The sequence below is a fragment of the Adiantum capillus-veneris genome, chromosome 28 (genome assembly GCF_014529385.1).
Source record: "Adiantum capillus-veneris isolate H3 chromosome 28, ASM1452938v2, whole genome shotgun sequence".
Classification (NCBI taxonomy): Eukaryota; Viridiplantae; Streptophyta; class Polypodiopsida; order Polypodiales; family Pteridaceae; genus Adiantum; species Adiantum capillus-veneris.
In genome coordinates this window covers 97,586,692-97,658,780 of record NC_140958.1, presented here as the reverse complement: position 1 = coordinate 97,658,780, position 72,089 = coordinate 97,586,692, and the positions used below count along the sequence as shown (strand labels likewise).

General features: G+C 42.6%; 1 protein-coding gene across 2 annotated transcripts; it reads left to right on the top strand.

The window, feature by feature from the left end:
• Positions 1-37,919: 37,919 nt before the first annotated feature.
• LOC147420945 (paramyosin) lies at positions 37,920-68,877 on the top strand. 2 transcript variants are annotated; one of them, XM_086503908.1, is made up of 5 exons: positions 37,920-39,472; positions 39,560-39,636; positions 39,736-39,847; positions 39,931-40,056; positions 68,217-68,432. In XM_086503908.1, the coding sequence occupies exons 1-5, from the start codon at positions 38,201-38,203 to the stop codon at positions 68,298-68,300; spliced, it is 1,671 nt and encodes a 556-aa protein (XP_086360034.1). In that variant the 5' UTR covers positions 37,920-38,200; the 3' UTR covers positions 68,301-68,432. The 2 variants fall into 2 exon arrangements, with proteins under 2 accessions (XP_086360034.1, XP_086360033.1); XM_086503907.1 differs by having other exon boundaries at positions 37,922-39,472; positions 68,287-68,877.
• The last annotated feature ends 3,212 nt before the right edge of the window (positions 68,878-72,089 follow it).

Here is a 72,089-nt window from a genome sequence, read left to right as displayed (position 1 = left end):
ATCAATGCTAAGACAAAGGTTTCAAATCAACTTGATCAAATTCTAAAGTAGGTGGACCTTCTTTTGCTGTTGTCTGGAATTATTGTATTCACTTCTAACCCCCATTTGTCTATCACATCAAGGTTTTTAGCCTTTATATACCGAGTCTTGTTTTTATCCATATACATTTTTCCTTGTTTGTTTGCTCTGATTTCCTCTTCAAACTCTATGTCATGGTCATCAATGCGAATGGCATACTCCTCATTAGGATCCAGATCAACCTGAGCTCCATGGCCATTAGTCATATAAAAGGTGAGTATGTGCTTATATTGCACTGTTGTTCCGGTTCTTGATTGAGTCGAATAGGAAGAAATTTCAGATATTGAGTCTCAATAAGTGTCTGAGACTTCTTCAAAGATAGTGCCCAAGTGATCACCTTGATTTACACTCTTTTTGGTGAATACCCTACTAGAGTTCTCTCCAAATATGCCTTGATTTGCTAGCATACAACTAGATCTAAGGTTCATATAGACTTGTTAAGCCCCGGATAGAGTACTTATTGTCGGATTGAATTGTTATCCATTTTCCCACTTGACTTGAATTCATTCTTTGCCTGCAGCCTGGTTCCTGTGTCAGTTTCAACCAAGTTAGCAATTTTCTCTTAAAGGCTGTATAATTTTTGCTAGCTATTGTGATTGGTCCATTGTATATCACTTCAATCTGAGCTAAGTGATTCAGCAATTGAGACTTTCATATTCTACCTTCGCAAAGAGCTAAAGGAATAATATGCAACCTAAACTGAGCTAGCATGTACTAATTTGGATCCAATGGAACCCAAACTTGACCAATGACCTTGTATTATGTTGAACTCGGTACAAGCTCAAAAGTCCAAGATCTTGTCTCTTGGGCTCAAAAGTAAATAATTTGATTATTTATTTTTCTTAGTTTTTCTCACTTTTTAGGCTTGTTCTTCCATATAAACACCTTGTTGTAGTCTCTACACAAGTTTCACTGAGTTTGAACAAGATTTGCCCAAGTTATCAATTGTTTAGTGTGCACAGACTCAATTTTTGAGAATCTGGCTTAAGTCTCACTTTTGTAATCCAAATTTCACCAAACTTAATATGAGTAGTCTACTTGATGTGCTTAACCCTGTGGTATACTCAATTGTGCAAAAATTCTCAAACCTGGGACAAATGTAAATAATCTGATTTACTTTTCTCAGTTTTTCTCTTTTTAGAATTGTTTTGCCATATAAACACCTTGTTGTAGTCTTCAGACAAGTTTCACTGAGTTTGAACAAGATTTGCTCAAGTTATCAACTGTTTAGTGTCCGCCGCAGACTCAGTTTTTGAGAATCTGGCTTAAGTCTCACTTTTGTGATCCAAATTTCACCAAAATTGATATGTGGAGTCTCCTTGATATACTTGATCTTGTGGCATACTTCGTTGTGCAAAAAATCTCAATTCTCGAGCAAATATAAATAATTTGATTATTTACTTTTCTCAAATTTTCTCACTTGTTAGAATTTTTTTGCCATATAAACACCTTGTTGTAGTCTTTGGACAAGTTTCACTGAGTTTGATTAAGATTTTGTCCAAGTTATCAACAATCGTTTAATGTCCGGAGACTCAGTTTTTGAGAATCTAGCTTAAGTCTCACTTTTGTGATCCAAATTTCACCAAACTTGATATGTGTGCTCAGTACAACATGATAGAACTTGTGGTATACTTGGTTGGCCAAAAAAGTTTGAAAATTGGACAAATATAAATAATCTCGATTATTTACTTCTAGCAAATTTTAGCGTATTTTTTATCATGTGGACATACAAACATATTAAACACTTTAAACCAAGCCTCTAAGTCAAGTCTCACCAAATTTGAACAAGATTTATCAAGTCAAACTCAATTTCTCGACAAACAATACAGACTTCAGTTTTTTCCAAGTTTTTGCTCTTTTTTGTGATCCAAACTCTATGAGCCTTCACAAAAGATGTTTGTAATCATACATAGAGTCTCTGGTATCAACCTTGGTCAATTTTGAGTTGAAAATAAATAATCGTGATAATTTACTTTTGGCCTAAAATGAACACTTTTTGCAATTTTTTCAATGGTTAGTCTTTTTATGACATGTTTTAAACATCTGAGTCAAGTCAAAACTTAATTTGGCCTAAATTCTCAAGAAAATATAAATAATTTGAGTTTTTTCCATTAGGAAAAGTTTGGACTCAAAAAAGGACTTTTTGGTAGTAGAGAGAGAATGTTGTTCGACCAATAGAGTTTGAGTCACCACAACGGTAGCTCCAATTTATTTGATTTTTATCTCAATTTTTTGCGTTTTCAAAAAAGAGTTTTTTCTGTTAGAAAGATCCAAATAAGAAGATACGACGCGATTTGTGCAAATTATTCCCCTGCCATGGCCGACGAACGTCGAATGTGCCATAACTCACGTTCAATGAGGCACACCTTTTGATGAACACTTTTCAAGCTACTACTTCTTGTGTAAACTAGTGAGCCTCTTTTCTTCTATCATTTTTGTGTAGTGTCACTTCGCAGCTAATAGAAGCAGAGATGGAAGGAAGACGACCACGACGACCATCCGCCTCTGTTAAATCTGTGGAACTATTCAACAGCTTTGACTTAGACCATGGTCGCTAGATGTCTACCACAATCACCATTGGTAGTTGGGTTCTGCTTCAAACAAGAAGAAGAAAACGGATGTCAAATGAATTCATCAACAGCTACAAAGGACGTGTGAAAGATTTTCGCTTGTCTCAAACGGGAAAGACAGTGAAAGAGGTGCTCATTGAGCATGCATATATGCACTCCAAACTACGACTACAACAGTCACCTTTGGGGTTTCCTGCTCATAGACCAAACTGTGTGACTACTATATTGCTAAAAAGTCTTTAAAGATCCTTCAAGTTATTTTGTTGACTATTTCTTGTGACCATTCTCTTATCTTTTGTTTTTGCAGATATTTATCCTTCTAACAAAGAAGACTGGCAACCAGTGGAGTGCATAATTGGTATTTTTGATGCTTTTCATTCTTCGGTGGGAGAACTTGTGTACAGAACTAGTGCGAGAAGAGCTCTCGCAGAGAGGGGAGTTTTCTTTTACGACTACTTTTACAACGCCCCTTGCTCTGTCCATGGATTTGGCACTTTGAAACCTTTCCCTCTTCCCCAACAAGATTCCCCAAAGTGGCCAGTTCCAACTTCAGAAACCTCTGAGTGTTTTAAACTCAAGCTTCATCAGGAAATTTTGCGACCAAAAATTACAAGCAGGCAAGTACGAGTCAGTCTATTTCTACCATTACATGTCTTTATAGATTTCTTCCACGATGAGGAGGTTAGAAAAACAGAAACCGTGTTCATCTGCAAATCCCAAACTTGCCTTGATTTTTTGGATGATACTTGGGATGTCAGTGATTCTGAAGGCATTTTGTGCAAAGTTGACAAGCACTCGGTTGTGTGCAAGTGTATGATTTTATAGTTTCTTTCTACTACATGAGGTGGCATCGAGTGAATGGTCAGTTGGTAGCTATGGATCAAGATTTAAGTGACAATGCTTTTAATCCCTTGATGTCCATCGAGATATGGTTTTCGAATTATTTGCTTACAGTTGTTGTGGTCAGATCAAATGTCACTTTAAGACATGTTCGAGAGGATCTGTTAAATGAGTCCGATCTCAATTTGCCTTCAAAATTTGTTTTCAAGTGTAACATGCGAAAGGTACTAAGCTACATGTATTACTTTTATACGTTGATGTTTTTATCGTGCTCATGTATCCCAATGTCTTATCGCGTACGTTGCATTGCAGGTACCTCACAGACAAGAAAGTACGACTCTTTGTACACAGATTACCAACGACGACAGACTTGAAATAGTGAACTAATTGTACACAATGATTCAAATACTATTCTCAAAGATTACTCGGCAAAGGCAGCTCTCTACATTACCAAACACCATTGGATCCTCACTCTCCCTTTTTTTTTGGAAAGCTGTACACAACATTTTGTAAACTTTGAACCATAATCAAAACAAAAGTCAAATTTCGATCCACTGCTTGTAATCAATTTGTCAAAAGTACATTTCATAATCTCTTTCTAATCTTGTGTGTGCGGTGATGTGGGGGCTATTGGTTAAGGTTGAGGAGAGGTGGTGGCTTGGGGGTTTGGAGGCTCTGGAGCTAATGCATGAGTAGGAGAGGTGCTGGGTGGGGAGTTTGGGGGCTCTGGAGCTGCTTCATGAGCAGGAGAGGTGTTGGGTGGGGGGTTTGAGGGTTCTGGAGCTGTTTCTTGAGGATGAGAGTTGGTGGGAACTTGGGTTGGGGAGGCATCTCGGGAGATATTGATATGTGCTTGTGTTGGTATGGCAGACAAGGGGTATCTTGTCGGCGGAGGCCTAGGCGTGGGCCTTGGTGCTGGCGGGATAAAAGCATCATGTGCTCCGTTTGGACACATGGTCGTGCAATTGATCAAGTTTTCAATCATTCTGTTTCTAAATGAAGAAACATTAGCCTTTGAATAATCTGCCAAATTTCTTACCTGCGTTAAGAACATCATGTTTATTAACATAGCTACTAACTTATTAAGATACAAATCTGTAAACGAGTGTCAAATGCTTACACTTCTACGACTTCCATCAAGCATGACCCCTAACAAAATTTCTGCATTGATTAAGACCCTCATCCACAAGAGTAGGCATCGTCCTGCTTAGGGACTTTGCAACTAATAATCGTAAGATTCTCATATATCTGCTCTTGCGTTAAAGCTTCAAGAGCAGACACAAGCTTTCGAACAGATCTACGCAAAATACAATTAAATTTCATAAGCGACTTTTAACAAAATTCTATGCGATGTCGAACAAAATACAAAACCTCTTACCTACGTACTTCACCATGAAATCCATGGGATGAATTAGCAAGGTAGCACCGGTTTCGTTCAAGGTATAAGAGAACAAGACTCCAATGAGCACTGTTACAAATAAACATAAGCAAAACATATGTCAGCACAACAAATTAGAGTTCAAGATAAAATAATTTTACTATTGAAAACATTGCGTACCCTTCATGATAAGCCAGAACAACAAAATTTGTCGTCTCCATGTTCACTGACTGGAACCAGTCAACTACTTCCACTAAAGATGTATCCTCGGTCGTCAAAATGACCAAGAGGTTCGAGTCAAGGACCGCGACATCATCTTGCATATTCCAAGGCAAATTTGAAACTACAAAATTGTAAAGAAATTCGTGTCATACAAAATTGAATATATTAAAAGAATTTATTGTGAAAAAAAGAATAGCACGCACCAAAGCAAGCAATTGATGATTGAGTCTGTGAGTTCCCTCGTCCGGTTCTGTAAAATTGCAATCTCGTGGAGGTGATAGGGAAAATACAGAATGCGTCCCCACAGAGGAAGGCCAACATGGAAATAGGGAAACAACAATGACAAATCATTAGCGTCGGCATCACTGATGGCATTTGCCATTTGTTCCTCCATCATCTCAAGGCGTAACTGCTCCAATCTTTCACTATCGTCTTCTATTGTGTCCCGCTCGGTGTTGAGACGGGTGCTGTATCGATGCATTTGTGTAGACACTTCATGAACTTTGACCTTGTCAATAGGTGGTATTCATAAGAATATTGTCCATCTTTCGGTCTGAAATACCGACAGGCAATATTGTTTTGTCGTACCTGAACCTGAGAAGGCGAAGTGTGTTGATGTCTCACGGCATGAATGTTTCCCTATGGGCGTGGGCCAAGAGAATGTACATGTCCTGGAAAAGCTCTACAAAAAAATTCTCAGTGGCCTCGTGCAAGCACCCCATTGCACTTCGAGACCACCGAAAATTCAAGTTGTGTTGCTCGCAAATCTCGCGAACAACTCTCTGGAATGGCAGTTTAGGTATTGCCAATGAAATGTGCTTTTGGAGCTTACGAACTTCGAGTAGAATGCTCCTATTCTGCTCGTATCTTCTTCTTCGCATTGTTGCCCGTATAACTGTGGAATGGTCTTGCCCGGAATCACCTGCGATGTTGACGGTTGCACTACAGACGAGCTAGCCTGGCCCTACGGACCAGACTGGCTAGGATAAACCTTCCTTGCTGTTTGCTTTGTGCGGCGGGCCATGACCTGAACGAGGAGAATGCGAGGAAATATGGAAATCTGGATGTGGGTAAAAACGCAGAGTGACTAGAGACACTTCGGAAAAAAGGATGAGAAAAAAAGGGGGGGGGGTGTTTATATTAGCGGAATAAGTATAATCACATCTTAATCATGAGAAGAGGCGGCTGCATTAATCATGACATTGCGAGGTTTTTGGTTGCAAAGTAATGTCATTATGTATGTTGTGTTTTGCAAACTGCGTTGTAATGAAACAAGTGGATAAAGTGATATGTGAATGTTTTGATAGTCCTACTTGGTGTATATCCAACATGGTGATTCTAATATATGTGTCCTAAATGTACTTAACTCTAGTGGTTGTGCATATGAAAGCAACATTTGACAGTGTTGATAGGCAAGGGTGGTAAAAATAACATGTCACTTAACTTTATAAATGCAAAGTGTATAAAGGCGCCCGTTGATTAAAGTCGTAAATGACAATACTTAGACTCTTGTATTGAAAGACAATAAAATAGTAGTTGGGATATTTTTCTTGGCCCACGGGCCACAATTCACAGAAAAGAGATTACATGGCTTGCCAATCATTCTGCACCCCACCAAATTGTTAACCTAAAATGTTATCTATGTTTACATCACTGCTCCGCAATACCCTTCTTTGTCGAGTAGGAGGACAATCATCCACCTCAAGGTTCGCATTCAATTCAAACAAAGTACATCCACCAAGCTCACAAAATTCTAGTTCTTTGACCGTCACCTCTTCCCCTTGCTCTTGGTCATCTTCATTGATATCCAGAGTCCACCATGGTCTATCTTCTTCATACCTTTCTGATTGAATATCGGTGGGGAGCATATGATTGCAATATAGGTATATCAATTTCTCGGCACGATCACTTAGAAGCCGATTATGAATAGTCGAGTGTACATAGTTGTAGGTACTCCAATTTTGCTCGGAACTTGAGTTAGCAGCACATTGTGCAAGGGCCCTAACAATGGATGTAGGCACCGAATCATTGTTCATGAGCCATCATCTCCATGCTGGCTGTTCCAATGCAAAGTTCTCCACAAACTCTAAACTAAAAAGGCAATCCTTTAACCTGTACTTTGTCAAGTTGGTGACTGCCTAGGCTTGACAATCTGGATTGTTATAGAAATTACTGACCACGTCATAGAAGTCTTCAATGACCTCTTCATCTAATTCATCACAGTCCATGTTCTAGTACTCTAGGTCAAGCAAAAAAAAAAAAGCAACACTATGCAATGGACTATGTACACTGACCCCTCGAGCATGCACATATTTAATTAAGATATCCCTTTTAGATTTATTAAAGGGTGCTCTCCGAGGGCTTAATCCAAAAATTTGTAGGCTCTGAAGGAGAGTTCAAACTCTCCTGAACATTATAACAACCCACGTACACCTTCCCTATGTTGGGTAACTTAAGATGCTTAAGATCAAACTGTCTCAACGATAGCATCATAGGCCTCATCACCAAGTATGTCACCAACGTCAGACCAAAAGTGTCTATCATCAATAAGCACTTTCAAGGACCGCACCTTTGTTTTTACTCTTTCTGGTTGCTCAGCTTTCCACTCATAGAAATGCGCAAAAAAAAAGTCTCCAAGGCAACATTTTTATTTTGCAATAGACTTTCCACAGTGTAGGAGTTCATGCAAAATCTTATTTCACACGGAAACTTCATTATTGTGGACATTCGTTGCTGATACAGATCCAACACATGTTGCCTCTTCATATGAACTTCACCACCTTCCTTGCTTTACCTATAATGATTTTGAACCAATTAGTGTCATCTTTTTTATACCAATCTTGCAACACTAGATTCAAGCTATGCACATTGCAACCAAACATGTGCAGGCTAGGAATGCGCTTCTCCAAGAGACGACCAACTGCTCTGCAATTTTTTGCACTGTCCATGTGTTGAGCCAGCGGAGGATCACACCCACATTTTTGCTCACACTCATCATTTTTGTAACCATTGATTGTAATAAATGTCTTTCCGACATTGATTTTGAATTGAGCCATTCATTAAGTAACGGGACTCCATTGAGTTTCCAGCTTGTAATCCCGAAGTAATTTCACTTGCTGATGTAATTAGTTAGAGATGTTCTCACCTCCAAGGCTGAGGTATATAAGCCAAAGTTTTTTAACCTAAGGGATGGAGATTATTAATCAAAGTGAGTTTTTTGGAGCGCCGTGACTGTGTCTGAGAGAGAGAGAGAGAGAGAGAGAGAGAGAGAGAGAGAGAGAGAGAGAGAGAGTCTTATCTACTTGCTACGCGAGCTACGGAGCCGCCATTGGAGAAGCGACACCGCCATTGTGTTAGCAACGGCGAGAGCTACGCACTGATACCAAGAGTGCGCGCTATCGGCTTCTATGTGTGGTAAGTTCCTACGAGCTTCGGTGTGAGTTTTCTTCCAACTCGTGTGTCGGAATAGAGCGTGCAACATATCTATAGAACCACAACGAGTAGAGCTACACATTAGTACCATCGGGGTCAAGTTTCGATCACGTGTATTTTTCGGCCTGTCTTCATACGCGTTTACCGCACGGAGTGGTTATAGGTTGATTTTGCAGTTCAAGTCTTTAGGGTGTTGTTCTTACCTAGTGTATAGACTTCCCCTTGAGTTTGAGATCGATTCAATGATTCTAGATTCTGTTTCGTATAGCATTCGTTCGTAGTACGGATTTCAGTCACTTGCGTATTTTAGAACTTAGATTTGATTTCCTTAGTAGTGATTGTCATTAGAAGGTCGAGTAGGTGATTTGACACCCACCTAGTTGTTTCCATGCGCCTGCGGGTCAAGCTTCGTCCTCGTCTGACAAATTCTGTTGTTGGTTGAGTTCTCGCAATTATCTTCCGCTAGCGGCGTAACCGCCTTAACATTTGGCGCCGCTGCCGGGGACGAGAGCCCTAAGTAGGTGACCTTAGACTAATCTTACGAGGTGAGTCGTATAAACTACTTTGTATACTTTAGTTAGAAAAGATCTAGGAGTGGTGGACTCCGAAGATCTCGAGAGATACTAGGAAGTGGGGTATTCTTGGGTCTTCCGTGTTGACAGTATTTTTAGTTTAGCTTAGATTTGTTTGTTGTTTTGTTGGTGTTGAGTAGTTGTTGATAGAAGAAGAATTTGCTAGTCCGTGAGTGGCAGTGGATCTCTTTAAAATCACAATTACCAAACCCATTTTATGATTAGGAATAGCTTAGGTAGGAGTTCATTTGATCCTGATCTGGAGCTAGTAATCATTGGAGTATTTGCTTGATATGGTTGATTGCATGTTAGATCACTAAACCGTCGAGTTAGTAGTGAAACTTGCAATAAACAAAAGTCAGAGGATTCTGTGCCAAAAAACTGGAAATCTGCAACTTTAGACATCATACGCGTATGATGTCTAAATGACCAAACAGAGACCAAAACAGAAATTTTGACTTTACCAGAGTGTTCAAAAAGGAGGTTATACCCTAATTTCAACTTAAAACAAGAGCATTAACACTCAAAGAAACCCAAAAAGACAAGTCGGAGTCCAAGAAACGCAAAGAATAGAAAATTTTGGATTCAGATCTTGTTTTTACATTCAAACCTGACAAAAACACTTGAAACTCAATTATAAACATTGGAGAAGGCTTAAAACCAAGAATAGTCCAAATCTGTGAAAAAAGACATCATACGCGTATAATGTCTTTTAGCACATCCACTGCTTATTTTTGATATCTGACCTGACAAGATTGTTACAAACACTGTAGAAAGCAAAAATATCAAGTCTTGACCCAAATTGATGAAAAAGACATCATACGCGTATGATGTCTTTGACCTAATTTTGGACATATTTTGATACTTTGCCAACACAGATCCATTGTAATAGCTGTCTAGAGGTTATATTTCAAGTTTCATCCCATTTGGATCACAATTGACCCAAAAACAAGTCAAAAGCGAAAAATTGCCAAGAAAAGCCTAAATTAGCCATAACTTGCTCAAACAGAGTTCAAACTGAATTTTGTGAGTGGAAAGAGCATAAGGGGGCTACTGAGAGTGAGCATAACCAAAATAGTCCAAATCTGTGAAAAAAGACATCATACGCGTATAATGTCTTTTTCAGCATAACTGCAACAAAATTCTCACTTGATGAAACAGAAGTTGTCCAACTGACAAGATTAAACAATTGACCAAGTATCAATCAGTTTGGATCAATTCTGACCACAAAAACTTGAGGAAAACAAATTGCCGAGACGGAAAAGTTAAAGTCCTTTAGGGGAATTGATGAATTTGAGATCGGGCAGGAATCTCCAGAATAACCAACCAAAACAAGGGGAACAAGCAAGTGTCTTATCAACCGAGGGAAGTGTAAACCAAAGTTGGGTGCAACCATTAGAGCCGATCTTTGAAGGAAGTGTTTCTGATACTTCTTCGGAGAGATCTTACGAGATTTTCACCGAACACTTGGAACACTTGAACCTGAACAACTGAGAAAATATGGCAGCAGGATCATCAAACCCTTCCGCAACAATGAAGCTATTGTTCATAAAATACCAGTACGACAATGAGCAAGGTGCCAAGATCTACAAAGATGGAATGGAACGCTATTGTGTAAAGATAGAAGAGACACCTCGTGAGTTCAAGGACTTAGTGCCTGTGAGCTATAGCGGAGATAGATATCTAGATGACGAGGGTACCATGTACTTGGTAGTACTAAACCCTAACATTGTGGACAAGTGGGGATTGATGGGCACCAAAGCCAAAGTAGATGAAGAACTCGAGGAGAAAGCACCAATAATGAACTTCCCTGATGCGAGGTTAAGAAGAGAGAATGAAACTACAAGGATCAACACTGATAACATCTATGTGGGGCTATACAAATATAATAATGGGGAGCAAGATCTCTATTATAGATGTGAAGAACCCTACACCGGAGAGTTGACAGACCAAAAAAGACTTTATGTCTTTACCTACACAGAGGGATCGGAAGTGAAAATTGCCGCTTATGACAAGTATGGGAGGCAATACTCAACAATGGGCAAGAAAGAATTAGAAGGATATACATACTTTGGGGGACCACTACATCAGTATTATGTTACTTCTAGCTCACAAAGACCAGCACCAACAAATGGAGGGCAAAACCCAATGACGACAGGAGGACAAAGAACTCAGGCTGCTGACTCTTTCAGTCAACCTCAGTACTCGAAGCCCGGACCAATGGGATCATTACATTCCAGAGAGTCAATGGATACGAATCGAGGTAGTGTAGTTCCAATCCCCACATATACCACTCCAGGTCCAAGGTTCGAAGCGGAACCATCACAATTACCTCCTAGTAGTAGATTCAGGGCAGGAGAACCGACAAGGGTAACCCATGAAGTCCATGATGCTAGAGAAAGCTTTAGCCGGGACACAGGAGCAATGAGATTGGTAGCAGACCATAGACGTATGAGACCATCTCAAGTAGCCAAGTGTATGCCAAAGAAGTATGGTGGTTCAGGAGATCCGTATGCACATGTGTCACTCTTTAAGCAAGTCTTAAGAGCTGAACAGATAACAGATTTCCATACACAATACGAGGGATTTGGTCTTACTCTAGAAGGTACGGCATTGACATGGTTTCAACCACTAAACATAGGGGGATTCCATGACATTGACCATTTGCTAAGAGAGTTTGCTAAGGAATTCTCAAAACGAGGGATTAAGCACAATACGGTCTCACAAATATATGCTTTTAAACAGAGAGAACACGAAAAAGTGAAGGAAGCTTCACTTCGCTTCAAACAATACATTGAGAGATGTCCAGTACGTGAACGACCACAAGATGACAGACTATCTGTTCTCTTTATTGAGGGACTGAGAAACGACACTCTCAAGAAGGACTTGCACTTGAAAGCTTGTACAAGTTTCGAGCAAGTAACGAGAGAGACATTGTACTTAGTGGATAACTGTACGGTTTATGGAGAGGTGTCAGCGGATACAGATTTTGCATCCAGTAGCTCCTCCTCCGTAGCGAGCGAGACTACCACTAAAAAGAATGTTCAAACAACAACCATGCCAAATGTAGAGCAAATGATAGAAGATGCTCTAAAAAGGATGGCACCATACCAAAAACCATTGCCAAAACCACTGAAATGGTGTGCTATTGAACAAAAATGGACAAACCATCCAACAGAGGAGTGCTATTACAATAAAGGGTATGTAAGGGAGCGTCAGTATGCACCTCCTGCTCAATTAGCACCACCTCAAGTACATCCAGTACCTCGATACCCAACGGGAAATGTACCAGGACCTATGGGGATAGAAAGACCGCAACCGGTATTGGGACAACAACCACCTTTACCAGGAGCAAGACCAGTGGGCATTAGATATGCACCAACCTTAGAGAATCGGGAAGAACAAGCCTTAGTGCCTGTTCAAGCCTATTATGAAGAATCTGGTGCACACATGTCTCCAACTGTGTATTACCCACCAGAAGAACCCAAACAACCAGAACCATGGGGCATGATTGGGAATGTTGGAATACCAACAATTACAAGTGCTTCTGATGAAGAGAGATACAATTTGGACGCAAGAACATTGATGTTCATAGCTCATGGAGGGTTAACAGGACAAAGACCATCCTATCCACAAAGGACGAATCAAATGGGACCAAGACCAGCACTAGGACCCTGTTACAAGTGTGGAGGTGACCATCTGATGAATGTTTGTCCACATACGGAAATCATTAGAATTAACGCTTATTGCACTGAGTGTGGGGTTACTCACTTCATTGAGGATTGTTCAAAGAATCCAAACAAAGTGCAAAAGACGACATTGAATATGCTAGAAACTATTCCTACCAGCAGTGGGTCTGAAAATGAAACTCTGATACCAACGCAAGTTGTTACTAGAGCTCAAGCTAAGAAAACCACTAGAGAACCTGAGAATGGAAAGTTAGCGACTGAAATGGTTAGTCAAGGACCGCGGAGTCAGAAAAACACATGGAAAGCTAGAAAAGCACGCATGAAGTTGAGAAAAGAACGTGAAGACGCTATTCTAGCTGAGGAACTAAAGCGAACTAAAGATAGATTAGAAAAACTTGAGAGTCAAAACGGGAAATGAGAGATGAGCCCGGAAAGAACGAAACAAAAGAGTATCAAAGAAACAACGAGCTTAAGCTCAGGGGGATCAGTGCTAGTCGACAAAGTACACGAACCATTGGACGCACTGATGAGAGCTTACGAAGCTAGGTTAAAGAACAACCAAACACAAGAACAGAGGTGGATGACATACCCAAACGCGGAATTGGAAAAGCAGAGACTTGAAATGTGCCAGAGAATGATCGAGACTGCACAAGCCTTATTAGAACCACCAAAAGAAACAATGAATTGTGGAACGGAAAACCCAATTCAGCAAGAGACTATCGTTTCACGGGTAGCTGAAAAGACTCCCAGTGCACAAAAGCCTGAAAATACACACAAGGATGACCGCATAGTGTTGAACACAACCGATCAGGAGATAGAGAGTTTTCATCCAGTCATACAGAGGTCTTACGGAAGAGATGAGGATTACAATGAATTTTGGAAACAAGTGAGAGAGGCAAACTTTGCAAACGAGCTAAGTTGCCAAGCTAATCAGACAAATTGGGAAAAGGACATCAGGAACCCTCCCATAGTGGAATTTGAGGCAGGGTCTCAAGTGGACTTGGATCTGCAATCTTACTGGGGAGATGGGGGCTCTGTTAGAACAATGGAGAGCAAACCTCATTCACTGAATACCTTACCTTCATACTTAGGAGAGTATGAAGCAAAATCCGAGACTAGAGCACTTCCCTCACGAAGAATCTCATCAGAAAAAGTCATGGACTCGCAAGGATTGGTAGAGATCTTGTCAACACCAGTGACATGCACTATCACTCTAGCTGAGCTTTTGAGGCTAAGACCACATATGTGGACCACTGTAGGAAAGTGCTTGGAGAAATTTGGGATAAAAGACCCAACATCGAGACTGCAAGAGGGTATACAAGAGCTGAGCAAACCACAAAAGAATGCTAAGCATGTACCCTTAAACAAGGTCGGAGAGTATTGCGAAGGTGAAGAGGGGAATACAACCTTACCAGTTGAATTCCAAGGAGTAAACACGATGGCAATACTAAATAGCGGAGCTGGGGTAGCCATTGCTACAAAAGAAATCTGGAAAAAATGGGGGAAACCAGAAATAAGGAAGACTAGGTTGAAACTCCAATTAGCAGATGGACACATGGAGAAACCTATGGGGTTATTAGAGAAAGTTGTAGTGACTTCTTACGGCATTGAATACGAACATACTTTTGCTATTGTCGATTTTGGCAAGGAGAATAACTATGATATCATACTGGGACGACCATTCATGAGACAGTTGAAAATGGTCCAGGATTGGGGCTACGATCACATATACCTGAGAAATATGGAAACCACTACACGTGTGAACCTGAAAGACCATAGCTACAAAGATGTGAACCGAACACCGGTGGAGGAGTTTGATTCAGCTACTTTGGCGGGATCCGAATTTCCAACTTGGTTAGGTAAACCCAAGGAGTTATGGATGTGTGGAGCCTCGAAATGTGGAAGTCTGAGGCGAGAAGAATATGTTTTAGAAAGGGCCATCGAAGACGAAACTTATATAGGAGAACCCTTTCCAGAGGACACACTTGAACCATTAGAATGGACACACATTCTAGCAACCCTAGATGTTTGTGCAATTCCGGATGGTCCCACAACGAACTTTTGCGACAAGGACGGGTACGACGTGGTTCCGTACTTCATGTTGAGAACTGTACTCGAAAAAGAAACTGAAAAGAACGATACACTGGAAAAGGAAGATGAAGAGGAGGTGTTTCATGACATTCTTGATCATCCTGAGTGGGGAAATAAAGCAGACAACGAGTCAACGGACAATTCAAGCGGAAACGAAGAAACTATAACGGATGTCCGATTTTATGATTTTTCGAACCAAACTAAACAACGCCAGAAACGCTATAGAGCAAAGAGAAAAACAAAGGGGGTTAGAACCAATCCGATGCCTAGAATAAGGGGAAAAAATCAATTCCTAATGCTAGTAAAGGCAGAAGATTGTGTTAAGGACAAGATTTCTGGAAGAATGAGAGGCAATGATCAAAAGAGCTTACGAAAAGACAAAAAAGGCTCAAGAAATCAAGTTCAAAGGAATGGAACGAAAACAGAAACAGAAAAATCAGAAAAGAACAAGCGCAACAGAGAACACACGGAGTCCAAGTTAGAACGTAGAAACAAGTACAGAGAGCTCAAGAAAACTCTGAAAGAAGTTTGGACGACAGAAATTGAGAGTGGAGAGGACGAAAACGCCAAAATCAAGGAAAACATGGATGTTCCCTCTCACTATAGGAAATTCACAATAGAGGATAGGAAGGTGGTATTAACCCAACCTATTCGAGAGAGAAAGGAGAACGAATCTTATGACGGACCGGAGGATGCAAAAAAAGTTGATTTAGCAGCTCCAGGTGAGCCACCTAGACCGGTGTACATAGCCACAGATTTGTCTCCAGGCGAGGAAGAGAGACTTTTGAGTCTTCTCAGAGAGTATAGGGATGTGTTTGCATGGTCTTATAAGGACTTAAAGGGAGTTGACCCATCGATATGCCAACACACAATCCCACTGAAACAAGACGCAAAGCCTAGCAGACAGAGACCATACACATATAATGATACGTTTGCTAAGCGAATCAAAGAAGAGATAGATAAGCTAATGGAAGCTGAATTCATATACGAGATTGAACACACCGATTGGGTATCTCCAATTGTGGTGGTACCCAAGAAGAACGGAAAACTCCGAGTGTGTGTCAACTTAAAGAAAGTGAATGCTGCAACAATCAGGGACAATTATCCCTTGCCGATAACTGATCATGTTCTAGAGCGTGTATCAGGGAAAACAACATACTCTTTTCTTGATGGTTTTTCAGGATATAACCAGCTAGCCATAGCACTGGAAGATCAACATAAAACAGCTTTTGCAACGGAGTGGGGAATTTATGCTTATCGGGTTATGCCTTTTGGTCTAACCAATGCTCCCGCAACCTTCCAGAGGCTGATGACGCATGCTTTCAAAGAATACTTAAGGTTGTTTCTAGAAATATACATGGATGACTTATGTGTACATTCTCTTCTGAGAGATGAGCATCTAGAACACCTAAGAAAAGTATTTGAGAAATGTAGGACATATCGCATTTGTCTCAATCCTGAGAAATGTGTGTTTATGGTCCGACAGGGCAGAATTCTGGGACATATTGTCTCACAAAACGGAATATCCACGGATTTAGAGAAGATAAAAGTTATAGTGGATATGCCTAGACCAACCAATGCGAAACAAGTACAGAGCTTTATGGGACATTGCGGATATTATAGACGATTCATTTACATGTACGCTATAATAGGCCAACCACTTTACAGGCTAATAGTGAACTTTGAATGGACAGAGGAGTGTGAGGAATCGTTCAAGAAATTGAAAGAGGCACTCATTACTGCTCCAGTCTTGAAATCACCAGATTGGGAGAAGATATTCCATGTGCATATAGATGCTTCGGCATATGCAATAGGATGCATTCTGGCTCAGCCAGAAGAAGGAAACATGGATTTTCCTATCTGTTACGCCAGTCGACAGCTCAACAATGCAGAGAAGAATTACACCACAACAGAGCGAGAAGGATTAGGAATGATATATGCTGTGAAGAAATTTCGGCATTATCTTCTAGCCAACAAGTTTGTGTTTTTTACGGATCACCAAGCCTTGCTCTACCTAGTGAATAAACCATGCAATACCGGGAGAATAGTGAGATGGTTCATTATCTTACTGGAATTCGACTTCACGGTAGTAGTAAAGAAAGGAAAAACACATCTTAGAGCTGATCATCTTTCGCGATTGACGAATGGAGAAGACCCTATAGGAGTAGATGACGACATGCCAGACGCGTACTTGTTCAACATAGAAATGATACCGAAGTGGTCTCAAAATGTCGTTAACCTATTAACCTATGGAGGAGAGTTCGATAGAAGAGAATACAACCAGAAACATATTGCTATTCAGCAATCCAAGAATCTTCAATTGGTTGCAGGAAGGTTGTATCAATTGGGAAATGATCATGTTTTACGACTATGCATCAATCCTGAGGAATATAATATATATCTGCGCGAAGCACATGTTCAGGAATGTGCATTTCATTGTTCAAGAAGGAACACATATAGGAATTTGTTACAATTGGGAGTCTATTGGCCAGGAATGAAAGAAAGCGTACATGAATATGTCACTGTATGTATTGTATGTTCATCAAAACCGCCAGCAGAGTATTCGACATTATATCAGATAATGATCGCTCCAGAATGGAGTCAGTATATTGTTGAATATCTCACAAATAGAACTTTCCCAGAAGGAACGTCAAAAGCTCGTCAGAAATCTGTAGAGACAGAAGCTAGAGATTACGCTTTAATAGGAGATCAACTCTATAAGAGAGGTAAAGACAACCAGCTTAGGATTTGCGCATCAGAGTCTGAGTATGTGATAATCCTGGAGCAAGCTCATGGAGGAGTAGGTGGAGGCCATTTCTCAGGTGATAAGACAGCAAAACTTGTCTTAGCCGCAGGAATATGGTGGCCAACATTACATATGGACGCTGAGGAATACGTTAAACGGTGTGATGACTGTCAGCGGACCAAAGTACCACTTAAAAGAGATGATATGCCGCTTAGACCAATGATGGGGGCAAGAGCTTTTGCAAAATGGGGGATTGATTATGTCGGACCCATTTCACCTCCTGCATATAAGACTCATGCACAATACATCATTGTGGCTACAGACTATCTAACAAAGTGGGTCGAAGCAAAGGCAACTCAAAAAGCAGATGCCAGGACCACGGCACAATTTCTATATGAATACGTCTTTGTACGATATGGATTGCCAATAGAAATTGTGAGTGATCGAGGCACACATTTTATAAATGAAGTGATAAAGATCCTTCTAGATGAATTCATGGTAATCCATAGGAAATCAGCCCCGTATCATCCACAAGCAAACGGACAAGCTGAAGCAACAAACAAAACCATATGCACGGTCCTTACGAAGATTGTATCTGAGTCGAGAACTGACTGGGACCAGAAGTTGCATTCAACATTATGGGCATATAGGGTAGCATATAAAACATCAATAGGAACGACCCCATATAACATGGTTTTTGGGCTAAATGCTATCTTACCAATAGAATTCTTGATTTCAACCTTAAGGGTGGCTAAGGATCTAGAGTGGACAGGACACGAGCTTTCTGATAGAATAGATGACCTGGAAAAGCTAGATGAGCTTCGCCTAAAAGCAGTAGCTTCTATCTACGCTCAAAAAAGGCGACAAAAAGAATTTTTTGATAAGCATGTGCGGACTAAAGAGTTTAAGGTTGGGGACTATGTCCTAGTTTACACTCTGAAACAGCATGCTAAGAAGCTTAAAAAGCGAGGGATGGGACCTCTGGTGATTAAAGATCTATCACCAAGTGGAGCCGTCAAGCTTGCTACATTAGACGGAGAAGAAATGCCCAATTGGATTAGTGGATGCAGAGTGAAAAAGTATCTTTTGCCGCTAACCCAAGACATGCTTCTCAAAATACATCAAGAAAAGCTGCGTGTCCAGAAAAAGAAAAAGATTGTGGAGGAAGCGCAAGCCGAGGCAAGGAAAGAATGGAGAAAAGAAGACTACTGCGTCAGAAACAGCGCAATGAAGGAGCAATACGAATAAACGCAGTCAGTATAACAGAAATGGATAATGACAAAGAAGAACCCATCATTGAATGCAAAGTAGGAACCAACCAAATCAAAGCCAGAGCACTATTGGATTCAGGAGCTCAAGCTAACCTACTTTCACTCAGTTTGTATAGACAATTGACAAATGACACTAAACTACAAACTGCCAAGCAAGAGTTAAAGAGTTACTCTGAGAATTCAATCAAAACTGTCGGATGCACAGTTTTACATATACAGATTAACCATTATGTGTATCCTCATATGTTTTACGTGGTTGAAGACCAAGCTACACAACATCCATTATTGCTAGGACAACCATGGCAGAAGCAATACAATGCAATGATTGACTGGAGTTCTAATTCAGTGCTTATCAAATACGAAGGTGAAAGTCAATCAGTTAAGTTCACCAAAGGAACAGAGCCAACTCCAAAGGACAAATCCAAAGACAAAGGTAAACAACAACCAGAGAAAAAGAAGAAGCAATGGCAACCGATAGTTTCTATACAACCGGATTACTCTTCGACGAGGAACTCTCAACAGTGGATAAGGAAGACAAGCAATAATATAACAGCTCAACCTTGGGAAAAAACGGAGTCAAAGTTGGTATGGAGACCAAAAAAGGTTGTGCCAGAGAACACAAAGGTGGAAAACAGAGTTTTCAATACCAGACAACAGAGTGATTCCAGACAATCAAGGACAGTGAAACAGATCTGGATTCCAAAGAAGTTCATGACGGCACAAAACTATAGCAAGCAAATTTGGATCCCAAAGATTTGTAAATAGGAACTCCCTTCAGTACAATCAACGGACACTCCTAGGTATTTCAAGTCGAGGAAATCAACACAAAGAACAAAGCAGGTTTGGGTCGCAAAGAGTTTGTGGCAAGCACAAGTGAAGCGGAAGCAGATTTGGATTGTGAAAAAGAAGAACAAAGAAAAGAAGAATCCATCTACTGATTCTACTACCGAAGTGCCAAAAACAACCCAAAACCCGACCACCAATCCTTCAATCAAACAAAGAGCAGCTTTATTGGAAAGACTGTTGTATCATCGCTCTACAATTGCACTGGGAACTTATGACCAAAACAACTACATTGCTTCGCCCACAGACACTTCATAGTCGTCCGGGAGGACTCAGACTAGGAGGGGGGGAGGTATACAGGTATACAGGAGTTACAAAGCAGCTACAAGGGCCAAAAACAAAGAAAAACAAAAATTATATTACTAGGGCAGTGTCTTACATGATTTTGCAATTTTTATGTTTGATTGCGGATATTGATAATATTTATGCCCTTATATACCTTGTTTTGCAACAAGAAGAGATCAAATGATGAATTTGGGTCTCTAAACATGTAAATATCACTAAATAAGAGTGTTTTTGGAGCAAAAAAGTGAAAAAAAGTGGTAATCCAAGTCCAGAAATCACAAATAAGTGTATATTCATATACACAGGGTTACCAGCTATTTATCGTGTATGTTTGGAATTTTTTGGCTTCAATTTGCTATTTTTCTTTATTTTTTATGATTTTCTTAATAAAAGTAAAAGAAAAATAAAAAAGCAGGTGAAATGAGATCGGAAAAAAGAAAAGAATAGACGGTGATGGTCCTAATGACAAGGGCAACCCATGGTAAAAATTGGGTACAATTCTGAAAAAGTTGCGGAAAGCCCGAAATGACAGAATTTTGGCAACGTGGACAGATTTCTCAGAAATAGGTCAAACGGAGTCCAAATTGAGAAATTTCAAATCCTAAAGTGCATTTCACGACGAGATAGGAGCACATGTTAAATTTGGTAACAAGTGATCCGGGAAGCCCGAAGTTAAGTATTTTTCACATCACTTTCAAGCTCATTTCCACTATTACCTTCTTGGAGAGAGCAAAGAGCACACAGGAGCATCCGACCTTCTACCGCCTTCTACGACTGCTACGAGAGCTCAGAGGACACCAGACATGAGAGGTAGACTCGTTGCCATAAGCTTTTGATGCTTATCGTTAACTTTTGTCGCGAAAACTGACCAAAACCAAGAAACAAGAGCAGACGGGGAATGGGGAAGAACACTAGGGAGGGGCACAACCGCCTAACCAAACCTTGCAAGAACTTAGAGGTGGGTTACTCTAACATAGAAGACGGGTTTCTAACACTCAAAGCTCGAGAAAGAACGACTTGAAAAACCCTAGGTCAACAGAGCCTGCAAGAGGCAAACAGGAAAAAGTTGTTGAAACGACACAAAACTTCTCAGGAAGCTTAACAACATCGAGGGCAATGCAACCATGGAGTATCTCCGGGTTTGGATCACCAAAAGTAGGTTGGAACAACCGATTCGGCTGCGGACACACAAAGCGTCATTTTGGCATAACGGCTAAAATTGACGACCAAATGACATGAAACTTCACAAGCAGCTTCAAATATACATGGATGACTTATGTTTGCAAGCAAAACCCAAAAGAAAGCTGATTCACTTACCGATGGTGAAAAAGACGCTTTCGGGCAACCAAATGGAGAAAGATGGAGAACGGGGAGCCAAAGTCAAGTTCAACCAAATAGGTGGCTTCACAACATATCCAATGAGCTGGAAATGCAACTCTCGAGAAGAAAAGTTGAAGAAATTCAACTCCAAGGCAAAAAGACGACTTCGGAGACTGAAATGCCTATAAGGGGGCTTTTTAGCTAAACTGATGACTTTTTAAGTTGAAAACTAGTTATCAGGGCTTAGGGCACTAGCACAAAGCATTCTTTGCACAAAAAGACCAACATTTCAAGAAAAGACATCATACGCGTATGATGTCTCACAGCATGAATTTCACATCCATTTCAACATTTGAGTGCATAGCCTCATTCCACATGTTAATCACATCCTATGAACCAAGTATCATGAGAATTGGAGTTAGAAAACCCAAGGAAAACCAAAAAGACCAAAAGTAGGCCATAAAATTGATTTTTGGTCCTAATTTTGTCAAAATAACTCCAAACTCATTGAAACTTTGTAGGATTGTTGATTAACACATCTATAAGCTATCTGGAACCAAAAAGCACCATTTTGACACAAAAGACATCATACGCGTATGATGTCTATTTGCACTTACAAAGCCAAAACTGCTCATTTGTCATCATACATCCATTATATATATCTAATACATGCTACATATGAAGTTTGGAACCATTTGGTCAAGTGGATCACCCCATTAGCCCAGTTGAGGGAAAATCCTTCATCCAAAGCCTATTTTAGCCCAAATTCAACATACTCAAGTCCAAACCAAGATTTGAGTAGGGACAGTCCTTCACTAGTACATGGGGAGTCCACAGAACCAATCCCATGAAAAATTGATGAAAAAGACATCATACGCGTATGATGTCTCCAGAGCCATTTTTAACCCAAAATCTATCCAAAATTCATAAATCCACTGAATAAGCCTATCTAAAGCCATATCCAAGCTTATAGAGAAATTTGGTCCAAAAATACACTAAAAGACATCATACGCGTATGATGTCTCACTATGTGATTTTGGCACCTCAGGGCTTCAACCACCAAACAGAAGTGATCTACATGCCATTTGAAAGTGAACCACCAAGTTTTATCCAATCTAGATCATAAAATCCAATTCCCTTTCAAAATTTTGCCAAGAGCCAGAACTGGACTAAACTGGCCAAAACTTGACCAAATGGGATCCAAACTCTAATCCAAGCATATGATACTCATGTATACACTATCAGCTACAAGCACAACCAATATGAAGTCATTTTGACACAAAAGACATCATACGCGTATGATGTCTCCAGCATGATTCTGAGCCCATTTTGCATATTTTTTCACCTACCCTGCATCCTTAGGCCCTGAATAGCTCATGTTTCAATTTTCAAGTCATTTGAATAGTTAAAAGCTTCATTTCGGTTTTCAGTACTAAAAAGACGCTAACTTTTGAACTTGGAGTTACAGGATCCATGGATTCCGCCAAGTCATCAGCAACAAAGAGAAAAAGACCGACAATCAAAGATGCTCTTGCAGAAGCACAACCCTTTGACATTCCAGCAGAAACCCTCAAGCCAACCAAAACTTGGGTGGAGGAAGCAGTACTAGAGAAAGAGGGAATAAAGATCTACCAGGGGACTTTCAGAGATCCTCAAGGGCAAGCGGTGGATATACCGATGATCCCACAAGAATTGGTGGATTATAGCAGGTCAGAGAACATCAGCAGGTACCTGGAAAGGGCAGACTTGCACAGATTCTTCACCTCGAGACCGTCAGGTGTAGATACAAGAAGAGTGTATGAGTTGGCAACCTCCATTCAGAAGGATGGGAAAGCCACATTGACAACAATAGATGGAGAGAAAGTAGAGGTACAGATCACTCCACAGCTCATTGCAGATGCATTGAAGCTGCACAACAAAGGGAGCTCTGTCAGGGAAAGAAGGGAGGCTATAGAGGTTTATGGGTCCAAGAAACAGAATGCAACTTATGGAGATATGGCAGACCAAAGAGCGGCAACCTTTTGCCGACTGTACAACCAATTTCTTCATATTTGCAGTAAAAGACCGCAAAAGTATACGACACCGCCCCATGCCATTGCAACTACCATCACATGGGCATTGAAGAGCAATATGCCAAAAGAGGTGAATTATGCTCAACACATCCACGAGCAAGTAATTGCCATGCACAACGAGAAGCCAAAGTATATAGGAGGAGCTGAAGTTCTGACAAGAATAGCTTATGAAGCTATTGGAGCCAGAGATCAATGGCCAAAGGTTCCCTCCCAGAATGAGTGGCTTAGAGAAGCCGATGAGGAGGAAGAACAGCCTGAAGTATCCAAGAGGGCGTCCACAAGAGCACGCAGGAAACTAGAAATAGTTTCAGAACCTGCAGAGGATGTGGATGAGCCGCTTATGAAGAAAGCAAAGAAGAAGGTTGCTCCCAAGCAAACCAAAAGTCAGAAAGCGGCAAGAATGGAAAGACTGGTGGAGCAGTTTAGAGCGAAAAGAGCTCTAAAGGGGGACTTTGAAGAAAAGTGGGTTCCAGACCCCACTAAAGTCGGAACTAGCTCAACCAGGCCACATGTTGATCAATATGATCAATATATTAGAGCTTATGAGGAGTCAGAGGCTATACTGGAGCAGCAACCTGTCGAGCCATACACTGAAGAGGAAGTACAGCTTTTAAAAGCTGAGCTGAAAAAGGACGACAAGGGGAAGAAGAAAGTAGATGAGTCTACTGAACCTCAAGAGAAAGACGGGCAAGCAAACAAAGGGAAAGCCAAGATGACTGAGGACAATCAGCCCTCCTTTACTGATGTACCAAGCCCGAAGAAGACGGAAATCATTGTGGAAGAGACCACAGTAGAGATGGACACGGCTGGTATGGAAAAGTCGGAGGCCGGGACCAAGGAAAAGGAGATAGATCCAATTCAGCAAAAGAAAAACGATTATGAGATCTAGTAGCGATAGGGTACACTGAAGAAGAGGCCCTTGAGGCAGTCTATGGGATCCACCTAAAAAAACAAGATGATCGGAGAGGGACAGAGGAAAAAATAAAGAGTACAAAAGAGAGTGAAGAGAAACTGGACGAGTAGAACGTACTAGAAGAGCCGAAGCCAGTGAAGGTGGTGGCAGAAAAAGCTTTAGAGTTGACAGAAGAAGATGAAAAAGACATGCACATGGTGCATGAACTGCTCAGCAAGATCAAGGAAAGATCCAAGGCAAAGGAAGTGGAGATTGAGACAGCCAAACAAAGGGAAGCCGAGTTGCAGAAGAAATTAGAGAATGCTATGACTGAATCTGAAAGTCATAAAGCATCACTTGAAGTCGCGGAGCGGAGCGTGGGTCGACTCTCTCACACACACACACACAGTGAGCTTACACAGTACAGTACGCAGAGATCTGTTAGAAGGGTTATCTCCCAATTCCTTAGTATTCACAAAGAATATGTTAGTATATACAAAGAGTTAGAGGTAAGTGAGTTAAGCGGGCGGCCGGCCATATCCGCATAAGAGGCCACTTGGGCTTTAATCCCAACAACCTCCCACTTAAAGTCCAATGTGGCACTTTAAGTAACTGTAAATCTATGAACATAAATGTACAAAGATTTACATGGCTGCCATCTATCCAATGCCCAATAACTCACGACAATGCACAAAGCCCTCTCCTGGAAGTCCCTTTGTGAGTAGATCAGCAGGATTGTCCTTGGTGTGGATCTTCAGCAGTTGTATCTGCTTGTCTTCAAGTACTTCCCTAATGAAGTGATACTTCACATCAATATGCTTAGTCTTCGAATGGAACACTGGATTCTTTGCCAATTGTATAGCACTTTGACTATCACAATATAACTCTGGCATATCTGCATTGATTCCCAAGTCTGCAACCAATCTACCAAGCCAAATAGCTTCTTTGCATGCCTCATTTGCTGCAACATACTCAGCTTCTGTAGTAGACTGCGTAACACAATCTTGTAATCGAGATCGCCATGATATGGCACCTCCAGCCAATGTAAAGACATAGCCTGATGTAGATCTCCTCTTATCCAAGTCTCCTGCATAATCTGAGTCAGTGTATCCTCTGACACTCAAATCCTGACTACCATAGCATATGCGCATACTCTTTGTATGTTTTAAGTATCTCATGATACCTTTCACTGCCTCCCAATGTTTCTTGCCGGGATTTGACATATATCTGCTAACCACTCCCACTGCAAATGCAATATCCGGACGTGTAGCAATCATTGCATACATCAAACTACCCACTGCAGACGCATATGGAATCTTATCCATTTCAGCCTTTTCTTCCTCAGACACAGGACAATCTTGTTTGCTAAGTTTCACATATGGTGGCAATGGAACACTCAATGCCTTTCCCTTCTCCATATTGAAACGTTGCAAAACCTTGTCAATATACTCTGTTTGAGATAACCAAATCAACTTCTTGACAGTGATCTGTCTCTCTCAATGAGTATATGACTTGCCTCACCCATGTCTTTCATGTCAAACGACTTTGCCATCTTTGACTTCAAAGCTGAAATTTCTTCCAAGTGTTTGCCAGCAATCAACATGTCATCCACATACAAAATAAGGATCAGCCAACTGCCATCCTTAGCCTTCTTTGTATATAGACAGTGATCGAACTCACTACGTTTGTAGCCTTGAGAAAGCATAAACTGGTGGAACTTATGGTACCATGCCCTCGGTGATTGTTTTAAGCCATAAAGACTCTTTAACAACTGGCATACCAAATGTTCCATGCCGTTCTCAACAAACCCTTCTGGCTGCTGCATGTAAATTTCCACATCTAAATCACCATGCAAGAACGCTGTCTTGACATCCATTTGGTGCAACACCAAATCCAATATAGCAACCAATGCAAGAAAGCATCTCAATGTAGTCATCTTGACCACTGGAGAGAAGACTTCATCAAAGTCAATGCCTTGTTCTTGCTTAAAGCCCTTGGCAACAAGCCTTGCTTTGTACTTTGGCTGACTATCATGAGCGGTGATCTTATACCTGTAAACCCATTTACAAGGTAGAGCCTTTTTGCCCTGTGGTAATTTAACCAACTTCCATGTCTGGTTTTTATGCAGAGCTGTCATCTCTGACTGCATGGCCAACTGCCATTTTTTCGAGTCAACCACTTGTAATGCTTCCTTGTAACAAGATGGTTCTCCGCAATCTGTGAGCATGACATAATTTAGAGATGGCACATAACGATCAGGTGGTTTGGAGACACGCTTAGAACGTCTCACCACAACTGATTCTGCCTCTCTAGCCACTATAGGCTGTTCCTGAGCCTGACCATGCTGTCTTGATGTGCTAGCACTAGGTCCATCTTCCCTGAAGACAACTCTTCTGATCTCCTCTGTCTTCTCTGGCTTAGCGTGAAACTTGGCTTCATTGAAATGCACATCATTGCTACGAATAAGCTTTCTGGACTCAGGATCCCAAAGCCGGTAACCCATCTCGCCCGATTCTCCGTAGCCAAGAAATATACACTTCTTGCTCTTTGGTTCTAACTTATTTCTGAACTCCTTAGGAATATGGCTATAAGCTTCACAACCAAAGACTCTGAGATGCTTATACGAAGGTGCCTTGCCTGTCCATAGCATCTCGGCCACTGCACTCTTATCCAGAACCCTACTAGGAGACCTGTTGATCAAATGGACTGCTGTAGCCACTGCTTCCGCCCAAAATCCATCAGGCAACTCAGCATTTGACAACATGCTTCTGACCTTCTCTTGTATGGTCCTATTCATACGTTCTGCAACCCCATTCTGTGAAGGATTATATGGTGCAGTAAGTTCCCGCTTAATCCCTTTTGTTTCACAAAAGTCTTGAAAAGCTTTGGAAACGTACTCTCCACCATTGTCAGTTCTCAAGCACTTCAGCTTCTGACCACTCTGATTCTCCACCAGCTGCAAGAATGTCTTAAAGACCTTGAGCACCTCATCCTTGTGCTTCAAGAAGTAAACCCATACTTTGCGAGAATAGTCATCTATGAATGTACAAAAGTACGCTGCTCCCCCTAGTGACAAACTAGGCATTGGTCCGCATAGGTCACTGTGTACAAGAGCTAACCGTTCGTCCCTACGATTCCTCTTTGATCTGTGCGGTTCCTGTGTTTGCTTACCATAAACACAATGCTCACAAAACTCGAAATCTTGAAATGAAAATCCAGGCAAATAACCATAATGAGAAAGTATTTCCATTCCTCTTTTTGACATATGTCCCAACCTACGATGCCACAGTGACACACTTGGCTGCTCAATCACATTAATTACATGGTTTTTAACCTCTGAAACATGTAAAGTGTACAGAGTTCCTGACTTGCTGCCATGTGCTACAGTCATCGAACCTTTGGAGATCTTCCAAGCGTTGTTCCCAAAAACTGTCACATAACCCGCATCATCCAACTTCCCTGTACTAATCAAGCTCTTTCGGATTGCTGGAACATGTCTGACATTCTTGAGCCATAAAGAAGAGCCATTCTGAAACTTCAACTGCACATCTCCCACTCCAAGTATGTCACAAACCTGCTCATTGCCAAGTCTGACATAATCTTTAGTAGCCACATATGACGTAAACCACTCTTTGTGCGGAGAAACATGTAAAGATGCCCCTGAGTCGATAATCCAATCACTCATAGTATGTCCATCCTCTGCAGTCAAGAAAACAGAATCAAGATTGCTTGTAAGGAAGATGTCACCAGCTGCTATACCAGAATCACTGTCTGAACCAGATCCTGTGACATTCACCTCTTCAATCTTCACTGAACTCTTCTTTTCATCTTGCTCAAAACTCTTTGTTTTGCCTTTTTCTTGTTTCCACTTCGTACAGTCTCGCTTCATGTGACCCTTCTTGCCACAATGGTAGCATTCTATGTCATCCTTTGACTTCGAATCACGAGACTTACTTCGGTTTTGTGCCTTCTTACCCTTCTTCTCTTTAAACTGTTGTCTCCCTCGAACGACCAAAGCGCTATTGCCTTTGCCTTTGTCAATGTTCTTCCTGTTCACTTCCTCTGTGAGCAAGCTGCCTTCTACATTGGCACTTGTAAGACCTTCTGGCGCGACAGAATTACTTAACGCTGTACGAAAAGTATCCCAACTGTCTGGCAAAGTGATTAAGAGAAACATAGCCTTCACTGAATCTGGAAAGACTATCTCTTGTGCTGTTAACTGGCTGAAAATTGAGTGAAATTCATTCAGATGATTTGACATGGCTGTCCCTTCCTTCATCTTCAAATCCACCAATTTCTTGAGCCAGTAAATCTGAGAAGCAGCACTTTGTTTCTCGTACATATCACATAGCTTTTGCCATACGCCATACGCTGTAGTCTCTTCTGCTACGTTGAAGTAAACATTTTCTGCCAGTGTCAGCATGATTGTGGAACAAGCTAACTCGTCAAGCTCTTCCCACTCATCTTGAGCCATAAATTCTGGTCTCTCCCCTTTGAGCTTCAGTGGCTTCACTTGTTTTTTCTGCACCAAAACCTGCCAAATCTGCTTCTTCCAGAATGGAAAGTTTGTGCCATCCAGCTTCTTTATGTTGTAAAGAGTCTCACTGTGAGAAGATGCCATATCTGCCAAACTGTTTACTCCTGAGAAAAATCCGGCAGAGTTTCCCCTGTAAACTGGCCTCTGTACACAGTAAACAAGTTATAATCAACAAGCTGAATACCTCTCCTCAGGAACTGTCAGTATTTTTGAAAATTTTTGACAGAGTCTCCCCTGTAAACTGAGCTCTGGGAACCAAAAGATAGCTCAAGAAACAATCATAAATAGCTGACCAATGACAAATCTAAAAAATCCCTGTAATATGCTGTCCTGTAAGCATACACTGTCTCCTCTCTGGGCGATGACAGAACCTATATCTGTCTCAAGACTGAACCCTGAACAATGCCTCAACGGCCTGATGCATAAGATGCAATCCAGTGTCTACACAAAGTCATACATCCTAAGGGATAAAAGTCGCCGAAGAGGATGCGTGTAGAGGGGAACTCCAGCAACCTAATCCACCTCACACTGGGTAACCCAGCCCCCAGTGCTTGGCTTCAAAAAACCTCACACACGACCCTCTCAGATGGCTCAGCAAACTGCCCAGAACTAGCATACATCCTATAATAGACCAATCACTGTCCTATGACCGCTGCGGCGGTCTGTCTGCTAGCGTGACTCACAACTAGCAGACCCACAATCACAGTACATCAATCTGCAATACATGCCAGTGGTGTCAAGCCGTCGTATGGCCACACCTCCCCTGGAACCTGGCAAGCACAAGAAGTAGCAATGCAGACTGCAATATATATATCTGATGATATATATGTGTACCTGGTCTATAGATGATGCTCTGAAGACGAATAAGTGATGTATGTCGATGTCGATATTGATGTCGACCACCTCCTGCTTGCCAATCTACACAAGATGGATTTCTTTGCGGCTGAAATCTATCTTCTGCTGTAGTGCTCAGAACGAAATTCTGAGGGCATAAACGGCTTCGAAAGGGGGGTAAAACTCCAGGTCGCCTGATGGAAACGCTCCCGGAACGCCGAGTGTGAATTTTCGAACTCCGGATCCAGAATCTGCCGGAAAAGTGCGCGCGTGCGCGATTGCGCAAATCCGCACTGAACCAAGGCTCTGATACCAATTGAAGTCGCGGAGCGGAGCGTGGGTCGACTCTCTCACACACACACACACAGTGAGCTTACACAGTACAGTACGCAGAGATCTGTTAGAAGGGTTATCTCCCAATTCCTTAGTATTCACAAAGAATATGTTAGTATATACAAAGAGTTAGAGGTAAGTGAGTTAGGCGGGCGGCCGGCCATATCCGCATAAGAGGCCACTTGGGCTTTAATCCCAACATCACTCTACGACGCGGAAAACGAGAGAGACGGCTTGATACTCCAGCTAGCCGAGGCTTCAAGAGAAGTAACAAGTGCACATGAAGCAAGGGAGCGGATGGAAGACGACGTGGAGGCGGCTAAAGATGAGCTCATTGAGCTAAGGGAAAGAGTCGAGCTCCAAGAAAGAACAATCACTAGACTCAGGACTACCCCTAGAGCTAGCAGAGCAGGAACCGAACAAGAGGGAGCTCTTGTACCAGCTCTGGAAGACCAGATCCGAAGCTTACAAAGAGAGCTAAGATTAGAGCAAGTGCAAAGGTTGCACATTGCGGAGGGATCATTGGCAGTAGAGGAGAGGCTCACTTTAGAAAATCAAACACTAAGAACAGAGAATGAGACCCTCCGCAAACAGCTCCAAGATCTACAAGAGCAACAAAGAAGAGAGACAGAGACACCACAAGAAGAATCAGGTGGAGCAGCCATAGAGCTACCAGAAACTGGAGAGGCAACCACAATTGAAGATCCAGCCCCAGTTCACGAGGTGACCTCAACTTCAGGAATCTCTGAAGAAGAAGAACAAAGGCTCCATGACCAAATAGAAAAGTCAACAGAGGAGAGTGCCAAGGCGGAAATGGAATGGGAGAGGAGACTCCTAATCTCCATTAGACTTCAGGGATTAGACACAAAAGTGCTCCATGAAGAGTGGATGCAACCCAGCCTGCCTTTCCCTTTGATGAAGTTTGAAGTGATAAAAACGAAAAAGAGAATAGAGGAGGAGCAGTATGTCGCTCTTTACGAAGGCGACATCACAAAAGAGGAACAATCAAAGAAGATTGTAGATTCGCAGCTTAGATGGAGGAAAGGTTGACTGAACAAATACCCAGCCTACCTCATCTACTTGGTAGAGGCACCAAAGGAGATTCGGGAGGATGCAACCTTCTGCCCGGTGCCAAGAGTCAGAAGCTGGAAAGAGCATGGCAAGATTGCAGAAAAGAAGCCAAATTGGCTTAATTACCCAAGGATGCCAGGACCAAAGGCAGGAGAGAGAATAGGTAAAGCCTACATGGTGAAAACCCTAACAGGCACCATCAAGCTCTTTACTGGCTCTCCTGACCTTTCGTGTCAGATGCTCAAGAAAATTTGCAGGACTCTCTTAGCTTGCATTGAAGTGTTCGCGCCAGATAAAGCCACGACCTCGAGTCTACTATCGACGGCCGACACAGTGACTGATATGATGTATGATCTTTCATTGCAGCCTTCTCCAAAAGTGTTGCACATCCTATACCAGAGGATTATGTTTTTGCCTAGCTTCCACATGCAAACATTCAAAGAAGCTTTCTACACCGGCTTTTTCACCCACGAAAGAAAAATATTCGGCCCAACCTTGACCATCGGCAACCTACGATATGCATCACATTTGCAGATGCTCAAGACGACAGGACTTTATTGACCAAGCATAAAAGTCATGTCAGGGACGACATGAACGCGGAGGGGGGGAGTGTTGAGCCAGCGGAGGATCACACCCACATTTTTGCTCACACTCATCATTTTTGTAACCATTGATTGTAATAAATGTCTTTCCGACATTGATTTTGAATTGAGCCATTCATTAAGTAACGGGACTCCATTGAGTTTCCAGCTTGTAATCCCGAAGTAATTTCACTTGCTGATGTAATTAGTTAGAGATGTTCTCACCTCCAAGGCTGAGGTATATAAGCCAAAGTTTTGTAACCTAAGGGATGGAGATTATTAATCAAAGTGAGTTTTTTGGAGCGCCGTGACTGTGTCTGAGAGAGAGAGAGAGAGAGAGAGAGAGAGAGAGAGAGAGAGAGAGAGAGAGAGAGAGAGAGAGAGAGAGAGAGAGTCTTATCTACTTGCTACGCGAGGTACGGAGCCGCCATTGGAGAAGCGACACCGCCATTGTGTTAGCAACGGCGAGAGCTACGCACTGATACCAAGAGTGCGCGCTATCGGCTTCTATGTGTGGTAAGTTCCTACGAGCTTCGGTGTGAGTTTTCTTCCAACTCGTGTGTCGGAATAGAGCGTGCAGCATATCTATAGAACCACAACGAGTAGAGCTACACATTAGTACCATCGAGGTCAAGTTTCTATCACGTGTATTTTTCGGCCTGTCTTCATACGCGTTTACCGCACAGAGTGGTTATAGGTTGATTTTGCAGTTCAAATCTTTAGGGTGTTGTTCTTACCTAGTGTATAGACTTCCCCTTGAGTTTGAGATTGATTCAATGATTCTAGATCCTGTTTCGTATAGCATTCGTTCGTAGTACGGATTTCAGTCACTTGCGTATTTTAGAACTTAGATTTGATTTCCTTAGTAGTGATTGTCATTAGAAGGTCGAGTAGGTGATTTGACACCCACCTAGTTGTTTCCATGCGCCTGCGGGTCAAGCTTCGTCCTCGTCTGACAAATTCTGTTGTTGGTTGAGTTCTCGCTATTTAGCTTCCGCTAGCGGCGTAACCGCCTTAACACCATGATCACCTGTTCTATATTGGGGACATTTATTTGATGAATTGTCTATGTTACTATATCCGTTATATAGCTCCCTGACTTAAAATGACCCTAGCTATCCACTACTTTAATAAAGCACCTCCCTCGAGGACTGAACAACGTCACATTAATTAGCGGCATACGTTGGATATTTGACCATCCATCACTGACTATAGTGCATTCTATTTGATCAATTGATTTCAAGAACAATCTATCAACTTCCTTTTGGGTGCCTACAAAGCATTTATCCAAGAACGTTGTGCGCATCTGATGATATGATGGAGGGGAAAAACCAACATACTCATCGATTTTCTTCCATGCATGCTTCCATGGCTCCTGTGTGACCATCATCATAGAACCGCATGTAAAATAGATAGCTTGTGCAATAGCAGATTGTGCCTCTTCAAGAGCAGTTGATCAAAAGCTCTGCTTGAGATGTACTTGCCTATTTCTATGCATTCCAAACTGGAACTCGGGCGACCCATCTTGAGTACTAGCTCTTTGTGTGTGTAGTGGCCGGCATGGAGAGTGCACCACTATTTTTCTTTGTGTTGAGGCAACACTGCATTGGTGCTCTGATGGCTTGGAGTTGATATTTTAGGTCGCTTTGCATTGGCTACAGCTCCTAATAACTCTCTCAAGAATTTTGTAGCACTCTCATGACCTATGCCATTACATCTACCTCCATTTGCCCTATTAGTTGTTCCATTCCCCGATCCAAGGAAGTGTTCCCTAATACGTTGGAAATTTGACCACCCATCACTGACTACAGTGCATCCTACGTTTACAAAGCATTTATCCAAGAACTTTGTGCGCATCTAATGATATGATGGAGGGGAAAAACCAGTACCATACTCACTGATCTTCTTCCATGCATGCTTCCATGGCTCTCGTGTGACCATCATCATAGAACACCTTGTAAAATAGATAGCTTGTGCAAGAGCAGATTGTGCCTCCTCAAGAGCAGTCGATCGAAAGCTCTGCTTGAGGCTTACTTGCCTCATTCTATGCATTCCAAACTGAAACTCGAGCGACCCATCTTGAGTATTAGCTGTGTGTGTGTGTGTGTGTGTGTGTGTGTGTGTGTGTGTGTGTGTGTAGTGGCTGGCATGGAGGGTGCACCACTATTTTGTCCACCTTGTGTTGAGGCAACATTGCATTGGTGCTCTGAAGCCAACCGGCTTGGAAACGGCATTCTAGGTCAATTTGTATTGGCTACATCTCCCAATAACTCTCTCAAGTGTTTCGTAGCACTCTCATGACCTACACTATTACATCTACCTCCATTTCCCCTATTAGTTGCTTCATTCCCCGATCCAAGGAAGTGTTTCCTAGTACGAGGTGCATGCACCTCCTAATTTTTCTTTGCCACATAATTTACAGCCCCAATCTATAAATGATCTTACGTTCTCTACAAATTGCCACTTAGGCCCCTGGCACCTTACCACCAGCCTTGCGCTTCTCTTTATTGGAAGCTCCATTGTTTGATTCTTCACCATCAGTCCATGGGCGACTAGAAGTAGTTGCATTGATGTTTTGGGAGCAAGCATTAATGTCCATGATAAGTTCACAAGCCACCTATGCATTCATATAATCACAATAATGTTAGGGTTTTTAAAAATTGGATTTAATTGAACATTTGGATAATAAAAAGTAAAATAATATACATATAAAATAAAACAAAAAGTGACATGAAATCGATGGTGATGAGGAGCGCTCCATTCCAACAATAGAAATGAGCCTGGAGACTTGGACCACCTAAATCCTCCACAAGGATTCTCCCTATCCAACCTATTTCTAGGCGAATAGACACCCAGGGGAGGTGGTTAAACATAATAGACAAGTACGCCGGTGTAGTGATGAGGAGCGATCCATTCCAATAATAGAAATGAGCCACATGTACTTGCACCATCTAAACCCCTCACGAGATGCTCCCTATCCAAACCTGTTTCCAGATGGATAGACACCCATGGGAGATAACTAAAAGTAACAGACAAGTACGTCAGGGTAGTGATAAAGAACACTCCATTCCAACTATAGAAATGAGCCCCATATACTTGCACCTTCTACACCCTCCATGCGGATGCTCCTTACCCAAACCTGTTTCCGAACGGATAAACACCCGGGGAAGTAACTAAACATAACATACAAGAACGCCGGTGTAGTGATAAGGAACACACCATTCCATCTATACAAATGATCCCTAGGCACTTGCACAACCTAAACCCTCCACGAGTATGCTCCCTACCCAAACCTATTTCCAAATGGATAGACACCCAGGGGAGGTAATTGAATATAACAGATAAGTACGTCGGTGTAGTGATAAGGAGCGCTCCATTCCAGCTATAGAAATGAGCCCCAAGCACTTGCACCACCTAACCCCTCCATGAGGATGCTCCCTACCCAAATCTGTTTCCATGCGGATAGACACCTAGGGGAGGTAACTATTTGTGGATTTTAGAAAATAGAGGGATCAAAGGTACCTGACGAAAGATAAATGAGTAAACCTCAACTAAATTTTTTAGTGGAAGCTTTATAGTGTGTCAAACGAAGGGCTTGGAGGAGGGGAAACTGTTTATATAGCCACCTCCAAATATGGGGGCTGGGAAGAGGAAATTACCGAGCTCTTCGGGAATCGTTGCTCGCCCGACGGGCCAGAAGAGATACTAGACGGGCTTACATGAAAGCCCCGTTCTAGCCAATCATTGTGAATTTGATGTTATTAACACTCCCATGGAGTGTTAATAACATGAGTTATTACCATTTTACACTTCATGTACAACGAACCTACAAATTAGATGAGCTATATCTAAATTGTGGGCTAGATAAGGGAGTGTTGTGAACAAAGCAAGGCTCTATGGGTGGCCTAGAAATATGTCCTTACTGATACCGAACATAAAAGTACAGTTATAGAGGCTCTATAGGTGGCCTATAAATATGTCCCTCCTGATATTGAATAGAACAGAAAAATACAGTTGCAGAGCTCAAGAATGACCTAATCAATTTCAAAGGAGTGATGAAGCAATGGAAATCTCATAATAGCCTTTTGATTTAGTATACAAATGAGCTACTATAGTAGCCAACTTGCTCACAACGTGAGCTCCGAACATCAATTCAGAGAGATGGCTGAGGTTCTATTCGAAGCTAGGATTAAAGCTATCAACCAAATCTAGCTGGATGGATATAGATGGCATCCATATGTCATAAGTTGGCCAGGGAAAGGTGAACCAAAGGCAAGAAGACTCTATATGACCCTGACACAAAAACCTTGACACCTTACCAGGTGGAGATGCTCATTGAAAGGAGGGAGCAACATAAGCATGAGGCCATTTACAAGATTATCCAAAAGGAGAACTCTACCTCCATCACTCCTCAACAACAAGTGATGGCCAGAGTTGTGCAACCACTGTCTCAACGAGTGTAGAGGCTTGAAAAGAAGATAGCTCTAGACAAGAGGAAAGTGAAGCAAAAAAGTTGAAGCCAAACAAGATGTACAAAATTCAAGAAAGGGGAGGAGGACATAGAAGGTGTGAACCGGGTCTAAGAATACCTTGCACAAGGGTTTATTTAGAGAAGTTATTTGGCGGAGTTAATGGTAGTGACTATGCGGCTTGTCAGATCCGAATGCGGGCATCTGTAAATAGAACCCATTAATCCCATTTTGATATATTAGACCTCTAATTGCTAAATGTCTTATAGAAATTGTGAGCACTGAGTGCTATGCCGATTGTACTTCTGAACCAATCTATGAATTTGAATCTACATTTCCAGGTGTCTCAGTCCATATTATCTGAAGTTTTTCATTCTAGTTTAGTTGTCTATCTGAATTCTCAATCTGGTCTCTTGAAGTTTGATTCCGTTCATTTGATTTGATTTGATATTTGACATCTAACTTTGAATTTCTAACTTTATAATAATTATCAAGGGACCAACTCATTCCATTGTGTGTCACTAGATGAGGGCAACATACTCTCTTACAACACTATAAACATAGAAAAACAATCTTCTCACAAAGTAACTTGTGTTGTAAAGATGTCTTACCTTGCGTTTGCCAACTCTTCCAAGCGTGTGTCGATTTAGTAATGTCTAGATAAGTAATTTTTAAGTAAACAAGAAAACACCCACTACCTTAGTTGTAGGCACATATTGGGTCATCTTGCAAAATCTTAGTAGATTCCCTTGTGACACTGTTGAGGCCAGGTAGGCACTAAAAGCTCCAATGCATGGACTGGATGCAAACTCCCAATCTGGCGAGCTGTACATTACCACGCTAACCATGGTAGAGCTACGAGCATGCCGCCATAATTGAAACCTCTGCAATTTGAAAAAAGAAAACTTGACTTGCCCTCCCCTAATCCATCCCCTTGTTCTCCTGTTGTGCCACTTGACCGCCCCCGATACTTGGCTCCCTAGTTGGCCTCGGCACTGTACTGCTCACACACGACTAGTAGCCCTTGTTGTCCCTACCTTCGCCTTAGCTGGTTGTAGCGTGCCACGTCGCCCCCTCCCTTCCTTTTAATTTTGAACGCAATCCAAGCATCTTGAAAGATTCCCATTAATGCTTCATATTTTACAGACCATAGGCACATACTACCTTAATGTGTAGCTAACTAACCATGTACAACATGCGCATTGTATGCATTTTTCTAATCCCCATCTCAGGTATGGATATATTTTCATTTGTACGTCTTGAATTTAAAACTCAGAGCCCCTCCTCCCCCTCCCCCCCCCAAGTGCCACGGGGTCTTAACCATGGAATTAATGGTCCCAAGTGAAAGGCAAAACAATGATCGATCTGCTGAAATTAAACTCAAGATCCCGAGTTTAGATTTTTCAAAACTAATCTTGGATCCCCAATTTAGTTTTTACCTGCCACGGGGGCCCTAATCTTGGGATGCCCTTGCTTCCCTAGCCGAGATTTGAACCCTCACCACTGCTTGAGGGGCAAGGGCATTAACCATCACGCATGCATGCGCTTTTGTGAAATAGATGTGTTTCTCCATAACTTAAACTTATTAAAACAACAGGTCTCGGTATAAAAACCAAACTCGAAATCTCAAGATCTTTAATTTAGTTTTTGTGGATCCCAGCATAAAAACTATACTCGAGATTCCTAGTTTAGTTTTTACCTATGGACGGCTGAGATCTACCAACGCCCTTGATTTTGCACAAGAGCCCTTGAACCCATGGTTGGACCCCGTAGAAAAGGGCAAAAAAAACTCTCTCTAAATTTAAAAGCCTTTTTCTCTCTCCTCTCTCCCTCTTTCTCTGTGTTCTCGCCATCGCCATTACCGTAACGTTGATGCTGCTGCACGTTTTGTTCTCTGCAAATTTGCGGATTCAGGACCTCTGATCTATACCGACTGACGCTCGCTGCGATTGAATAAACTTCCGTCTGCAAGGACGGAGGGAGGTATGTTGAGGCAAGAATTCAATGCAGGCTTTTGATTTTGGTTTTCCTGCCACGCGGTTGGCTGTTCTGTTCATAATAGCTCTCCTTCAATATGGGGAGCGGTGAGGATGAAGCTTTGAGTGACCTGGAGGATGATGCGCCTCCCGTCATCGTCCCTTCCTCTGCCAGCAACCTGAAATCTGTGCTTGCAGAGCTTGATGCAGAAAGACAAGCAAAGAAAGCAGCAGAGGCTGCAAAAGCTGAGCTGGTTATGCGCTTCAAGAATTACACACAGGATGCTTCAAGGCAAAGGGAGGAGATTGCAAAGCAGAGGGATGAAGCACTGCGGGCAAAAGAAGAGCTTGCAAAACAACTCAATGACGCAATGAAGCAGAGAGACGAATTCTTCCAGCAAAAAGATGAGGCCCTTAGAGCCAAGGATGATCTATGTAGACAGCGGGATGAGGCAAACAGAGGCCGTGATTCTTCAAGGTCTGAGATAGAAGGTGCTGCAAGGCTACTTGTTGAAGGTGCAGAAAAGATTACTACAAGGATAAGCTCGATTAAGAACCTACCAGCAAGCCTGCCACGATCTTCTTCACAGACAGGGGTTGCAGCCATTGCATATGGCTACACTAAGAGGGCTGAAGAGATTGTGGAAGAGCTGGTTAGACAGTTTGAGAGTGCACATAAAGGCAGGTCAGAGCTACGTGAACAGATGGAGCAGCACAATTACCAGATGGCAATTGAGGTATCAGAAATGGAGGCCACTATTCAGAGCTTGAAAGATGATATTGCTCAAAAAACAAAGGATCTGGAACAGTTTCAAAAGCTTGCTTCAGAGAAGGAAGGGAAAGCCATTGAAATCGAGCAAGAATTGTCTTCTAAGCTAGCTCAAGTCACAAAGCAAATGGATTCTTTGAACTCTGAGACACAGCATGCAAGACAGAGGCTTGACAAATTGAAAGAGGTTGCTTTGCAATTGACGCTTCTCCTTTCAAAAGGCAATGAGGCAGTTGCAAATCTTGCAGATGTAGCCTCTCCTGTGGGGCTAACTAGTAAGAAGCTGTTCTCTCCTGCTGCTCATGCTGACACTGAAGAAATTCTTCAAGACTGTGTGAATAGGTCCAAGGAGCTTAATGAGAACTGTGCGAAGGTAGGAGTGACATGGAGAGAGTTCCAAGCCACAAAAAGTCAAGAGTTGAATCACTTAGAGGGGAAAATTACCAGACTAGTTACAGAGAAAGAGGAAATAACTACTTTTCTTCGGAGTGCTTTGGCTAACAAGCATGACATCCTGGATATTTCTGGTAGGGAAATTTCTGTTGAAGGAAACGGCAAGGCATCTGCCAATGAAATGAAGGAAGGGGAAGTTATTGGCATGGTATGTGGCAATGTTGTTCTTTTCTGAGTTTTCAGCTCTTATCGAAGCAGAACATGATAACTAGATTTTTTGTATTCACTTGAATAGGCGTCTGCCATAGAGAATGAAGTGAAGGGCTTGAGAAGAGAGACCTTTGAGCTTCAACAATCCCTAGCTACTACAAGGTTCTTGCTAGAATAACCGACTTCAGCTGTGCAGATTCTTTGCTTTGCAATATCTGTGGCTTAGTTTATTTATGTTGTTGACTATATGGTTCTTTATAGGGGGGAAGTGGAATATTTAAGAGCAGCCACAGAACGACAAATGAAAGAGCTTACTCAAAAGACCTCCATGATGCAGGAGCTTGGACAAAATCATCGACTTGCTGAAGAACATGTACTGGCATAACCTTTTTTTACAGATCTCTGGCCATTTTAGACTTTGGAGACATACATGAAACCTTCTTTTGCTGCTGACAGATAGAAAGCCTGAACCTGGACATAGTAACAGCCCAAGAAGAGATCACCCACTGGAAGCAAGCGGCAATGAAAGAAGCTGAAGCTGGACGTGCTGTGGTGGAGGAGGTCGAGAGATGCCAAGAAGAGGTTAGCTTTGATCAAGTCTTAGGTGTTTTGATTCTCTCGATTTTATGGTGACATGAAAAGGCAACTCGAAGGGCTTGTTTGATCATCATGATTCACTTACTCTAAGTCTCGAGAATATGCTATGTGGTCTTGGGGTCTAAAGTAACAAATTGAAGAAGAACAAAGTACAACTTCTCTAGATTTGTCCTTAACATTTTAACACATGGTGATATTGATCAGCCATGCAACCTATTCCTTGGTTTTGACGAAAATTGGGCCTAGTGGAAATGAGTACCCTATGTAAGTTAGTGTTCTTGGTTCTTTCTTGGTCAAGCAAAAAGTTTGAAGTGCTTTTCTCTGAGATCGCTTCGGGTTCCTCCTTAAGTTTTGTTTGGCATTGTGCGACAATTTTGGGGATATTGCATGTTGAAAGCTTTGAGCTCGTGAGATAGAACCTCAGTATGTCGACTTTTGTATTGACATATCCTTTTTTGTGTGTGTGGGAGCATGTATTGGTACCTACTCTACACCCACTATTGGGCATTGACAATGTGGCATTGACGATGTTAGGGGGGGTGTCATAGTATTTAGTCAATGCTATGCATGATGGAGTTGATGGTTATATCGTCTTGTGGATGACTACCATGAGTCTACACCTTTCACTTTCTTTAAAGGTAATAAATTGCATGATGGAGCTGATGGTTAATTTGTCTTGTGGACGACTACCATGAGTCTATGCCTTGCACTTTCCTTCAAATGTGAAGCTGGGCTTATCCTAGATTCATTTGTGCGTGCTTTTTTAGTTGTATAGCGGGCATGCAGACTTCACATTGTGAAGTTTTTGTCCGAGTTACAATTAGCTGATATTGTGTTAACTCTATCTATCTTGGTGGTGCATATCCTTTGTCAGCTGCCATATTAATAATTACTTTTTTTATCTAATGCTTCTATTAGTACTAGGCTTCATTATGGCAGAGTCTGCAATGCATCTTAAGAGAGATGATTGAAACGGAGAATGCACATCTTTGTATTGACGTATTAGTACAATGTGCAAGGGTAGATACAAGAAACAATTACGAGAGAGAGAGAGAGAGAGAGAGAGAGAGAGAGAGAGAGAGAGAGAGAGAGAGAGAGAGAGAGAGAGAGAGAGATTGCTTCAATCAACTCTGACAGATGGATACAAAGTGATAGCCCCAAGAGTCCTTATATACCTCCCATAGAAAGTTGCCCGACCTCCTTTGTAACTCATAGTGGATTGAAGTTGATGAAATATTTGAAGCAGAAGCCACCATGGACACCCCAACACTTGCTGGAATATTGGTTACACCTCACAGAATGTACCTGTCGATCATTCTTCAAACAATTAGTCACTGATGTCTACATTGACCGTTAAATCAAGGCTCATGGACACCTCTTAAACCAAGACTCCACTTTTACGAATAGTGAACACATCATGTTGCCTTTATCCTTGAACATAGAACACAACCTATTTTCTTTTTACTCGATTGGCGAACACATCTTGCTCTTAGCAATGTGATAGCGAGAGTTGTGAACACATAACGTCCAGCCACCTACAATCGGGTCATGGTCACATCGTGGCCGCAGTTTCTGTGAAGAACACGCTTACTATGTGTGTTTTTCATATTTAAACTTAGATGAAAGTGAACTCTGAACAGAACTTGATAACAAGAGAGGTCGGAGATGAATGTGTTTGATTGACTGAAATGTGTTACTAGGGAGTTCTTATATAGAATTTGAAGAGGCACGAGGAAGAGACATGACCATTGTCACAAATTGCTGACGTGTCAAGCCCTGAAGAATGGAGCCAACGTGCAGATCATGGCCGAGGGGCCTAAACCCTAAGTGAAGAGGCAGAAGCAGCAGAAGATGAACCCGCAATTCACGCTAGCCTGCTGACGTGGCAGATTGTACGGATTTTCGAAAATTGCATTGACATGATGACGCGGCAGACTGTACGGATTTTCGCGTTTTGCGTTGACTACTGACGTGGCAATTGTATAGAATTGCGTGATTTACGCGGACAGCTTTTTGGCATTGCTTTTGGACTAGAAGCTTTTGAGTTTGAAGGCTTTTCATGTAAAACTGCTTTTGGGACCTAGGGCCTTTAAATATGAGGCTAGGGCTCATTCTTTGGCATGCTTCCTGGAGAAGGTGCAGAGTCTAGAGTACCGGTTTGTACTGCGTTGATGCAATATAAAGAAATACCGAAAGGGGCGCCAAGGTTTGGGGCCAATACTCTCTGGGGTGGAATTCCGCCACTGTGTCGCGTGTCGTCTCTCTCTTTCAGTTCGGTTGTTATTGAAGTGCTAAAAGTTTGTTCAGTCTGTTCTTTTCTATTGGCACGTGGTGCGCGTCTTGTGACAACCATAGGTCAAAAGACATGACTCTAGGCCAATAGTCGTGCCCCTTTGTTGTAGAGTCGTGACCATTAAGCGTAGAGGTGCAGTCGTTCGCTGAAGAGGCATTGCTATTCGCGGAATAGGTGCGACTCTTGGGCGAAGAGGCACATCCTTTCAAGAACGAGGGTCTCTGATATGGACGTCTTCGTATATGCAAGAGAACCAAGCGAGGAAGGTAATGCAAACATAAAGAATACGTCACAATCGTGACATTCCCTTCCAGTTAAAATAAAATTCTGTGTATTAAATTATAGACATTTGTTTATCAAAGAACTCTTGTAGAAGCTGATGTATTGTTGCATCTCTTCATCCGTTTGCCACGTAGAATCTGATTCATCAAGATCCATCCACTTGACTAGGAATTTTGTAGTAATCTTCCGTCTTGTCTCCTTCTGACGAACATCAAGGGTAAGTTCTGGAACTAGAATCAAGTGTTCTTCTATTTCTTGAACATAGGATGAGACATCTTGAATAATTGAATCTCCTGGAATATATTTCTTTAGCCAAGAAATATGAAATATTGGATGAATTTTTTCCCATGCTAGTGGAAGTTCAAGTCTGTAATTGACTGTAGAATACTTCTTTAAAATCTTGAAAGGACCATAATATTTGGGCTGTAACTTAGGAAAGACAGACTTCACTGTCTTATATCAATGCGAAGCAACAGATAGTACACCAAGTCACCTTCTTGAAACTCTGTATGGCGATGATGTTTATTTGCTTGCTTTTGATAAGTGTGTCGAACATGTGCCAACTTATCCTTGATTTGAATAAGAATATCTTGCATCTCATTTACCAATTGATCTGCCAAAGCATACCTTATGTTGAATTCGGCCCATGGGGCTGTAGGCTTTGGCTTTCACCCGAAATTCTTTACTTTAGACACACACAGAGAGAACGTGCAACGGAAACTTGTGACGGGAATTAACACTTAAACACACACACGGCTCAGAAGCTAGAATGCTCCGAGCAGACGTCGACAACCTGTAGGCCCCAAAATTGGCGCCCCTTTCGGTATTTCTTTATACTTTGCGAGAGTAAATTACAAAGTAGAGTCCTGGGAATCCTTTACCTGTATCCAGCTAGATACCAACTGTTTTGGCCAAATTTTGGCAGCATAACAGCCCTAAAACTTGCGTGAAACCAATTCCCCTGCTGGAACTCACTTCCATTGGCATAAACCCTCTGATACCTGCCCAAAAACAGTAAATTCAGCACGCTGTATTCACTGGTTTTTGCCCTGTTTTCAGCCCCCAAACAGTCCTCTAACTGTCCTCTGCCAGTGGGGAACGATTCCCAATGGTTCTGGCGTCCGTATGGCTGAAAAACAATCAATTTACAGAGCATATACAGCGCTGAAAACGCACTTGTACGGTGAGGTTATGACCCTCACCAGTGCCTGCTTTGGAGTAGTAGTTAGCTACCCTTGTTCCTGCTCAAGGAGGCTCTTGCCTCAGCACAAAAGCATGAAACCACACAGCTGTACATCAGTCAAATGAAGAGCCCTCTTGTGGGGCATCACATAACTGCACGTAGGGGGGTGAGAGAGCAGTGTGTAGTGTGCAGGGCATCACTCCTAGCAGCACACTGTACATAGAGGGGAAAGGAAGCACTCCATAGCTCTTAACCTGTGAGACAGGTTCTCCATGAAGCATCCCCCCAACATAAATCGAGCGCCCCCTCTTCTGTGCTTAACCTGTAATGCATCTGTGAACAAATAGATGCAAAAAGGGGAAGATTTCCATGGCTGCCAAAACCTGCGTATCGTTGAAAACGCAGAAAAACAGCCCTGTAAACACGCATCTAATGTGTTCCAATGCTGGAAATGAGCTCCTTGGTCCTGGGTAAAGTCATGGGAAGCTCAAAAATGGAGAGAAACGACTGAAAATCAATTATCAGCCTCCAAAACTGCTCCAAAAAGTTAGTTACGAGTTTTGTTCTCCCAAACTTAGTAAATTGGCCAAAAAGTGCCACTTGGCACTCATGCATGCAATTTCCCCGCATTGGGCTTCGTGCTTAAAAATCTCTCAATTGGTGCATCAGTTGACTTTGCAGCAGAGCAATAAAATGTTCCCCTTGCCATTCTGAAGCTAATGACGCGAATAGATTTCGTGGCCCAAAATAGCAGTTCCCTAATTTTTAGGAGGTGCTTCCGTTGGGCTCCCATTGGTCATTTGACTATCTATTCTCACTGGGACCGCATCCAAAAATGCAATGTGGCCCAACTGTCGGATACTTTCTGTTGGTGATCCCACCTTGACTTTATGCCTTTATTGAGTTCACTTCCTAGTATCCACCAACTTGCTAAGTGCGACGGGGGGACCTACCTGACCTTGCACTGAGCCTAGACATCCTTGTACTTTACGAGTTCCAGTGCCGACCAACTTCCTATCTGCGGGTGAAACTACCGTTCACATTGGCCATACAATGTCCGACCATTTGCAACTTCAAAAAGAGGGTCTCAAAAATTAAACAAAAATCATTGGAAAGAAACCAACAACTAAGGTTAGCAGTTGCCACATCCTCGTGACATCCCCCTCTTGAAATCGCAAACGTCCTTGATTGCATACCATAAATACATGCCACTGATGATCTTGTGTTGTTAGCACTCTTTTATCATCGCATGTATCCGCAAGAAAGGTCGTAACACATAGATACAAATGACTTAATGAGACCTTCATACTTTTGTCATTTCCATCTATTACACTGAATTCATATGTACATTTGATGTGCTAGCCCTATCATTACCCCTCCTTTGCACACATTGGGTTGGGGCACAAGTAGGTTGTAACCCAAAGGCTTCAAGGTAAAGCTGCAATACATTTGGTGACTCCGACAGTTCATGCTCTTCCATCCACTTTCAGCGTCACCATGAAACGCGTTTCGATAGGTCGGGACAGGTGAAACGTTTGGGGCCTTGAAACGTTTCGCTCAGCAAATGAAACACAAGCCGTTTCACTAACAACAAGTTACCGCAGTTTTAGTTTCAAAGTTGCTAAACACACTTTTCGGTCTCACGTTTCACTGTGCTCTAATTTTGGACTGAAACGTTTCATGGTGAAACACCACGTTTCAGGGTGAAACGTTTCGGCCTTGAAACGTTTCGCGGTTACGCTGTCCACTTTGTATCCATAGGCGGATAGTTCTTGAACTTCACCACATAGCATCTTGCAACCTGTCCCTTAACTTTTTACCCGTGCAAGAGACTCTTGCCTCTGCAAAAAGAGCATAATTCCACAACATTGTAGCGTACTACCCACGACCAAGTAAGCTCAAATTTCAAGATGATTTACCAATGCATCAAAGAATCCAAGCAATCGCCTCAGAGAATTGGCCAGCACCAGCTGGCAGACCCACATCACTTCTGCAAGAGATCTAGTGGCTAATCTACCACCGTGAGGCCTCTGCCTATCTCATCTTGGTTCATACATGCAAACCCTAAAAATGCAGCAGAAAATCAGCCCTAATTTGACCACTTTTTGGTAGGGGCGAACATGCGGAATTTCCAGTCTGTCTTGTGAAGAGGAACCCTCTTCCATAATGCCCTTCCCTTTGCCGGCCATAGTATAATCCCGCGTTCCTATACTCTTATGTCTTTACCCAAAACAATCGAGGCTCACTTCCTAAGGAAAAAGCGATTGTGTCACGTGACACATCCAACCCTAAGTGATCTGGCATTTTTGTGAGTGTTCGTAGACCGTGCATGACCAGTCACTTAGAGTAGATGCATATCCTCCGGTTGCACATAACATGGTCATCAGCATTCCCATCAGAATTCATCAGGGGAATTTTCCAGTGCATTAAACCTATTTTTCCTATTTTTGACATTTTTCACTTATTTATTAAGTGATTTTTGTTGGGAACTAGGTAGGGCAATTTTGCTAAGATAATATAAAAGCAAACCAGAGTTAGCACTTCTGGCAGAAGAGGCAGCAGGAGCACTCGCTCAAGAGGCAACTTCTTAGCAGAACCCCCAAGAGGGCTAGCGTTTTTGCATCACAGTAGAAGGCTAGCGTTTTTGGACCAGATCAGCCAGCGTTTTTACTCTTGCAGTTTCTGGCGATAGCAGACCAAGCAGAAACCCAGCGTTAGACCATTTTCAGCCCTAGCGTTTTTGCATCTGCAAGGCACTTCAGTGTTTTTACAGATCTTCGCGACGGAATCCCCACAAGCATCAGCGTTTTCAGTTTTCAGCATTCAATACCACCTTCCCGCAACAGGTTCTCGCCGCACGGTGAGAGTCATCAAGGTTTAGAGATTCAGCCCGGAAAACGCAGATTTCAGCATTTGCGTTTTCAGCGCGTCGTCGTCGTACCATCGTCATCGACAATGTCACCGACATAGAGTCAGAATTCAGAGATAAAGATTTGCAGATTTCAGCCATTAGCGTTCTCAGATTTCAGCCCGTCTCATCGTCGTCGACATCGTCGGCAAGTCCAAGCATTGTAGAAATTTGTGCAATCAATAGTAGACCGCTCTCGCCATAGAGAGTGGGGCCCTTGGAGGAGGGTTTGACAACTTTCTGGTGTTGTATTCTTCTCTCTCTATCTCTCAATCTCAGCACCTTCATTCACAGTGTTTATCCACTTTGTTTGTGTCCGTTGCACTCTCTCACTAAAGGAATGGAAGGCTCTCCCTTCCATAAGGAAAAGGAACCCTTGAGCACAGTTTGGAGCACTCATCTTTAGCAAAGTTCAACATTCACTTCGGTTGCACCTTACATTGGTATTAGAGCTTTGGCAGTGTTCTGTATCACTCAAGGAAAGAACCACAAGAACCACATAATTTTTTTTGGCTTGTTGCGGTCGCACGTAACCCAAGTCCTCTTGGGCGTGTCGATTCCTAATCGTGTTTTTGAAGAGTGACAGGAAATCCAAGGAAGAAGGGCTTGTCCAGCCTCCCCTTGTGCCTCTTTTCACTCATTGAGAGCGGACCGTGCACTTAGCGGCCGGCCAATCGACGTGAGGTGGGAAAAAGCAACCTTGGTGTGAGCGCAAGGCCGCCAAGGGGTGCGCCTGCAGGGAAGAGTATAGCTCGGGTGAAGAGAAGATCCTTCTTTAACACAGATTGCAAGCGAAAGAAGAACCTCAAGAACCTCAAGACCCCCGAGAACCCCAAGAACCCCAAGAACCAAGACCCCCAAGAACCCAAGTTCCTCGTGAACTTAAGAACCCAAGACTTCAATGGATGGTCATCACCCGAAGCGGAATGGATACTTCGCATGGAGGTGGTGAGCATGGGAGTGAAGAAGACGAGTTTTCCCCACCAGGAGGTTTTTCCGACCCTCCCTCTTCCCCATCTACGCCAAGGATTGCACTAACTCCTATGGAGGCTTTCGATAAGATGATTATGGACAGGAGGATAGAACGAGAAGCACAATGCGTCGCCTTGGAGCGCGAGCGCAAAGCAAGAATAGCAGAAAGAAGGGCATCCATAGACCGTGAATACGAAGAAAGAATGGCAGTCATAGCGCGTGAGCACGAAGAAAGAAAAGCAGAAATGGATCGCTAGAACAAAGCAAGAAAAGCAATGAACGACCGACACATGAAGGAGATGTCGCGACTCTTTTTTCAAGTGCAGGCACAGATGCAAGAGATTCGGGAAAAGGAGACTCTCTCCGTCTCTTCTTTTCCAAAGCATGACACATATGATTTGCATGATGATAAGCATGATGATTTGAATGATAACGACAAGCATGATGATTTGAATGATAATGACAAGCATGATGATTTGCATGATCATGATGTGATTATTCACGAGCATGATGATTTGCAGGATCAAGATGCGATTTCTCACGAGCATGATGATTTGTATGATCAAGACGTGATTGTTCACAAGGATGATGGTTTAGTTGTGCTTTTTCTAGCGAAGCTAACCTGGTTGCAGATTCGATCAATCACGAAGAATCGATCTTGGCTTTCGAGTCGAGGTCCAGAGGTAGATTCGATAGATCATGAAGAACCGATCTTGGCTCTCGAGCCTAGGTCCTTAGAACCCTCACATGAAGTATTATATGTACGAATGATTAGTTAGCACGCATTGTACGAGTGTTTCATTCGTGATCGTTTCCTGCATTTTAGTCAGCGTCATTATGTGATCCCTTTTCCTAGGCATGACATATTGTACGTTGAGAACGTTTCCCTCATGAATGAACACGGATGTATGCGGATTGTTCATGAAAAGCTGAAAAGTATGCATTCAAGGAGGTCACATTTCATGTCTCTTCCTTGGCATGACACATTCGTAGAAAGAGCACAAGAAAGATTGAGCATCAAGCATCGGCATTTCCATTGTGATTTGCCACAGTTGATTGATTTAGATCAGAAACACAAGTTTCGACTTCATTGCTTGCATGTGTTTGATGAACGGTTTGGCACTCCGTCTTTATGTTCATCTACATTGCATGCACAGTCTTTAGAGAAGACAAGAGTTTTTCTAGTCACTTTACATGGAATGGGTATGTTCATGTTTTTGTGTTGGAAGTGGTTTCAAGAATTTTTAGCCTCAGAGATTCTTGACGAAGGTAGACGCATGACTCTAGACGAAGTCAAAGCATTGAAGGAGCCACAGAAGACTTTGTGTCGCTTTCGGCGCAGCCCAAAGAAGCAAGCGTTGCAGACCTTTATGAAGTTCAAGTATTGCACGACCCACACATCAGAGTGGGCCGGCGAAGAGTCCTTTCCAGAATTCCGGATGTTATTGGCGATCTACCCTCGACGCCATACAGCTCGGTACCAGTACCTCACTTTGAAAAGGATGGAATGTCACGTGACACATCCAACCCTGTGTGTCCGTGGACAAGCTACAGCATGACCAGGATTCGGTTCAATCAAGTCAGTCTAGAATAGGAAGTGATATGGCATTTTTGTGAGTCTCTTCGTAGACCGTGCATGACCAGTCACTTAGAGTAGATGCATATCCTCCGGTTGCACACATCATGATCATCAACATTCCCATCAGAATCCATCAGGGGAATTTCCAGTGCATTAAACCTATTTTTCCTATTTTTGACATTTTTCACTTATTTATTAAGTGACTTTTGTTGGGAACTAGGTAGGGCAATTTTGCTAAGATAGTATAAAAGCAAACCAGAGTTAGCACTTTCTGGCAGAAGAGGCAGCAAGAGCACTCGCTCAAGAGACAACTTCTTAGCAGAACCCCCAAGAGGCGTAGCGTTTTTGCATCACAGCAGAAGGCTAGCGTTTTTGGACCAGATCAGCCACCGTTTTGGCTCTTGCAGATTTTTGGCGATAGCAGACCAAGCAGAAACCCCAGCGTTAGCAGATTCTCCACAACCTGACCAGTTTCAGCCCTAGCGTTTTTGCATCTGCAAGGCATTTCAGCGTTTTTACAGATCTTCGCAACGGAATCCCCACAAGCATCAGCATTTTCAGTTTTCAGCATTGAATACCCGCAATAGAACCCCCAAACCTCGTAGATCTCACCTTCCCGCAACAGATCCTCACTGCACGGTGAGATTCATCAAGGTTTGCAGATTCAGCGTGGAAAACGCAGATTTCAGCATTTGCGTTTTCAGCGCGTCGTTGTCGTACCATCGTCATCGACATCATCATCGACATAGAGTTAGAATTCAGCAGATAAAGGTTTGCATATTTCAGCCATGAACGTTCTCAAATTTCAGCCCGTCTCATCGTCGTCCTCATCGTCGTCGACATCATCGACAAGTCCAAGCATTGTAGAGATTTGTGCAATCAATAGTAGATCGCTCTCGCCATAGACAGTGGGGCCCTTGGAGGAGGGTTTGACAACTTTCTGGTGTCGTATTCTTCTCTCTCTATCTCTCAATCTCAGCACCTTCATTCACAATGTTTATCCACTTTGTTTGTGTCCATTGCACTCTCTCACTAAAGGAACGGAAGGCTCTCCCTTCCGTAAGTAAAAGGAACCCTTGAGCACAGTCCGGAGCACTCATCTTGAGCAAAGTTCAACATTCACTTCCGCTGCACCTTATAGATTGATATCCCGGTAATGGAACCTTGAAACCGGCCCGTGGGGCGGTAAGCTTTGGCTTTCACCCAAAATTCTTTTACTTTAGACACACACAGAGAGAATGTGCAACGGAAACCTGCGATGGGAATCAACACTTAAACACACACACGGCTCGGAAGCTAGAATGATTCGAGCAGACGTCGACAACCTGTAGGCCCCAAAATTGGTGCCCCTTTCGGTATTTCTTTATACTTTGAGAGGGTAAATTACAAAGTAGAGTCCTGGGAATCCTTTACCTGTATCCAGCTAGGTACCAACTGTTTTGGCCAAATTTCGGCAGCATAACAGCCCCAAAACTTGCGCGAAACCAATTCCCCTGCTGGAACTCACTCTCACTGGCATAAACCCTTTTTCCTGCCCAAAAACAGTAAATTCAGCACGCTGTACTTACTGGTTTTTGCCCTGTTTTCAGCCCCAAACAGTCCCCTAATTGTCCTCTGCCAATGGGGAATGATTTCCAATGGTTCTGGCGTCCATATGGCTGAAAAACAGTCAATTTACAGCGCTGAAAACGCACCTGTACGGTGAGGTTATGACCCTCACCGGTGCCTGCTTTGGAGTAGCAGTTAGCTACCTTTGTTCCTACTCAAGGAGGCTCTTGCCTTAGCACAAAAGCATGAAACCACACAGCTGTACATCAGTCAAATGAAGAGCCCTCTTGTGGGGCATCACATAACTGCACGTAGGGGGGAGAGAGAGCAGTGTGTAGTGTGCAGGGCATCACTCCTAGCAGCACATTGTACATAGAGTGGAAAGGAAGCACTCCATAGCTCTTAACCTGTGAGAGGTTCTCCATGAAGCATCCCCCCAGCATAAATCGAGCGTCCCCTCTTCTGCGCTTAACCTGCAATGTATCTGTGAACAAATAGATGCAAAAAGGGGAAGATTTCCATGACTGCCAAAACCCGCGTATCGCTGAAAACGCAGAAAAACAGGCCTGTAAACACGCATCTGATGTATTCCAATGCTGAAAATGAGCTCTTGGTCCTAGGTAAAGTCATGGGAAGCTCAAAAATGGAGAGAAATGGCTGAAAATCAGAGTGATCAGCCTCCAAAACTGCTCCAAAAAGTCAGTTACGAGTTTTGTTCTCCCAAACTTGGTAAATTGGCCAAAAAGTGCCACTTGGCACTCATGCATGCAATTTCTCCGCATTGGGCTTCGTGCTTAAAAATCTCTCAATTGGTGCATCAGTTGACTTTGCAGCAGAGTAATAAAATGTTCCCCTTGTCATTCTGAAGCTAATGACGCAAATAGATTTCGTGGCCCAAAATAGCAGTTCCCTAATTTTTAGGAGGTGCTTCCGTTGGGCTCTCACTGGTCATTTGACTATCTATCCTCATTGGGACCGCATCCAAAAATGCAATGTGGCCCAAATGTCGGATACTTTCTGTTGGTGATCCCACCTTGACTTTATGCCTTTATTGAGTTCACTTCCTAGTATCCACCAACTTGCTAAGTGCGACGGGGGGACCTACATGACCTTGCACTGAGCCTAGACATCCTCTTACTTTACGAGTTCCAGTGCTGACCAACTTCCTATCTGCGGGTGAAACTACCGTTCACATTGGCCATACAATGTCCGACCATTTGCAACTCCAAAAAGAGGGTCTCAAAAATTAAACAAAAATCATTGGAAAGAAACCAACAAATAAGGTTAGCAGTTGCCACATCCTCGTGACATATGTTGTATCACAAAATTTGTAGGAATCAATGGTGTATGTCCGAAGGTTGAAGGGAGTCATGCCAATTGCCGAGTGAAAGGAGTTATTGTAAGCAAACTCCACCAATGGCAAATATTCTTCCCAAGAATTAAGTCAAGTTTGTATATATATGGTCGTAACATTTCCTCCAAAATATTTAATAATTCGTTCGTTCAGTTTGCCCATCACTCTGTGGATGATAAGCTGAACTGAATAAAAGATTCATTCCCAATGATTTGAATAAGGAGGTCCAAAAATGTCGTGTAAACTTTGGACTCGATGTGAATTGATTGATTTTGGTAATCGATGGATTCGAAATATATGTTGCACAAATAATGAGGATGCTGAAGCAGTAATTCTACAAGGTACGAAATATGCCATTTTGGAAAATCGATCCACTATTATCAATATTTGATTATTGCCTTTTGAAGATTTGGGCAACGTTGTAATGAAGTCCATGCTGATGCTTTCCCAACGTTCATTTGGAATTGGTAAAGGTTGTAACAATCCTTGTGGTAATTGTGGCGACGCCTTCATAGTTTGACAAGAGTGATAAACTTTGACAAAGTTCACCATGTCTTGCTTCATTTGAGACCAATAATAAACAACTGTCAGTAGTTTGTACGATTTGTTGATGCCGGGATAAGAAGCATAAGGTACTTCATGATATTCTTGAATAATCATCTTTCGCAAACGTGAATTATGTGGTACGCAAATTCTGTCCTCATAATACAACGTATCATCTTCTATTGTATATGCTGCAACCAAGTTCATTTCTGCTTGTGTAGGAGTGTTTATTCGAAGCACTCGGAAAACTTCAACAAAATCTCGATCAATCAAGTATGCATCCTTAAAACAATCAGGAATATCAAATGTACCTGTAGATATCGCCATATTCATTGCTTGAGGCATTCTACTAAGTGCATCTGCTACCGAATTTTGAAGTCCTGGCACATATTCAATGACCATGTTGAAATGTGCCAAAAAATCCACCCAACGTCTTGGATTCATAACTCGTTGTGTAAAAATATACTGCAATGATTGATGATCCGTCTTGACAACAAAGTCAGTTCCCAAAAGGTAATGTTTCCATGTACGATATCATGGACAATAGCTAGAAACTCTTTGTCATAGACTGGATAACGGATCTGTATAGCAGTAAACTTCTTGCTATCGAATGCAATAACCCTGTCATTTTGCATTAATACGCCACCAGAAGCACGATTTGAAGTATCTGTCATCACAAGAAATGGTTTTGTAGGATCCGCAATGGCCATGACTGGAGTAGTTGTCAAGGTCTGTTTGAGATCATCAAAAGACTTCTCTGCTTCTGAAGACGAGGTAAGCTTGTCAAACTTCGTCAACTCCAAGAGAGGAGCAACAATGTTCAAAAATTTGTAAACCTTGGTATGATAGAAGTTTGCTAATCCCAAGAATGAGCGAACATCAGATATTGTTGTTGGAAGAGGCCATTCCATAACGACTTTGATTTTCTTAGGGTCAACTCCTATTCCATCAGTTGATATAACATGACCAAGATAATCGATCTGATCCTTGAAAAATTCGCTCTTTTTCTTGTTGACATGAAGCACATTAGTCCGCAATACTAAAAACACCAAACGAAGATGTTCTTTGTGTTCGGTAATATCCTTACTAAAACCAGAATGTCATCCAAGTAGATGATGAAAAATTTATCCAGATATGGACCAAAAATTTCATTCATTAAGGTCATAAACGATGCAGGAGCATTGGTTAATCCGAAAGATATTACCAGAAATTCATAATGTCCATATTTTGTTCTGAATGCCCTTGTATACTCATCACTTGCTTTGATTCTGATTTGATGAACTAGACTTCAAGTTGATCTTCGAAAATACTTTAGCACCCAAAAGTTGGTCAAACAGTTCATCAATCCGTGGAAGAGGAAATTTGTTTTTAATTGTTAATTTGTTTAATGCCCGGTACTTATTACACAAGCTCATTGTACCAGCTTTTTTCTTTACCAACAAGACTCGAGCACCAAAAGGACTTTTACTTGGACGGACTTTTATCTAGCAATTCTGCCAGTTGTCTCTGAATTTCCTGAGATTCAGAATATGAGACTCGATATGGAGCTCGTGTAGGCAGAGCACTACCAGGAATTAGATCAATCGGATGATCTACTGGTCTACGAGGAGGTAAGGTGCTCGGCAAATCATCAGGAAAAAGATCCAAGTATGGTTTATAGAAAGGTTGCTCAAGGTAAGCTGCTGGCTTTTGTGCTAGTTTGGATTGAACTGTATTAGTTGCGACATGTTCGATGCTACACATCATTAAGAGTGCTGTGAAGTTATCGGGTTTTTGGACCATCCATTTAACTTGCAGTGCAGAAATAACTATCACCGGTTGAACGTGAAATAAGCCATTCAAAGTAATAAGCTGATCATCCTCGCAAAGGGTTATAGTATATCCTCGGAAGCTGATAAGAGAATCATATTGATATAACCAACATTGTCCATGAATCATATCATAAGTCGATAATGGCATTACTTCAAATAAGGTTGTCCTTATAATCTTGGACATCAAAGGTGTAAGGTGCAGCGGAAGTGAATGTTGAACTTTGCTCAAGATGAGTGCTGCGAACTGTGCTCAAGGTTCCTTTTACTTATGGAAGGGAGAGCCTTCTGTTCTTTTATGAGAGAGTGCAATGGACACAAACAAAGTGTTGGATACTGTGAGTGAAGGTGCATGAGACTGAGAGATAGGGAGAGAAGAGAATACGACACCGGGAAGTTGTAAAACCCTTCTCCAAGGGCCCCACTCTCGATGGCGAGAGTGGTCTACTATTGATTGCACAATCTGGTACAATGGCTGATGCAATGAGTCTAAATGCTTGCTATGTCGAGGTTGACGGTGTGGACGACGAGGACGAGTCTAATGCTGAAAACTGAATGCTTGAAACGCTGAATTGCTGCTGTTGCAAAAACACTGACTTGCTAGTACGGAAACGTTGATCTGCTGCTACAAAAACACTGTTTTTTCTGCCTTTTGACTTGCTGAATTTGTTGGTCCTCCTAGTCAAAAATGCTGGAGTATATGGCTGGAAAACGCTGATATTTGCAGGGTTCTGAAACGCTGAAGTGGCTGCAGCAAAACAGTGACCTGATGTTTCTAAAAACGCTGATTATATTGCTCTTCTAAGCACTGGTTTGAGGCCAGCAAAACGGTGGATCTGAGGCTGAATTACTGCTGCAGAATCGCCAAGGGCAAGGGCTGAAAAATGTTGGAGTTGGTTGCTGGAAACGCTAGGCTATGGGGGGGTTGTTCTTGTTGAGAAGGTTCTCCAGAGGGCTTGCTGCACTGGGTGCCTGTTGCTCTCCTTCTTTTTCTGCCAGAAAGTGCTAGCTCTGGTTTGCTTATATATTCATTAGCAAAATTGCCCTCCCCAGTTCCCAACAAAAGTCACTTAATAAATAAGTGAAAAATGTCAAAAATAGGGAAAATAGGTTTTAATGCACTGGAAAACTTCCTTGATGGATTCTTATGGGAATGCTGATGATCATGCTGTGTGCAACCGGAGGATATGCATCTACTCTACGTGACTGGTCATGCACGGTCTGCGAACAGACTCACAAAAGTGCTAGATCACTTCTTATTCTAGACTGACTTGACTGAACTGAACCTTGGTCATGCTGTAGCTTGTCCATGGACACATAGGGTTGGATGTGTCACGTGACATCCCCTCCTTTTTAAAGTGAGGTACTTGGTACCGAACTGTATGGCGTCGAGGGAGATCGCCAACAGCGTCTGGAATCCTGGAAAGGACTCTTCGCTGGCCCACTCTGATGCGTGGGTCATGTGATACTTGAACTTCATAAAGGTCTGCAACGCTTGCTTCTTTGGGCCGCGCCGAAAGTGACTCAAAGTCATCAGAGACTGCTTCAGTGCTTCCACTTTGTCTATGGACATAAGTCCACCTTCTTCAAGAATCTCCAAGGTTGAAAATTCCTGAAACCACTTCCAACACAAAAACATGAACATACCCATTCCATGTAACGTGACTGCAAAAAATCTAATCTTCCTAAAAGACTGTGTATGCAATGTAGATGAACAAAGAGACGGAGTGCCAAATCGTTCACCACACACATGCAAACAATGAGATCGAATCTTGTCTTGCTGATCTAAATCAATCAACTATGGCAATTCCCATGCTTGGTGCTCATACTTTCTTGTGCTCTTTCTACAACTGTGTCGTGCCAAGGAAGCGACATGGAATGTGACTTCCTTGAATGCATACTTTTCACTTTTCATGAATAATCCGCATACATCCGTGCTCATTCATGAGTGAAACGTGCTCAACGTACAATATGTCATGCCTAGGAAAAGGGATCACATAAAGACGCTGACTAAAATACAGGAAATGATCACGAATGAAACACTCGAACAATGTGTGTTGACAAATCATTCGAACACATAGTACTTCCTGTAAGGGTTCTTTGGACCTAGGCTCGAGAGCCAAGATCGGTTTGTCGTGTTTGATCAAACCTGCCTCGGGGGGTGTTGCGGACCTCGACTCAAAAGCCAAGATCGATTCTTCGTCATTGATCGAATCTGCAACGAGGTTAGCTTCGCTAGAAAAAGCATCAACTAAACCATCATCCTTGGGAACAATCACGTCTTGATCATACAAATCATCATGCTTGTGAGCAATCACATCGTGATCATCATGCAAATCATCATGGTTGTCATTGTCATTCAAATCATCATGCGTATCATTATCAGTCAATTCATCATGCAAATCATGTGTGTCATGCTTTGGAGAAGAAGAGACTGAGGTAGTCTCCTTCTTCTGAATCCTTTCAATCTTCGCCTGCACATTAGAAATGAGAGATGGAGGATGAACAACTTGCTCTCCACGAATGACAAGGGGAGAGTCACTTTTGGCATTGAAAGTGAACGTATTTCCGCCCAATCAATGAGAGGGTTATGCTCACGAAACCATCGAATGCCCAAAATCATATCACATCCCGAGAGAGGAGAGACTAAAAATTTCTACGGAAAGCAGCTTGTTGAACTGTAACAACACATCAAGGCACTCCTTCGTGATAAGAGAGTCCATACCGGGAGCGAAGCCAGAGACCTCGAGAGGAGATTTCTGACTAACCTCTAGGTGGGCTCTCTCACAAGAGGGACTGATCACATCATGCATACTGCCTGGGTCAAACAATATGACAAAATGCTGCCCCGTCATATGACCATAACATTTAATGAGAGACTCATCAATGGGAGGGTCATGAGAAACTTGGGGTACAATCGTGTTGTCATTTATTGCATTGACAGAGGAAGTGGGTTCTGTGGATTCTTTAGATTCATTAGAGTCAGGCTTAGGACATGTTCTTTTTATGTGACCCTTAATGTGACAATGAAAACAACGACCTTCCTGAGAATAAGTGCTTTGCTCTTCCGACGTGATGTATCCTCTTAGAATTCCTTGTGCTACCTTTTCATATGGAGTGAGCTTAGGTTTAGCAATTGTGTTAGCTTTACCCTTAGGTTCATTTTGAGAGTTCTTTTCTGAGAGACTATTGGAAGATTGGTTAGAAGAGTTACCGTTCTTACCATTCTTACCGTTCTTACCGTTAGCAATCGCTACCGCCTTGTTGAGATCGATTGGATCGAGCACCTCGACATCATACTTGATATAATCGTCCAATCCATAAAGGAATGCCTCCTTGCGCTCCGCATCCGATTTGCGTAATTGAGTGCCGAGTTGTAAAACACGATTAGAGAAAGACATAACTGGCATACCATTTTGCTTGAGACCGCGCCAATCGTCCTTCAATCGTGCGAAGTACTGAGGTGGCATAAACCGCGCCTTGAGCTTGTCTTGGAAATCGACCCAATTGAAGGAAAGGGGCGTGAATTCGCCGCTTCCTCTAGGTGCGCGGCTAACTGTGCCTCTTGCCATGCGTGGTACCAATTGATGGCATCACCAGCAAGGTACATAGCTGCTGTCAAAACCTTGCTATTTCATGTCTTCTTAGTTGTCGCAGAATAAGCATTAAATTGATGCAACCAAGAATGAATAACCGTAGCATCCATCTTACCATCATACTTACTGAATTGGATCTTCTCTGTGACTGGGTTGTTGGAGTCTGAATCTCGGCTTGCACCACTTGATGAACTACCAACATCTTTGGCTGGCTTGAACTTCGAGGGGAGAACATGTCGCACCAATTCTTGCATGTGTCGTTCACTCCGTGCCGCACGCTCTGCTTGTGTTTTCTTCGGCCGCCAAACGATTCGCTTCTTGTTGTGCGATCCTGTCCAGCATTGTCTTGACCAAAGCCTCCATAGGATTTGGTACAATCCGTGGCGTAGATGGGGAAGGGGGAGGGTCGGGAAAACCTCCTGGTGGAGAAAACTCTTCTTCGCCACTCCCATGCTCACCACCTCAATGCGAAGTATCCATTCCGCTTCGGTCGATGACCATACACTGTGATCTTGGTTCTTAAGTTTCTCGAGGAACTTGGGTTCTTGTGGGTCTTGGGTTCTTGGGTTCTTGAGGTTCTTGAGTTCTTGAGGTTCTTCGTTCGCTTGCATTATGTGTTAGAGAAGGATCTTCTCTTCACCCGAGTTTTGCTCTTTTCCGTGGGCAGCCCTTGGCGGCCTTGCGCTCACACCAAGGTTGCTTTTTCCCACCTCACGTCGATTGGCCGGCCACTGAGTGCACGGTCGGCTCTCAATGAGTGAAAAGAGGCACAAGGGGAGGCTGGACAAGCCCTTCTTTCTTGGGTTTCCTATCACTCTTCAAAAACACGATTAGGAATCGACACGCCCAAGAGATCTTGGGTTACGTGCAACCGCAACAAGCAAAAAAAATTCTTGTGATTCTTGTGGTTCTTTCCTTGAGTGATACAGAACACTGCCAAAGCTCTGATACCAATGTAAGGTGTAGCGGAAGTGAATGAGTGCTCCGAACTGTGCTCAAGGTTCCTTTTACTTATGGAAGGGAGAGCCTTCCGTTCTTTTATGAGAGAGTGCAATGGACATAAACAAAGTGAATGGACACTGTGAGTGAAGGTGCATGAGATTGAGAGAGAGGGAGAGAAGAGAATACGACACCGGGAAGTTGTAAAACCCTCCTCCAAGGGCCCCACTCTCGATGGCGAGAGTGGTCTACTATTGATTGCACAATCTGGTACAATGGTTGGTGCAATGAGTCTAAATGCTTGCTATGTCAAGGTCGACGGTGTGGACGACGAGGACGTGTCTAATGCTGAAATTGAATGCTTGAAACGCTGAATTGCTGCTGTTGCAAAAACGCTGACTTGCTAGTACAGAAATGCTGATCTGCTTCTGCTACAAAAATGCTGTTTTTGCTGCCTTTTGACTTGCTGAATTTGCTGGTCCTCCTAGCCAAAAACGCTGGAGTATATGGCTGGAAAATGCTGATATCTGCAGGGTTTTGAAACGCTGAAGTGGCTGTAGCAAAACGCTGACCTGATGTTCCTAAAAACGCTGATTATATTGCTCTTCTAGGCGCTGGTTTGAGGCGTGCAAAACGCTGGATCTGAGGCTGAATTACTGCTGCAGAATTGCCGTAAAAAATGCTGGTTTGAGGGCTGAAAAATACTGGAGTTGGTTGCTGGAAACGCCAGGCTATGGGGGGGTTGTTCTTGCTGAGAAGGTTCTCCAGAGGGCCTGCTGCACTGGGTGCCTGTTGCTCTCCTTCTTCTTCTGCCAGAAAGTGCTAGCTCTGGTTTGCTTATATATTTCATTAGCAAAATTGCCCTACCCAGTTCTACCCAGTTCCCAACAAAATTCACTTAATAAATAAGTGAAAAATTGTCAAAAATAGGGAAAATAGGTTTTAATGCACTGGAAAATTCCCTTGATAGATTTTGATGGGCGCGATGATCATGCTGTGTGCAACCGGAGGATATGCATCTACTCTACGTGACTGGTATTGCACGGTCTGCGAACAGACTCACAAAAGTGCCAGATCACTTCCTATTCTAGACTGACTTGACTGAACTGAACCTTGGTTATGCTGTAGCTTGCATAGTTACCGGGGAACGCCCCCTAGCCCCCGTTCCGACGTTCCGGGGGGGCAATTCCCTTCTCGAACGTTCCGAAACGTCCTGAAACGTTTGATGTTCCGGGTGGCCAGTGCAAACCGGAACGGCGTTCCGGAACGTTCCGAACGCCCCCAGAACGTTCCGGAATGCCCCTGGAACGGCCAACGGCTACAAACAAATTTGGCAAAAATTGATAAATGTTTGGGCTTCTTTTTGAAGTGTGCAAGGCCTCAAGGACTCATAAAATGCACCCCCCTCCCCCTTTCTCTCCACAAGCTAATCCTCAAGGCTCAAGCTCTCTCCCTCTCACACTCTCAAGATCTCTCCCTCTCAAGACTCACTCTCTCAAGGCTCAAGGCTTTAAGCCTTCAAGCTCTCTTCCTCTCCCTCCCACTCTCTCAAATCTCTCCCTCTCCCTCTCACTCTCTCTCTCTCTCTCTCTCACATCATCTAGTCATAGCAAGGTTGAATGGTCTTCAAAACGAGTTTTTTTGTGAGTATTAGAGTCAAAGCACTCTAATATCCTTGTATTTAAACACAAGGGGCTAAAAAATGCACTATTTGGGTGTTTTTTATACCTCCCGTTCCGCGCCGTTCCCGTTCCGAACCCCTAGCCGTTCCCCCGTTCCGCGGGGATCCCGTCGCCGTTCCCGTTCCGCGTTCCGGGTAACTATGGTAGCTTGTCCACGGGCACATAGGGTTGGATGTATCACATGACAAAAGGGCAATTGTTGAACAATTGTATTGCACGTTAAAAATGAACCATCTGCTAGCTCAACATCGTACGGTTGAGTACTCTGGACAATCGGCAATTGTAGTCGATGCACAATGTTGGTGCTCATAAAAATATTAGAACATCCGCTATCGATCAAAATGCTAATTGGTTTGCCATGAATGAAGCCAAGGAGACTTAAGACTTGATTAGACAAGCTGCTCGGTATGGGCATAGTATTCTTGGCATTTTTCATTAGAAATGTAACCACCTTGGAAACGCGTATTGTGTTAACAGCACGTTTGTCTCTGTCTTGTTGTGAAGTAGAATCTGTAGACGGTGTGTGCAATAATTCCACTAACTTGGCAAATGCCGAGTCGTCCTCCGTGAAATCCTCGATCTCGTCGAGCTCTGGAGTCAGTGGAGTGTAATTTGGCACGACCTCCTCTGCGTGAAAGGAACCAATGTGTAGGAAGTTTGGATCTCGGAGAGGTTATCCACATAACAGGTTGGAATGTGGTGTGCGACGAAAGGGAAATGCGTCAAAAGAAACTCGTAATGTGGTAACTGTGCCTGCTCGAACCGGATGGTAATCCGCCAAACTGACCACCTCTGGAACCCGAAACGGCGTTGCGAGATGTGCACCAGGTACTCTCTTTCTAGAGGGTTAGGAGGTTCGGGAGAGTACGTGGGAGACGGAATCCCCACGGGTACGTCCGGAACTGCCTGCTCAGGGACGGGTGCAGGAATAGGTACCGATGCAGGGATCTCTGCAATTTCTGGCTCTGGAGAATCCGGAATGAGTATGATGTCAGGTTCCGGCGAATCGGAGATAATGATAATCTCGCGGGCAGCAAGAGATTTTGGTGCAGGAGGCGGCAAAGGCAAAGGAGGATTTTTCGAAAGGATTCCTTCCGGTAGAGCGTCTACGTATGACAAGTACAGAACTTGCACATCGTACGCGTCGTCATCCATGAGGAGGTGAAGGCTGGGACGCGTGACGCACTGCGAGAGGAAGTGCGTGCAAGAATGCCAGCGTTGGAGCGTTTCTTTGCAAGGTAGGCCTGTACAGGTCACCCCCTTTTGGCCAACCATCCAAGTTTCGGTGGCTTCATTTGATTTAAATAAGTTATCCTTTTAATGAATACCAGGTCACCCCCTTTTGGCCGACCATCCAAGTTTGGGACAGGCGGGCAACTTAAAACATTTTAATGTGCAATAATAAAGTCCAACCAGCGTAAGAAACCAGCCAGCGTACCAGTTCAGCCAGCGATTAAAAAAAAAAAAACGTCAAACGCTGCCTGGAATTTTCCGCTTGGGAAGCGCTTGGTGAATTTGAAACGTTGCTACTGCTGCCGCTTGGGAAGAGGTGTGAGGAAGAGTTGCACAACTCTCCAAGTACTCACTGCGCACACAATTCTCCGTGTACACAGTGCGCGACTCTCTGGGTACGCCACACACATTCACACACTGTTGTTCCGCCCTTTGTTATGTTGCTCTTATGTGCATAGAATTAAATAGAACAGCTAAGAGTTACCTCATACACGTGGGAAAATGGACACCATCTTTCCTCTGCTGCCATACAACTCAGGAGGTGAGGAGTGCGGGAAGGGTAGGCAACGACGAAGTTAAGTAGATGCCAAGTCTAGAGGCCCGGATTTTTTTTTTGCTTTGATACCACTTTGAAGAACACACTTACTATGTGTGTTTATTCATATTTAAACTTAGATGAAAACTGAACTCTGAACAAAACTTGATAACCAGAGACTCAGAGACTGAATGTGTTTGATTGATTGAAATGTGTTACAAGGGCGTTCTTATATAGAATCTGAAGAGACACGATGAAGAGACATGACCATAGGTGAAAAGACATGATTCTAAGCCAATAGTCGTGTCCCTCTACTGTAGAGTCGTGACCATTCGGTGAAGAGGCATGGCTATTCGCCGAATAGGTGCGACTCTTGGGCGAAGAGGCACATCCTTTTGAGAACAGGGGTCTCTGATCTGGTACGTCTTCGTATCTGCAAGAGAACCAAGGGAGGAGGTAATACAAACATAAAGAATACGTCACAATCGTGACAGCTTCTCAAGCTCTTTTTACCTTGTATCAAAGACTTCTAATACGTCACCCAAGATAACTCAGTAGGCCATCACCAATTCAGTTGTTTGTTCCAAGAATAACCAACACATATTGCTCAAGGAACTTGGGTTCAAGCTCTCACGTGCTGAAATTGGCAAAAGCATGTGAGAGGGATATGTATTAAGGTTCTGGGAAAAGAATCACCCCCTCATCCCCCATTTGCATCAGTAGCACGAGGATGATAGAGTGAAATAGCTTTTTTTCAGGAAGGAATCCCATCAACCAAGGGTCCAATCATCTCGTGCACAAAACATGTTGGCACATTCAGATCAAGACATGGCTCGAGGATGATTTGCGTCTAATCTATTGTCGGAACAGGGTTGAGGCGAATACCACCTCTTGAGAACAAGGCTTTCTGAGATCAAGCATCTTCACAAACAAGAGTCACATCCTCCCTGCATAGTCTGTGACATATCTAAAACCACGGCAACGTTGATGCCTTGTAGCGCACAGGCTTCTTGAGATTCCTGCTTCATACCAAGCAGGTGGAATCCCATCAACCAAGGGTCCAATCATCTTGTACACAAAATGTGTCGGCACGTTCAGATCAAGTCATGGCTCGAGGATGATTTGCATCTAGTCTATTGTCAGAGCAGGGTGGAAGCGAATACTACCTCTTGAGAACAAGGCTTTTTGAGATCCAAGCATCGTCACAAACGGGAGTCACATCCTCCCTGCATAATGGGTGACGGATCTAGAACCACGGCAATGTTGATGCCTTGTAGTACATAGGCTTCTTGAGGTTCTTGCTCATACCAAGCAGTGGAATCCCATAGCCATCAATTCTTGCCCACATAGGCCAATCTACTCTCTTGCCATTCTCTCAAACCCTCGTGTGTTGCCCACACAACACCCTCCATAGGTCACAGCTCTGGGCTGTCAATGATCTCCTCCTAGTAGCCTTCACTGCATCAGAAGCACCCTTCTGCCTGAGTGCTGACCTTTGCAAGTCGAGCATGTTGTTTCTTGTGTACAGAACATGAGGCCAATAAAGGTGCTGATTCTACGTGCATTAAAAGCACTTCAATAAACTATAAATGGAAACCTTCGAGTGACGTAGGCTGCGGTCTTGGGAGCATTTGGTTGTATATATGGCCTCTGAATATCTCATGGCCCGGACTTCAGTTATAGGGAGGAGAAGCCATGGGGGAGTTTGCCTTTCTTTATGTTGTGTGATTTGTCACAAATTGGTGACGTGGCGTGCCCAATTGGAAGGAAATGGCCAAGAGGACAAGAAGATTTGAACCCAGCAAGTGTGGCCGAGAGAACCATAGGGTTAGAGTTAAAAACTCTAACCTGTGTCACAATGAAGATCATGACCGTGGTCCGAGGGGCTTAAATCCTATCCTAAAATAGCAAAGCGTGAGGGCTTGCTGAAAAATTCTGTGAACTGCATTGACTGTGACACATGGCAGGCTGCACTTTTTGTGTTGGCGCAGTTTTACGCATGCTTTTGGTAGCAGATGCTTTTGGGTGCAAAAGCTTTTGGATCAAGTGCTTTTGGGCATCCCTTGTACGTTTATAAACGCATGGAGGGCCACTCCTTAGAGGGCATTTGGATGTAGAGTCTCGGAGAGAGTTGGACCCTCAAGAGTTGTACCTTTGCGAAGTAGTAATAAAGAAATACCGAAAGGGGTGCCAGTCTTTGGACTAGTGCATCTAGGGACGGAATCCCACCTTTTTGTGTCGACTCTTCTCTCTTTCTCTCTCTGGTCAAGCTCAATTATTTGCAGAAATTGAGTGACTGATATTCTGTTCAAAAGCTTTTTCAATTTTGTTTTGAAGCCTATAAAGTCTGTACAGTCTGTTCTTTTCTGTTGGCACGTGGTGCCCTCCCGTACAGTGGTATTGGTGGCACAAATTGTTGACGTGTCAAGCAACTAAAGACCTAACGGGTTAGGGCTCCCCGAGCCTAACCCTAGCCAACCTGTAGATCCTGGCCGAGGGGTCTAAATCCTAGCAGAAGTAGTAGAAGAAGAAGAAGTCTTTACCAACTTACAGATCCTCGTTGAGTGGCCCAATTAACAAGTTCCATTAAAATTTAATAATCCTAACCCCCAGCTAACTTATGGGGTCCCATCCGATGAGGCTTTAAAATAAAAGACACACACTGAAGACATCGTGTATTGGCTGATGACATGCTAGCATGGTAGATTCTATGGACTTTTTGCAAATTGCGTCGTGTTTCACGCTGCCAGCTACTGACGTGGCAGATTGTATGGACAGTCCATTAACGCCAGCTTTTGGAAAACTAGATGCTTTTAGACTATTTGCTTTTCATGTAAACCGCTTTTGAGGGCCAAGGGCCTTTAAATATGAACTGTGGGCTCTCTCTTAGGCATTTTACCGCGTGCAGGTGCAGAGCAGAGCCATAGGTGTTGTACCGAGTTGAAACAATAAAAGAAATATCGAAAGGGGCGCCAGGGTTTGGGGCTATGCTCTCTTGGGGTGGAACTCCGCCACATCTCGTCTCGTATGTCGTGTCTTCCTTTCAATTCTGTTGTTTTGAAGCGTCTAAAGTCTTTTCCATTTGTTCTTTTCCATTGGCACGTGGTGCCCTCCCGTTACAGTGGTATAGAGCTCTAGGCATGTGCTTTTTTGAAAGCATACCGGCCCTACCAAGAACAGACTGAGCACAATGGTGATTTTGGATTTTACAGAGTACTTGTAGTTTCTTCTCGACGAGCTTCGCGACATACTTTCGCGGCATTCTCAACAGAATCTCTCGATGCTGCAAACTTTCCAACAGCTCTTGAATTATATGTTACCCCCTCTAAAGCCCCAGGTGGTACCACCTCCTCTGGTATCAGAAAGTACAAGAGCCTCCAATCGACAATTGACTCAGCACTGTGTTCCAATTGGGAGAGTTTTTGAGAACATGGTACAACTATCCGACCTTGATCCAATGCAACTGCCTTTGCCATTGCCGCTGCCGCCACCACTCCCACCACCACCTTGGTACAATCCTACTACGCACATTTGGGGCTTGCTGTTACAGACTTGGACACTCTAAGCGAGAAATTAGTAGCAAAACATTAACAAAAACTACAAAATCAGTGTGTGTGTGTGTGAGAGAGAGAGAGAGAGAGAGAGAGAGAGAGAGAGAGAGAGATGAATGAAATGAAATGTTGTAGTCTTCAAATGGCCAAAATGACCTATAAGACCAAACTAGTACAATCCTTGTGGATCTAATCCAATGTTTAGGTACAAAAATAAAATAAAGTAAAGTGAAAGACTAAAGACCACAGCCAAAAAGCTAGAATCATCATCAAACTAAAATTATCATCATCATTGTCAATGCCCGAGGATGCCCGGCATTGGGCGTTGTCCGAGAAAGTATTGCATCGGTCGCTGAAGAGCTTCGTCAATGTCCGCCTCTGTAAATAGTCGTACTGGGCATTTCCCAGATCGTGCTAGAATAGTCCCGATCCTGTGGTGAAGCCTCCGTCGATGTCGTGGTTGCCCTTATAGACGTGGGCGCCTAGCTCTCCCGAGCTCAATGGCTCTGTCCACTAATATACCTTTGGTATAAGTGGGCTCTGAAATCTGCTATGCATGTTCATCTGGCTGCTGAGTCCCTGCTCTAAAGAAGCGCTGTGGCGACATTAGTGGGGATATTGTAATATTTAAGCAATACTATGCATGATGAAGTTGATCGTTATAGTCTTATGGGTGACTACCATGAGGCTATAGCTGCACTTTCCTTCATAGGTGAATTTGGGTCTCTTCCTGGATTCATCTAGGTTCATGTTTTAGTTGTATTAGCGGCCAAACAGATTTTGCGTTGTAAAGTTTTTGTCCCCGTTGCGTCTTGTCGATATTGTGGAAATTCTTCCTATTCTTAGTGGTACATATGCCCTATCATCTACCTGTTTTGTTGCATTAATTCTTTCTATCTAAGCTTTTTTCTAGTGCTAGGCTTCATTGTGGTTGTCCACCCTTGACCTTCGGAGTCATGATAGAAACTCAGTAGGCTGAACTTTTTGTTGATGTAAGCTCACGTGCGCGCGCAAGTGGTGGTGCTGTGTTGGAAGCATTTTTTAATGCCTAGTTCTACGCCCACTATTGGGCACTGATGGCAGGATGGTGTAGTATCTAGTCAATACCATGCAGGATGAAATTGATGGTTATATTGTCTTATGGGTGACTTCTATGAGTCTATAGTTGCAGTTTGCTTCATATGTGAATTTGGGCTCTTCCTCGATTCATCTACTCCAAAAATGCAGCAAAGGAAATTTTGGTGAGTACATTTCGGCCTAGTAGGGCTTGAACTGACAGTTATGAGCCGCATGTACACAAAGGATGATGGTTAAGAGCAAGAACACACGTAGGCCCATCAGGCGAACTTTGTCGTTGATGTTCTGTCTGCAACATGACATGGTGCACAACGTTTACCTGGGCATATTAAGAACTAATTGTTTTGGGGATCTTTTGTTTGCTATTTAAACAAGTTATTACCTATGCATATCTCTGCATTGATGTATTGACAGTATGATGTTGTGCGCACGTGCTTGTGCACATGCATGCATTGTTGCCATGAAACCCGGTTCTTCCACAAAAGATCTTGGGGAAATGTTTTTGAAACCTGGTGTTTCTTTGAAGATCAAAATTTTTGCCTGTGTGGTTCCCATCCACTCTTTTTGAAGGTTCAAGGCCTTATGTAAGCCATGAGCTCTCTGCCACAGATACCCTCATTTGTGTCTGTGTGTGGAATGTGCAGATCATTTAGTGTCCAGTTCAACATTTATACTAAAGCTTTTTTACGAAACCTCTTGGATAGATGCACAGAAACCTCCCCAAACATCCTGAAACAGGGGGAACAGTTTTGAAACTTTTTCTGGCTACTATGCATGCCTTTCATTGATTGATACCCAGTTAGCATGCTTGGGCAGGGATAATGGTAGTGGGGATTTTTTAGGATTTGGGCAATCATGATTAAGCTGATGGTCGTATTGTCTTGTGGGTTACTAGCACGAATCGTTAACTGAGACTTTCCTTCACGGGTGAATCTGGGCTTTTCCTAGGTTATGCAATCTACTTCTGATTGAACTATTTGACATGTTCTCTGTTTGTAACTATCAGGGTGCATGGTAAACATCATCATCTTGATTTCTTACATCATTCGTTGTTGACTCCAGATTTTAGGTCTCAGAAATGTTAATATGTGTTGTCAAACATTGGCATTGAAGCCGGATGATTGTGACGCAGATTGCTGCCCTTAAGAAGCAAACAGAGCATTTAAGCCAGTCATTGGAGGAATCGAACAGCAAGTTGCAGTCAAAGGAGGAAATGACCATGGCTGCTATTGCTGCACGCAACGCGGCTGAACGGTCATTGCGCATTGCAGATGAACGTGCTGTAGAGTTAAGGGAACGAATCGAAGAGCTCAACAGACAGTTTGATGCTCTTGAGAGAATGGGCGATGGAGGGATCTCTTCCAGTCTTTACAATTTGTGTTGGCCAAATCAATGGTTTCGAGGGAGACCCCTGTTTTTCCAAGGTAATACACCCACTCAACCATCAGCAGAAATGGGAGAGCTTTTTGAACCGCTTGTTTAGATTAGCAAAGACCTTCAGTTATTTAAGGTGGTTAAGGTGCTATTATGAGGGTTCTGTTCACATGATTGAAGATTTAAAGATGAGCACCCATTTGATTTTATGATTATCCACTATACACATACACACAAATCCTTCTATTTGGCACAGGAGAAGTGTATATGGCCACTGTACATGAATTATTGAGCTGTTCAAAGAAAGAGTTATTCTGTATGCTGAACTCCCATAATTACCTTGTTGGTAGATTTTGGTGAAATGAATCTCACAAGTTATGAGCTGTGAAACATCGAAATATATGAGGTGTGCCTGTTAATCAACAAAGAGTGGGAACTGTTGGAAGGTTAACTAGTGGTGGTGTTACCTCACAAGGTTTATGAGAAGTCTCAAGGTTAATTGGTCTGCGCCTTTTGCAACAATGCATGTACAATGGGGTAAGGTACACCAAATGGGAGGACTCTTTTAAGGTACTATCACCTGCCGCTAGTTTTTCAAAGCACTGAAAAACAGTCCGGGCGACATTCACTTAAAAGCTTGAGTCCAAAGTGCTTCCCCCCCCCCCCCCCCCCCCCCCCCCTCTTTTTTTTTTTCCGTGTGATATTACAAAAAAAATAGTGCGTGCGTGTGTGTGGTTTACATGCAGGAAAAGGTTGGTTGGTATATGTTCACAGTTCACCTGGAGTAGTCAGCTACACAACAATGCCAACATGTCATGTGCATTGAAGACTTTGAAGTAAAAGAACAAAGGAAGAAATCCACGAGAATATCATAGATTGAGACAAATGATGGAGGACAATTTAAGAGAGAGAGAGAGAGAGAGAGAGAGAGAGAGAGAGAGGGAGGGAGAGGAGAAGCCAAAACATAGGGTGGTGGGCCTATATAACAGACTTAAAATGTAGGGGCCAGGATAGGAAAATCAAATTTTGCTCGTCACACTACGAACATATTCAATGCTGACCCCATCATGGATTCTCACATTTTGAAATCAATGTAAAGCTAATCAAAGGTTGTCCTTTGTTTTGGACCGTCACTCATTGGCCTCTTTACCATATACATTGCCATACAAAACTTGTCCGTGCAAAGAGGAAGAAGCCCATAGTTGTTGCTCGACCACCTCGTCGTCATTGTATAGTCGCGTTGTCCTATCGTTCTCTCCCTCTCCCACGCTCACACACACTCATGCTCACACGTAGCAAGAAGATAATATAGGAAACGAGGAGAGCAAGAACAGCCCTTTGGTACTTTGAGAATAAGAAAAATTAAATAACAAGCCTTTTATGTGGGTCGCCTCGTTTACAATTGGGCGTCCACACGGTCAGTCAGCACTAACTTCTTATGTAAATAAGTTGTGCTATGCCTATCATCCAATCCCTTACATCGCACCTATGAGATCGACAAGCTTGACCTATGACTCCATACAAACAATAATAAACATATCCTCCTAAGTTAAAATGGAGTTATGTCCCCCTTTTTGATATAAATCCCGTGCTGAAAATTTATGAGTGTGGCAACCGGGAAGTAAGAAATCGACCCGTTCGCTTTGTATGATAATTGGTGACAAATATTAAACAAAGGTCTTTGATCATTTTATAGTAAACCACAATATAATTAAGTCCATTGGCACTTATAGAGGTGAACAAATTCAGGACTCTAGCTTTGCTAGTTTTACTATCAACATAAATCAATTGTTAATTTCATAGTCAATCCTCATAATGCCTCTTAGTCAAGTTAGAGGTATATAATCACGAGAGTAGATTGTTTCATGTTTCAGAGCTGACTAGAGACTATACTTAAAAAGATCCTCAAGTTGAGACACAATAAAGAAAATCACACATGAAATCATCGTCTAATAGATTCTCTTTGGCTAACCCCTCAAATTGCTTCAATGTAGATTTTGTTGCCACGTAGAGCCTTAATTGACTTTTGGGCTCACCTTTTTTTTTGAATGGTTTTGCTGCTTGCTGTTTTGCAATCATGTATTTTGGGGGGGTCATCTGGACATTGTTACGCTTCCCAGACTCATCACAATAGCCAAACTTCCTAAATAATATTCAAGCTAAAGGGTAAGAGAGATTAAGCACATTTAAGCATTGACATATGACACACAACACTTTATAATATCGGATTAAGAGCCTAAAGTAACTACGAAAGAATTAGGAAGGTATCTTTCTACGGTATTAAAAGCAAATCTCTAACGCTCTACATTGGTTAAATTAGCTTAGCTGGAATCCTTGATTAATAAGACCTAAACAAGGGACTATGAGGTAAAATTATATTGAACTTAAAGCAGAATACTAAGCAAGTATGTTAGATACTTTGTTACCGCGATTACTTTCGAAACAAGCAAGCATGAACGTTAGAAAAACAACAAAGTAACAAGAATGGACAAGGTTACCCTGTTTTGTGTGCTGACAACAATTTGTTGGAGCGGTTTAGTATGGATATCACGAGGACCTCATGATGCTCAAGAGTCAAGCTACTTCAACGTTTTCCTGAACAATTAGCAAACAATACAAAATTTTCAAGAGGCAAATCAGTGAAAAAAGACATTAACTCTCTATTGAATAAAATGAAAACAAAAAAGAATCCTAACATATCTAGTTGCATTACACTATAGAATCAAGGAAAGAAGACATTGTATAGATTGGTTGACAATCCAAAGGTTAGACCTATATCCTCATCATCACGATAAATAAATTAATCTTTAGTGAGACCATGAGTTCCATCCATGAAATTTGATAAATCATCCTCATCATCCCATACACATAGGTTCACTAAGAATGTCACGTCACTAGGTGTTGCTCCTTTACTTTTTGTTTTTGTTTAGTTTGTGTATAAGGCTATCTATCTATCTATGTATCTATCTATCTATATATATATATATATATATATATATATATATATATATATATATAGAGACCCTAGAGGGGGCGCCCAATTTGAGAGAGGAGGCTGATTTTTCACACAGAAGTGACCTACAGTGTGTGTGTGAGTAGTGGGTGCAGGTCTACAGCTTTAATGGAAAGCTTGCCTTCTCCTCTGTCTCATGTAGCGCGATGACTTGCTCTCGTGCATCTCTCTCTCCCCTTTGACACATATGGTAATGCCCCGCTAGTTGGGCTACTCAGTTGAACATGTACAGTTCTGGGGGTTTATGCGCGTTTGCCAAGGCAAGAGCCTTCTGAATAGGAACCGGATTAGCTAATTGCTAATCCCCCACAGGTACGCACAATTCCATGGCAAAAGATTGCGAGTTAAAAGGTCAAGGAGGAGAGTTAAGAGGGAAGCGAGTAAATATTTGATGTAAGTACTCCCCCTTCCTTGGGTAGATCATACCTTTTGGAAAAATGTTGTCACTTTTTGAGCCTAATTGTTCTAAGTGGTGATATGTGAGGACTTTGGCTAGTAATTTCTTGCCACCTTAGGTGCTTCATCAAGTTGCAAGCGTGGTAAGGTAT

Excerpts from the sequence above, each read along its gene's own strand:
- LOC147420945 (XM_086503907.1), top strand. The coding sequence starts at position 38,201 with ATGGGGAGCGGTGAGGATGAAGCTTTGAGTGACCTGGAGGATGATGCG. Across the intron at positions 39,637-39,735 it reads CAATCCCTAGCTACTACAAG|GGGGGAAGTGGAATATTTAA; the intron begins GTTCTTGCTAGA and ends GGTTCTTTATAG. Across the intron at positions 40,057-68,286 it reads TCGAGAGATGCCAAGAAGAG|ATTGCTGCCCTTAAGAAGCA; the intron begins GTTAGCTTTGAT and ends ATTGTGACGCAG.